This window comes from Pseudorca crassidens, chromosome 5, assembly GCF_039906515.1.
Source record: "Pseudorca crassidens isolate mPseCra1 chromosome 5, mPseCra1.hap1, whole genome shotgun sequence".
Classification (NCBI taxonomy): domain Eukaryota; kingdom Metazoa; phylum Chordata; class Mammalia; order Artiodactyla; family Delphinidae; genus Pseudorca; species Pseudorca crassidens.
Window position 1 is genome coordinate 83,364,465 of NC_090300.1, and position 61,429 is coordinate 83,425,893.

Sequence of the window (61,429 nt, forward strand, 5' to 3'; positions counted from 1 at the left end):
TCCATGTTTCACATAGTCTTATTGTTACTTTTGTGTTTGACTCATTGTCAGATCTAATTAAGTCGTTTGTTTTTATCTTGTTAATGTGTCAGTCAGCGAGCTCTTTTCAGAAGTAGGAAACATGTCAGCTCTGACCTTTTCTTATTAATAGGAAGAAGGTTTATCCTCAATTCATGGTTCTGTTCCTAAAATGTTTTTTTGTTTTGCGGTACGCGGGCCTCTCACTGTTGTGGCCTCTCCCGTATGCACAGGCACAGTGGCCTTGGCTCACCGGCCCAGCCGCTCTGCGGCATGTGGGATCTTCCCGGACCGGGGCACGAACCCGTGTTCCCTGCATCGGCAGGCAGACTCTCAACCACTGTGCCACCAGGGAAGACCCCTAAAATGTTTTTAATCTAGTTTAGTTAAAACTAGATCATATAATATGTAAATCCATTTAAGTGGGCACACTGCAGTATAACACAATATGTTAAAGGAAACGATGCCATCATCCCTTTGTGGGGAGAAGGCCCACTCTTTCCTCATGGTGTTTGGCAACAGGACATAACTCGTGACTGTCTGACATAGGGACTAAATATGGGCAACAGAGTCTATCTACATATTTACAAAGTTAATTTCTATTTTTAGATTGGAAATAAGTAAAAATAGACATTCCAATATTTTTTCCCATGCCCTCGGGGGACCCTGCACCCCAACTTTGGAGAGTACTGGTTTCACAGTGTAGGTTGGTGATTCGTTGCTGCAGCGGACATTCTTGGCTTGGTCCCAGCATTCATTCCTGCTTTTCCTGTCAACATTACCCTTATTTTCTTTTGGGTGTGTCTTCATTGGCTCAAATTAGCCCAGCCCAGCCTCCAATCAAAGTGACTGGTATGGAGATGTCAAGAAATTCAATTTATGCTTTCCTTTTTAAAAAGTGAACCCTAAGATTTTGTAGCAGCTCCCAAAAGAGGCTCTCTCCCTCACCCAGATGGGGTAGTCCAAGGGCGTGATGAGGCTGGCACTGAAACCAGTTTACCACCCTGAGAGCATAAACTGGAACTCTCAGAAGCCACCATATGGAACCCAGGGATGAAATAAGATTGCTGAAGGTAAAGAGGAGAGACGGCAAGAAACAGGATCCTTGCTGACCTTATTTGCGGTCGGATGAAGGCTTTCCTGAAGCCAGACTTACCCCTGGATCTCTCAGCTACTAGGTGAATAAATTCTGTTTAATTGCATAAGCAATTTAAGTTGGCCTCTTTGTCATCTGCAGCCAAAAAATTCATCACTGATACAGCTGTCAACTCCTTTGTTTTGTTGTTATTGTTGTTGGTTCGTTTTGTTTTGTGTTTATTATAGAGAGTCAAGTTAACCATACTCTGGAGCACAGAATTATCATCAGTATCTGCAAGGTCCTTCCATTGAATTATTCCCCTAGCAGCACACATTAATTATAAGCTTATGTACCAGGCACTGTTCTAAGTAATTTACATATATTAACACATATAATCTGCAGAACAATCCTATGGAGTTACTATTATTATTATCCCCATTTTACAAATGAGGAAACTGAGACCAGAGGTAAGTAACTTGCCCAAGGTTACTCAGTAAGTAATAAAGCCAAGATTTACTACCAAGGCAAATTTGAACCAAGGTAACCTGGCTCCTAAACCCATGCTCTTAATCACTACAGTATACCAGAAAGACTACACTATGCACATACTAACATTTGGCATTGTCCAACTCTCTAATTTTTGCCACTGTAATAAGTGTAAAGTAATATTTACCATTTCTTATGTAACTTTGGACAAGTTACTTAAACTCTCTGTGTCTAAGTTTCCTTACCTGTAAAATGGAGGTAATAAAATAATACTGATTTTATAGGGTTGTTGTGTAGTTTAAATAATGCCAGTGACTGTGAACATCTTTTCTCTACTTGTTGGCCATTCAGGATTCCTTTTTTTGAGAAACTGCCTGTTCATACCCTTTGACCATTTTTCTACTGAGTTTCCTGTCTTTTTCTTATTGATTTGCAGGGGTCACATATATATTGCAGTTATGTCCATTTTAGATATTACACATCTCCTTCTAATCTATCATTTTTCTGTGGTGCCCTTGTTTAACAGGAATCTTTAATTTTGATATAATCAAATTGATCAATTGTGCTCGAGATGTGGAGAGAATGAAGACATGAAAAACAATGTTTATGCCCTCAGCAACTTAAAATCTGGCTGAAGAATCAAGACTAACAACTATTATGAACAAGTGTCAGACACCATATAACAATATGCAATAAGATGCCAAGTTGTAAGTCTATGTAATCAACTATTAACCTCGGAAAAGTACCCCAATTTTTCTGAGCTTCAGTTTCCTTACTTGGAAAGTGGACACAATAAAAAAATACTTTTCAGTTTGTTGTGATAATTAAATAAAAAAGACCTGGCTCTTGTGGTTAGTACCTGGCATATAATACCGACTGCAATTCAGATGCAAAGCAGATTAATGAAATAATAATGGCTACCATTTATGAAGGGCTGCTACCTGCCTGGCACTTTCTATAAGATACCATATTTAAATTTCACAACCCCCTGCAAGGCATTATTGTCAGATGCAGAAACCTAGGTTCAGAGAGCTTCAGTAATCTGACAAAGTCACACAGCCAGTAAAAGGTGGCAACAAGATTGAAAGCCAGGTTCATTTGACCTCAAACCTCATGTGCTTTCCACTATGCCAAGTTATTGCCAGAAAAGGTACCAGAAAAGCAATGAAACTTTGCTTGGATCCTGAAAATTTTTTTAAAAAGACAGAATTTGAATAGACAAAAGGAAGAAGGAAGAGAGGAGACCATGCCAGATTCTGAGAGGGTGCAGTGCATGGGCCAGGGATGAAAAGTATTGTGAGTTCTTACAGGGCAGAAGCAAAACTTGTACAACATAGTGCCCTTCAGTCCCAGCACAGAGATTGGGACAGGTAGCTGGTGGGGGAATGCCTATTCCCTACTTCTCTTACTTCCGTAACGAGGAAGCAGGAGTGCATTTTCTGACTGGGAAGCTTGAAGGAGGAACTAGGGATGTGTCCCTCTGACCCCTCAATTTTGGGAAGCAGGCCTGCCCCAGGAAGCATGCTTTTCTTTTCTGCTTTTCCAGAAACTGTAAAACTGCAGTCAGTTTTATACAAGCAGACTTTCCAACTCTGTTTGTGGCTGGTGGGGTATGTTCAATTCTGTGGTGAAGTACAAGCAGGTCCTTGTCCCTGCAGATCTAAAGCCACTGCCACCATTCCAGTTTTTACCAGGGACAGGCTGACATTTTGCTTTCCACCAGTCTGACTCCTGCAGCTATCTCAATGGATTCTGAACTTGTATGGGCGATATGGGTGTTATTTGAAGCCCCCTAAGACCACAACCGTCGGCACTCAATAAACCATGGTAAAAGAGTGAATGTGACAAATTCAGAGGACAATGAGAAGATGGCCTGATGTGAGCAGAGGACATATAAGTAGCTTAAGTAAGGTTAGATGGATGACTTACAAGAAAGGCTTTTGGATTTGACGTGGGAAGAGTGCTTAAGTTTCTGAGCAGGGGAAGAGCACGAGGAAGACCGTGTTTATGTAGAGATAATATGGCAGTGCGCTGCAGTGGAGACTGGCGGGGGCGAACTTGGAGCTGGAGGGAACCAGAGGTGATTTCTATAATTCCTAAGTGAAAGAGGATGAAGGTCTGGCCTAGGGAAGTGGAAATGTGATGGGGGTGAAAGGATGAACAGAAGATCTCGAAGGAAAAACTGTCAGGATACGGTCACAACTGGGGTCTGAGAAGTAGAGATAACGTTTTTGAGGGAGGTAGATGAGCAGGCCCGGAACTGGTGGGAAGTGGGTCTCAGCCTTGGGCACATTAAATCTGAGGTGTCAAGTTGGTTTGCTCTCCGCACCAGGGACACCGGGCGCACAGTAGGAAAAAAGCTACAGTGGGAGCAGTTTGCGGAGTCAACGCTGTCAAAGACGCATCACGCATTTGAGGACCTCTGGGAAGAAGTTGGTGGAGATGTGAAGTATGAACATAGAGGGTGCCCGGGATGACCGAGGTGGGAGTAGGGACACAGGTGAAGCTGGGAAGAGGAGAGCAGGGGACCCCGGTCGCTCCTGGGCTTGAGGGAAGGACGGGATGAGGCTGCAGGCAAACGCTGGAATCAGGATCTTCTCAGCAGAGGAGGATGGCCTCCGCCTCCCACCCCCCTCCCCAGGAAATCCACAGTTGAACCCAAAGCAGCTTTCCTCAGGCTGGCTGGTCTTCTGGGCCCCGCGCCCCCTTCCTCGCGCTCTGGCGACAGTGATGCCCTGGACCCGGAGCTGCGGGGGTCCCTCTGCACCTCTGGCCCTCTATCAGCCGTAGGGGGCGACTTCAGCTCCCCACGCCGCAGGGCCTTTCCCCCCAGGTTCCCGCCCCAGGGCGAGCCAGGGCCCCCAGCATTACCGCCCCACCTGGCCACTGCCGCAGCCCGCACTCGCAGCCTGCCCGAGCTGCAGCAAGCCAGCGGCCCCTCCCGGGGGTGGGGTTTCGGCTCGCACACCCACACCCCCTCCGCCTTTGTTGCAGTGTCCCCCAGGACCACCCCCTCTGTGCCTCGGCTTCCACGTCCTGGGGGCTAAACTAGGGGCCTGGGTTTCGGGAAAGGGGTTCGGCGGCGCCAGGACGCTCGCGGGCTCCAGGACGTAGCGAGGGGCTGGGAGGAGGGAGCGGAACCCTGAGCCGCGGGGGCCGCTGCTGCAGAAGGGGGAGGAGAATGGGGAGGAGCTGGGGGGCAGGCTGTCGGGGAAGGAGGGGTCTTAAGGGGCGGCGAGGCCAGGTCGGATTTCCTCTGAGGCTGGCGATCGGCGAAGCTCCCACCTTCCCTTAGAGCTCGCTGCAGCCGCCTGCCCCCGCGCCCTCCGGAGACCGGAACGGGACCATGGTGAGAGCGGGGTTCGCTGCGCGGAGCCGAGCGCACTGGCCCGACCCCTCTGGGCGGCCGAGGGTGGCCGGGCGGAGGGAGCGAGCCTCCGAGGCACGAGGAAGTTTCCGGGGTCGACACGGGGCCCGGTGCCTTCACTCTCGCTCTTGTCTTTTCCGCAGATGTGGACACGCTGGCTCGCGCTCGCGCTGGTGGCGGTCGCCTGGGTCCACGCCGAGGTAGGTGAGCCTCTGAGGAGGTCCGAACTCAGGCGCCGGGGCCACTGGGGTCTGCGCGTCGCGCGGGCGGTGCGTGCGTCCAGGGGATGCTCTCCCCGGGTAGGACTGGGAGTTTCCATCTGCCGGGTGAGGGGGGCGCTCGGAGCAGAAATGCTGCTTACGAAACTTAAACCTAAAAATCAGGAAAAGTAGTTTGGGCCGTCAGCGGGAACCCCCCCGCGGCTAATATGGAGGGAGAGTGGGGAGGGGGAGAGAGGACGAGCAGGGCCGATTGGGATGCAGGCGGCCACAAGAGCAGGAGCCGAGTTCAAAAAGGCGCCTGAGTTCTTTCCTTCACTTAAGAGGAAATTGAGAATAGTTGGAGACTTTTCCCTTCCGAGTCTGTCTCCTGGGGGAGGGGGGTCGGGGGATCTCAAGAGACTCTTCCTTTAGGGCGGGATATTTTTTTTTCTTTTATAAAGTAAAATGATGATTCTCTGGGGTTTTTTCCTTCTTTTTTTGTAAAGTGCCCTCGGATTTTGCGTTATTATCAGAGCCAAATAACGGCCTTTTAAAATCTCAATTTTTTTCTTAAACTGGCGTTGCGCAAGTATGAGTGATCCATTGCTCTGCTCTTTGAGGGCTCTGCGTTTCCAGTCAAAGTATTTCAGCGCCTTTTGGGTAATGTTTTCTTTTCAACTCCAGTGACCTTCCTGAGACACTACAAACAAACCAACAAACCCTTCGCTCACAAGCCCCTCCATTAACTCAAAGGTTTATGGACAGAAAATAAACAATTCTAAATTCCCTGGGCTCTAGTCTCCAGAAAAGTGAGGTCAGAAACCAAACATTTGATAATTATGGCAGGAAATGTGGAAGGAATTAAAAAGCATGAGGGAGAAGAAATGGAATGTACATTACAAAAGAAATAGCTCCCTGGTGGGTGGTTATTCTCCCTCTTTGAATTTTTTTTCTTCATATTACAGTTTAGCCCCACCCTTAGCATCACAGCTTGACTGCCCAGAAAAGTCATAAAAGCCTGCAAGGTCTTCACGATTAAAAAAAAAAATACACATTATACTGACCTCTCATTTAATTCACTACCACACTTTTGGTTGATCTGGAAACACGTGCTGTTTTTACTCACAATGAAATAAAAATAGCTAATGTTTTTGGATATCTACTTTGTGTTGTAATAAAACTCCATTTGAGTGATGGGGACACTAAGTCAGAAAGGTCATGTAATTTACCTAGTGTCCTAAGTTGTTAAATGGTAGGAGTGGGATTTGAACACAGTCAGGCATCGCACCCCAGGCCCTTAACCACTGTCTCACACAAGGACTTCATATTTGCTATGTACTTCTCATATAGCAGACATTGGTTGGGCTGCATGCCTCATTTCTTTTAAAGCTTCCCAGAACCTTGTAGGGTCAGTTTTGTTATCCACAATTTACAGAGGAAGAAACAGGTTCCGGAGACTAGGTAACCTGCCCAAGGTCTCACAGCTAGTTCTTAGGAAGGATCTGAACCCAGCTCCTTCCACTGGTGGAGCTCATCTTGAACTCCAGATCTGCTTCTAATGCATTTTGTTCTCCAGGGTTTGAGTTTGAGGGAGGATCCTTCACTGGCTGATTTAGTCCTGGCTGAGAAACAGCCTTCCATCCCTGCTGTTGCCCTCAAAAGGCTGCTGTAGTCCATTGATGGACGAGGTGAATCCCTGGTTTGTTTTACTGCAGGTTTAGGAATTGCCAGCTAGTGTGTGAAATCGCTCTGTGAACTGGAATGCACATTTGAGGAGTGAGGATGCCATAGGTTCACTCACCACAAGGCTCTGTAGCCCAAGGTCTGGGATCTATTCTCCCAAGCTGTTTGTACTATACACCCCCCACCCCCCACCCCCAGTGCATTGCAGGGAAAAGCTTAGCCCTCATAGGAAGTTCCCCCAGCAGCAATTTCCTGCTTGAGGTGGAAGAGCAGAAAGTACTCTCACAGAATTCCCAAGGCAAAATCGTGGGGAAAGAGGCAAAATCAAGAAGTGCTGAGGCATGAAAACGGAGGAAGTGGTGCAGAAAGAAGGTTGTGAACTCAGGGTATGTGAGGAGTAGGTATGATGTAGCTTTCATTTCATGACTCCAGATTATTAAGGATTATTTTTTTTATCAATACAATCTCTTGGTATCTGACCCTGGTAACATTTGGCAAGTTTTTAATCAGTGTTTTAATAATAATAAATGAAAAGGTAGATTAGCCCTAGCAATTTGGATATTACTTTCAGCATTTTATCGTGTAGTTAATGGTGCTTTTGCAGTGGAATTTTTTTCCTTGTTAGCTGCAACAACATATAGCAAACAAAGCCAAGTAATGGTATTGACTGTTTTTATTGACATGAATCCACTTTAGTAGACTTTAGGGCTGAAATCGTACAAATATTGTTGAACTTTTAAAATGAAATTTAAAAAACAAACTTAGTTTTCTTGGTGCTTTTTGATTTAATACAAGCACAAGGATTCAATTCAGCATATTTTTAAAGTATGTGATTGCACAACAAATTATGCTGATAGTTGAAGAAGCCAAGTCTTTGGAATAGTAGTAGACCTCTAGAATCAGGTGTCCCTAGCTTGAGAAAAGGTGGTTGTCGTCATTATTAGTGCCAGTCTATAAATCCTGTTTGGTTAGATTCAAGAAACTATTAACAAATCTCATTAAGGAAAGTGTTATATTTTTAATGTTTTTCATGGTCTCTTGGCACCTCAGGGTTGATTTTTTGACTGCTTCCTCTTTTTCTTTCTTTTTGTCTTAATACTTCAGGCAGCCTCCATCAAAATTCCATCCCATCCACTTGAGCTCACAGCCATGTACTCTTTAGAGTCTGCTTGAAACGGGGTGTTGGCACATATCTCTTGATGAGCATATATTAGTATCTGCAATGGACAAGGAATGGGGGGTTGCAGCAGCAGAGCAAGCTACCTTGTTTCAGAATCTTTTGGGAGGGGGCTAGGTGGGCCTGCTCACTCTTCCTTCACCCATCCCCCTCCCATTGAGAATTACTGCAGTTCACTGCGAGGTGTGGATAGTGGAGGCTGGGAAAGGTTGACATGTGCCCTTGAGTCTCGGGAGGTGGTGGGTATGAGTCTATTTTAACACCAAAAGGCAGCCTTGGCAAGTGCCCAAGCACACTCCACTCTCCGTTGGTGGTTATCTCTGCTGGCACTCTGATTTCCAACATTCCAGGTCTATAAATTCATCACGATAAGTCACAAGTACAGGAGACTGATTCACAAATCAGAACACTCATTCCAGTAAGGGAATACTTAACCTATGAACTGTGAGCGCATCATTTAAGATAATAGCAGCAAGAACAATAACAATTATACAGATAGGCAAGAAGATTCTTAGGGCATTGTCCCTCTGAAGCCAGGTTTCATAACCTCATTTATACCCTATTATCAACATACAGTTAAGCAACCACCAGGGGTATTATTGGCAGATGTGGGGTCTCCTCTTTATTCTTTAGAATTATTCTAATAGTGGATTCAGGAAGGCCTAGAGTGTGATTTTCCCATTTTGCCTTGATTTTCCCCACATCCTCTGACTGCTTCTTGAAGCTACAGAAAAAACTAGGATTTTAATATCCATCTTGTACATTAACCACTATCTCTTGTTTGTTTATCCTTTGGCAAATAAACTCCTGGCTGTGATTCTGGAGACCATTGTTAGAAATTGGGATGTTAAAACATGGCAGTGACTCTGCTGAATAGCCAGAACAGATGGACAAGCACCCTGCAAATTGAGGCCCTGGATGTTGAAAATGTCTTTAGAAAGGACATGTCACAATTCCCATAGACATCTCTGGATTGGGTAATGGAAAGCAGGAGTCCATTCTCAGGCTCAGAAGAATGAGTTTGGGAAGAGCTGTGAGGTGGGGGCATGGGCTGCTATGAATGTAATGTCGCAAAGAAGAAAATAAAGTCTTCAAAGTCAGTGAGGCAGGAAGACACATGTTTCCAGGGGAACAGGGAAAGGATGAGCTGTAAATGCCAGTGGTCACACATGGAGGATTGAAAACATCATGGTGTCTTTTTCCTGCTCCTTTTCAAATAAATGGACATCCAGACAGAAATTTCTAGTAGCCACAAATAGTATTAGCTTAAGGACACCAGATATTATAGGACTGAAAAACAACTTACACTTAGATGGGTTCATTTTGTAAGCTATGTGACTGATGTCCTGTAGGTCAAATGCATACTTTTCTCTAAGGTTCCATCTTCTGTCACTTGTGACTTTGGCATGGGGTGCTTTCTCCAGGAGTGAGTCATTAACAGCACAGGCCTTCACTTCATGGTGCCCATCAGTCAGTATTCCCTGATGTAGGCTGAGCATGCCCTACACAGGGCAGAGTCATGGATGTCATAGCAAGCATAGCTATGTCAGAGTCATAGCAAGACATGGTCTCTGCCCTCAGGTTGCTTACAATCTAATGGTGAGCCGTTAGATTTAAACTGGCAGCTATACTGTATAATATTATAACTGCATGATGAACAACTATCTTCATTATTATTATTGCTTTTTTTTACATTAACAAGGACTTCCCCTGATTTTTAAAGTTATTTTACATTAGTACAATGCACAAATCTTTAATGTATAGTTTGATGAACTTTCACATGTGAATATACCCATGTAGCCACCACCCAATCAAGACTGAGGGAGTTGGTACAGTAAGGAGGCTATGAACTCAGGGTGTGTGGAAACAGTTAACATGAAAAAAAGTGAGGTATAGATATGATCGAGGTTACGTTTCATCACCTGATGATCATTAATTATCATTTAATTAGTCCAGTCTCTTGATGTCTGTCCCTACTAACATTTGGCGAGCTTTTAATTCATGATTTAACAATAATGAACCTTTAATAATTCATGAAAAGGTAAATGAACCCTCTCCATATGAGACTTGCACTTTGGATATTATTTTAAGCATTTTTAACTTGTAGTTAACAGTGCTTGCAGTAGACAATTGTTTTCCTTGTTAGCTACAAAAACATAGCAAACACAGTTAAATACAGTCTTTATTGACATGAATTCATTTTAGCAGACTTTGTGTAGCTGACTTGACTGTTTTGCTGATGGATATTTCAGGGCTCCATATAATCTACGCTGAGAAACCAAATCAAGGAAAGAAACTCAGTTAATTCTGTTTGACCGCTTTGCCCTGGTCATTCATTATTACTTTTAAAGGGACTCTACATAAGACGCCTATCACATTAGGAAAGCTAAAAACTTAAAGCCTACTACCTACCTAACAAGAGGAAAAGAGTTAAGAGTTAACAGCAATATATGCCACTAAAAGTTATGTTTACAAAAAATTTAAGGCTCCGGCAAATGATGATCATTTAAATAAAAAAGCAGAACACCCCCCCACTCCAATGCCTATCCTCACAACTATGTAACAATTTATAGAGAAGTATGACAAAATGTCTTAAAATCCATCATGAGGATTCTTGTGACATCTCACCTTTTTCAAGAGGAATTTATCCTTCTAATATATGCTATTTTATTTAAATAAGAAAGTGTTATTTTCTGATAAAATATGGAAATTAAATATGTTGATAAAAAGCTCAGAGAATATAGAAAAAACTAGAGCAACGAATAAAGTTGCCCATAATTCTACCACCTAAAGATAAGCTAGCCCTTCATCCCTCCTTTCAGAGAAATTATCAAAGTCAATTAACAGATGTATGTGATATGCCTACTAGACACTGTAAGCAATGAAAATTAGTGCCTCCCAACACTATGATAAATCGCCTGCAGAGATGGAACAAACATGGTGTGCATGTCACCACTACCCTCTCCCTTACCCATGGCAGACCTTACTAATCAATCAGAATTCTTCCTTCTGAGCCTGGAGGAGGTTAGAAAATCCTTCTCAGCAATGCTGTAGACAGCCACTAGCAGTTACTCTGTGTGTGAGATAAAAGACATTTGCCTTTTCTGCTGGAAAAGTCAATCCAATTTGACAGACATTGGTATATCTTTAGCCAGAATTAAGATGATTAGAAGGCAGAGTTAGGGACTATGTGAAACAACAACAACATGGGGTAATAGGTGATGGAACTAGGGTAGCAAATGGATGAAAATGTCGAGAAAACAGCAGTTTGTTCCTGGCTCAAGCTTCTAAGTTCTCTAGATGAGTTCGAACACCTTAAACCTGTAAGCCAAACTCTCTAATACTGGCCATCAACAAAAATATGAGAATTTTCTTGGCTCTTCTGCTGGAGTGAATAGTTGTTCTTGCTAAGGCTCTAAGAGCTGCTGCTGTCATAGATAACAGCTTCTGCATTAGCAGCCGCCTGGCAAGAAACTGCTAAATGGAAAGCTCTCTGGGTAGTTGGAGTACAAAATATATCCTGTAAATCTGCATTTTCTGCTGTGGTTGGAGGATTTCCATGTAATCTCTTTGCAGACTTTTTATATGCTCATTTGGAAGCCATCACTAGTAAGCTATTCCCAGGATTGTCTGAATTTATGACCTTTAAAATGTTTCCTGTATAATCCCAGACACTATTTGTGACCAACTAAGCTGTTTCCAAAATAAGTCATGTGACACATGGCAAAAGCATGATATGTTGCAGGCCCGGTTTATACATATGTGTGGCATGGGATATTGGCTTGAGGTAGGGAAAATGTCTTTTACTACTTTTTATCGTATTCAAGATTTAAAATCCTGTGTCTGAGGCAAAATTTGTCTTATTCCACAGTCTGTCATTCTGTCCCTCAGTGATAGTAAATGAATGTAATTTATTGATCTACAGCAGTGCCAGTTATACCAATCACTCTGCACATATACTGCTATTAAGAATAGTGTGGAACTAAAAGCAGTACCATATTGGTCCCTATTCTGAAGTAGCTGCTACCACCATAGCTACTGTACAGCTCAAATGGACCTGGCCGTTAGGGGGCCAAATCTTTGGCATTCACAGAAATTACCACCCCCTTCCTCACCTCTTGCTGCTGGTGCAGAAATCCCTGAAATGCAGCTGTGGGATGGATGCCTTCTCAGAATTTGAGAGGCTCCAAGGGAGCTGCTGGGGCCATTTTCAGGCTGTTCACCTCGACCACTTGACCAGTCTGTCCAGTAGGTGGCAGCTTTTTGTGTGGAACTTCATCTGAAATTGTGTCTGTTCCTGGAGTGCTAGCGCTTTTCTCTTATTTCTTGTTTTCATGTCACTCAAGCCTTCTACTGAGTTCCTTTCTTCATTCTCTTCTCTTGTTCTCATATCTGGGTGTTTCCAAGTCTTACCTTTTACATGGACCCTGTTACAGAACTTTCTTATTATTAAGAAGAACATAGTGAAAGAGTCCTTGATTTAGAAGTTCTGCTCTTTCCCTTTCTTGCTAATGTTACCTTTTTAAAGCCACCTAATTAATATCTCTGACTTGCAGCCTCAGTTAAGAGCAAGGGCTTTGGGGTAATGAATAGGTTTGAATTCTGGCCTTGTCGAGCTGTGAAACCATGAGCAAATTACTTTACCTCCCTGAGCTTACTTTCTTCATTTGTAAAATGAATAATGGCTAGACGTCTCTCTTGCCTGTCAATTCAATTAGATAATAAAAAAGCCTCTTCTCCTCATAGCACACAGTCAACACCAAACACTTGCAAAAAAAAAGTGCATCTTAAGAGTCCCTACTGGGCACTGATAAAGACTGTTTTTAACTCTAATGATTTCAACAAGAGAATTCTCAGTTTACACATTAACATTCACTAGGCATTGTCTGTATTTGTACAACCTGTGCACTGGCTCAGATTGTTCTGTTCACTGATTTATCGTTGAGAGGAAGTATAGCGTAATGGTTTAGCACTCAGGCCTTGAAGCTACATTACCTGAGTTTAAATTCTAGCGTAGCCCTTATTAGCCCTGTGAACTTGGGGAAGCTACTTAACCTCTCTGGGTCTGTTTCCTCATCTATAAAATGGGCTTAATATGGAGTATTTACCCCATAAGTTAGTTGTGAGAATCAAGTAAGCTATTCCATGTAAAGCAATTAGAAGAGTGGTTTGGCACACAGAGTACAGTAAATGTTAGCTATTATTATCAAGCTTGTGGCATCTCTACTTATTGGAAGAGCTCCAAAAGCTATGGTGTGTGTGTATGTGTGTGTGTGTTTGCACACTCGCATGTGCTCATGGCTGGCAGAACTCCCCTTGCTTCCTTTATTCTCTCCAGCGATTAAGGATCACCTTTTAAAAGACAACTAGAATATTTATTTCAGTGGATGCTTTGACGCCTAGAATTCATATCAGAACCCTTGCCTCTACTTAGCCAATCTTGCCTTCAAACTTCCAGCATTTCCTCTGTGAAGCCACAGCTCTGTCATTCCTCGGGGAAAAGAGTTAAGGACTCATTGAGCACCTTCCTTGCACAGGCAGTGCATGTTGTAAGCCAGCATAGGTTTTCCCTGAAGACTGAGTGAACAAGGCAGAGAACTGGAAAGGGAAGAAGAGTGAGAAAAGGCAGAAAAGAGAGGTGATAAAACTCCTCTGGAATTTTTCCAGATTCAGCTTTTCTCCTGTGTCCACCCTTCTTACACATGGAGGTGGCCACCAGATATCTTGGATTTTTTGTGGGATTTGTCATTTGCATATTCTTGCTGTAGTCCCCGTAGCACAGCCTGTCCCCGTGCCACAAATACTCAATTTGGGGTTTAGAAAATAATGATCAGGCAAAGGAATAGAACCCTTTGCTTTCACTGTTTGAAAAATAAATACCGGGCTTCCCTGGTGGCGCAGTGGTTGAGAGTCCGCCTGCCAATGCAGGGGATGCGGGTTTGTGCCCCGGTCCAGGAGGATCCCACGTGCCGCGGATGGCCGCTGAGCCTGCGCGTCCGGAGCCTGTGCTCCGCAATGGGAGAGGCCACAACAGTGAGAGGCCCGCGTACCGCAAAAAAAAATAATAATAAAAAGAAAAAGAAATACCTTCTCTCAAAGACAGGGTAGGAAGTATCCCTGGAGCAGGCTGATTTGTCCGTTTGGGAACCAAGGCAGTGCTTCGGGTGTTTTGCACACAAACTTGAGTCCTCTGCTGCTGTGTCTGGCAGCCAGCCCTGACTGCAGCCTCACGTGGCCACCAATTCCCAGGCCCCGGAGCCTGGTCTCTTTATTGCTCCCTGCGTTGCTCTCTTCATCTTTTCCCTCTGCCTTCTTGTCTTTCCTTTTCTTTCTCATCTCCTTCCTCCACCATAACAAAGAGGTCATCGTGGAGTGTTTGGGCTGCATTTTCGGAGCTGCCAAAACATACACAGAGCACCAGGTTCACATTTCATGCAGAGAGAAAGCTGCACAAAATCTTGATGCATTATTTTGCTTCACCATCTGGGCCAAAGTAACAGTTCTCCAAGTAAACTCAAGGAAGGAAAGGTTTCCTGTTCTCTGTCAGGCACTGAGTTAATGCTGGTGACTAAGACACAGACCTGTCCCCAAGGAGCTTGCAGTCCACTGGGGGAGGCACACAGGGCGGAGTGACCCAGCATGGTAAGTGCTAGGACAGGGCTGACAACGTAACCCAGCACTGGGGGTTGCGGGAAGGCCTCACAGAGGGTGTGCCCCCAAGCTGAGCCCCAAATATGAGTGGTGTTAGCCAGACAACAGCAGGGAGAGGGAAAGAGCCTTATCTAACTCTCACAACATGATGATGCTGTTACTATAATCTTCATTTATCAGTGAAGAAACCATGGCTCAGAAGATTGTTAGTTACCCTAAATCAGTCACCTAGTAAATCGTAAAGCCAGGATACAAACCCAGGACTTCCAACTCTCAAGGAAGGCAAATACTCTGTGTTCAAGTGTGCTTAAGGTCCACTGAGTCTTATTTCTGAAAGTGACTTTGAAAACAAAGCAAAGACCTTTTCTCTCTAGGTTATGTGGACTCAAAAACAACTGCACAGGCTCTGTCATTTAACTCTTCATGCTCTATCAGCTGCAAGTGCCTGGATCAATACTTGAGGCCTGGTAATGGTCATTCTGGCCACATCGACATGGGCATGGCCTCAACTTGGTTCGGGTCCAAGTGCTTCTTTGACGCACATTGAAGTACAGTATAGTTGTTCCACCAGAGCACTTGCCTCATAATGGTCAGTGACTCAGGAGCTGCTTTAAAACAATTTCTTTGTCCTTCAGATGTATTCACAGCGATTCCACATTGAATAAGACCAAACTTCAAGACAGCTCTAAGACTCCAGCTAAGTGTCTGGGTATGGTTGTTCAGACTGTCGACTGCACAAAAGTGGCTGGCGAAGGGAGCCAACTGGGCTGACTCCATCCTGCACTCTGCTTACCAGTCTCTGTGCCCTATCCTGGGCCTTGTCTGCCCACCCAGGGGGAGAACCACCTTTTTTCTAACTGATGTGCAGAGCTTCCCAGACCCAACATTTTCTCTCAGATATAAGATGCTTATTTGACTATGGTGGCCATTTCTCCTCTGTACATTTTGTAAATTGATATCATTCAGAGTCTTAGAAAGCTTTCACAACAGGCTTCCACCAAAAGCCAGTTCTGTATGTTTGTGGATTTTCCTCATGGATTACCTAAGATGATACAAATGGAAATTTTAAAAAATCTGTCCTTTTACAACCAAAAATGTGCTACTTTTGGCTCTTGCCCAACTCAATTTAGTTTGGGAACTATGATTCCCCAGGAATTGAGAAAAGCATTCCTAGCTTCCCCCGGATTGGTGGATTAGCACAACTTCCCTCAGCCCACAGCTGAATTCCAGCGCCGAGGAAGAAACGTCTTAGACAGAGTGAACTCCCAGCCTGGAGCCTGTCAGAGGTTGTGTCATGTGTTTGCATTAGCTGAATAAAAAGCAAGCAAGCTTTCTGGCCTTACTCCCCCTCCTCCCCACACCCCGCTCTGGAGAGGCCGGTTAAAGTCTAGACAGTGTCTGCTTGGCAGTGAGCCTTTTCAGCACAGTCTGCACAGTTCTGCAGCTCTGACTTGGGTTGCCTCTCTTCACTCATTCCCTGCTCCCTCGCCCCCGTTTTCTTAGTTAGCCTTAAACTGTCTCAGGGGACTGGCATGAGCCTCACATGTAAGAAGCAGGTGACTGAATTTATGAGACCGTCAGGATTCAGCTGTCTTGAGAGGTTCAGAGTTGAGAAAATATCAGCAGTGCTGGCTGCAGCTGTGGCTGAGTTTACAGAGATTCCGTGATGTGAGCCAGCTTCCAACAAGCCTCCATTTATTGGCCAGAGATGGGCTGGAGGGAACCCAGGACAGACAGTGGCACCCAGGTAATGAGCCTTGGTGGAGTGAACTTGGGCAAGTCACTGGGCCCCTCATCTGCAAAATATGGGGGTTAGAGTAGGGGAGCTCTCAAACCCAGCTCTGAAATCCTATCCATATAAAAGGAGGCAGACATTTTAGGTTGGATTGTCAAAGTATTCTACTTAATGGAGTTAAGATATTTGATTAGCTCTTGTCTTAATTGACGGCCCAAGGAGGAGCAGTTTGAAAGAGAAGCTGGCCCAGGAATGGGAACAGAGAACGAGTAAAAGCAGGAGGCATTTTGTGTCCCTTGCTTTCTCCTGTGTGCGTTGAATGAAATATAAACGGTACATCACGTGGCACCCGAACAGTCTTCATGCCCAGAAATCCCAGTTGCTGTCTATTCTACAGAAAGGAATCACTTGATTTTTCCACTTTAGAAAGCAGCTAATCCACAACCCTGGGCAAGAAATGAAGGATGCTGGGTCTTCTTGGGATTGAGCAAGGAATCTTTTTTTAAAAAAGAAGACAACCCAAGATTCCAAAACGTGCAACTTGAGCTTTTACTGAACTTACAAAAAAACAAAAACAAAACTTTCTTCTGACCTTTGTAAATGTTCACGTTTTCTTTTCAAAATAATGATGCAGTATTGAAACAGCTTACAAAGATCATTGTCTGAAAGCGTTGCATGGACCCTATTTTGTTTTCCAGAACTCTTCTTGCCTTCTCACCATGTTGCCTGGCCCATGACCAGGATCCTGGGTTTCCTCAACAGGAATTGATGAAGTTCCTGCCCTGGTCCCCATGCCTTCTCTCTAAATCAGTTCAGGGCTCTTGTTACAGCTGAAGGCACTACTCTTTGGCCTTGACCTCAGTGGTTAAATCAAGTGACTTGAGAGGGTGAATGCAGTAAGGAAGCAGAGGCCAGTGCAGATGTTTTAGTCCTGTTTAATGCTTGGTACCTCAACTGCACTCTAGTTCCTGAATCCCACTAGACAATCCCAGTATGCTAAACTCTGCTGACCTTTGGTTCTGAATTGGGGGGCCAGCCCAGTGCTGTCTGTGGCTTTCCTAATAAGGCCACTTATACAGTGTCAGAATTGAATTCAAATTGGCTGTGCCCCAGGGTAGACTATATACACAGAGACACCCATAAATTTTACTACTTAACTGACTTAAGTTTCACTACTTGGAGAATGTGACCATCTACTTATAGACTACAATACACTCCCCTCACAAATACACTCCCCTCACAAAAACAAATTCCTGTGGAAACTAAAGAAGAGAAGCATATATGTTATTAGATTTCCCTTAATTTGATTGTTGTGTTTAATCTAGTTTGGTACTTAACTTCTGTTATAATGTCCTGATTTCTTTCTGAGCCTAGTGATATAGATCAGTGCTTATTTTTGTGGTTGTGAAGTTTGCTTGTTAACTTAATGTGTCATTCATTCATTCATTCATTCCCTACCTCATTCCAAAAATAAGAAGTATGTTTTTCTTCTCAAATTCTGTGGCTAGCATGTCCTACTAGTTTTTGTTAGGGTCATGCTAAATAGACATATTTTCCATTTTGGTAAAGGACTCAAGTTTATGGCATAACAGTTGCAACAGAGAAAAATAAAATGGATGGAGAACTTAAAATTCCTGATGACTCACCACGATACCTGGCTCATCTAGATTTTAATGTGAAATTGACACACTAGTGTGGAATTACTATTAGAGCAGCTACAACCTTTGAAGCAGAATTCCAGATGCCTGCACTGAGCCCAGACTCAGACATACCAGAGTTCCCGTCATTGTCAGGGTCCCTATCAGGAGGACCCAGGTGTGGCTTCTGGGGGGCCCAACCCAGCTCACAAAACCTTCTTGGGAATGGTGGCAGAATTCACAAATGCTCAGAACGGTCAGCTTCACTTTTCCAAGGGCGTTCCCATCCTTGGGTCTTCACCCTATGCTGTGATTACAATGCTACAATTAATTGGAGCAGACGGAGGTCTACATCAGAAGCTGGAAATTCACCTGGCTTCTCCTCAGAGTCCTTAGGATCTTTCAGGAATCTGTTCATTTGTGCTTTGTCCCCCCTACCCCTCCTCTAGTCTTCTGTCCTTGGCATTTTCTTTCATTTCTTAGCCTGTGTGGCCTTGGCCTTGCCAGCAGCCACATGCAGAGGAGCAGACTTCCTAGTTTAGCTCTTTATTTTAAGGGTAAAGCCTTTCACTTTATGCATTAATTGGTGTCTGTATCATGTTGAACAAAAGAGTAATTTTCTGCGTGGCATCAAGGGCTGGCTAATGATCAAAGAAAACCCCAGCACAAGGATATCCACTTCAGGTATGAGTTTGTTTGGGATTTCTCAATTTCCTTTCCTGGGGGATGGGACTAGAAGGGAGAATGGGATTGGGAAGTGTTTTGAGCAGAGGCCAGACATTCAAGTCTTTGCTAAATGTTGGGTAAAATAAATTCAGTACTCACTGCAGACTTATTTCTTAATAAAATTTTCTAAGCTGTCTGTGGGCCGTATCGTTTAAAGGGCAGTTAAAAAGTTAACGGTTTTCTCTCTGAGAAATACAACTGGAAAAGAGTCTTTGTTTTTCTTTGTTTTCTGTAAAAGGACAGGTATAATATAACCTGGATGATAATAAGAAACTGTATTTTTTTGTTTGTTATATGCCCTATCTAGGCTTTCTCTTTTTTTACATAAAAATAAAGAAACCATGAAGGTGATATGAAATCCTGTAAGAACAACCAACGCTTGAGGATTATTAACCCTGCTATGTTGGTCATTTGACAGCTTAGGTAATTGCATTTTCCCTCTAGATTCCCTTTACACATCTGATCAAACAGAAGGCTCTTCATTTCTTGCCTAAGTTGTTTCATTGAATTGCTGTGTGAATTAGAGAGCAAGCTGGGTTCCTCCCCGGGGGCTATATTTGAGTTGGTGATTGGGTTATTTTTCTAAGTAATGCTATCATTATTTGGCCTAGGGTAAATAGCATTGTCATTTAGTGACCATAATTACTCACATTACAGTGGCCTGGAGTGCAAAGACCTCCTCATTCCCCAATGATCTGTTTAACTCCAGGAAAGTCTTCTCTCTAACCAGGTTGGTGGAGCGAGCGAGCGAGCGTGCGTGCGTGCGTGTGTGTGTGTGTGTGTGTGTCTACATTACCAGTCTGTGGATTTACATGTGACAACAGCCATATTCAGAAAGTCATGACATTCTCTTTGGGGGAGAGACAAAGGATTCTAAGGCCAAGGGTGTTCAAGGCATGGAACTGTCCTAAAACAGTTTCTTGTTTAGAAATGCATGGAGTAAATAGGAAGAAGGAAAGTAGTGTTGGGGAAGACTGCAGGGAGAGGAGGGAGGCGGGGGTGGGGGTGGGAGACGCTCACCGTTAGCTATAGTTGGGTACGTAAAGGAAGAAGGGGTGATAAAGTGAAGAATATCTGGCTTTTATCTTAAATGCTTTGTGAGGAAATACTGTGAGTGAACTCTGCTGATACATACGATCAGAAAAGAAAGGTGACTTTTTACTAAATGAATGTGTGGACCATAAGCAAAACTCACAACAGCAAATGATAACGCACAAGGTGTAAATTAAAACAGCACCTGTATATAGTGTGTATAGCAAGGGAGATAATGGTACAAAGTACCTTACGTAAGGTAAGTGCTCAATAAATAGTAGCTGCTATTCTCTTGTTGTTGCTTGAATTCCAGGGGAGAGTAGAACTACAGGGAGAGACATACAGAGCCTAAACCCATGTTTCTCAAACTGAGTACTGAGTGATGTTAATATATATGCTTGGTTAAATGGTCTTTTAGTTGCAAGACTTCAGACCCTTATAATGTTCATGTGCATTATTTATCTTCCTCTCTAAAAGAAAGTACTATAAGCAATGTTTTCCAGACATTTCACCACAGAAAACCATTTCGAAAAATACCATAAATATTTAAAGGCTAGTGGAACAGTTTGGAAGTATGGGTCAATTCTAGACAGATTTCCATAAGCAGAGTCTGTTTACCCCAGGTCTTCGTGAGCTTGGTGAACTCACTTCCTAAACTATAATTCAATTTCATGAAGAAGGCATGGGACTCATCGGGATCCCAGGGCCAGTCTGACAGAAGATTCTTCTGAGCCTGACTCTAGACTGGACCACTGGCGTGTCCATGTCTATATCTACCTAGAACTGGCTGGGGTCTTTTATTATCAGCTTGAAGTATCCAGGAATCTTCTTTTTGATTTTTCACTTGCCCCATCCGTACCCAGTCAGTCCATCAGCAAATTCTGTCGGCTCTGCTGTCAGAGTATATCACCTCTCTATTGACTGTTCTGTCTCCATCACTACCACCTTAGTCCATGCTGCCATCATTTTGTACTTGGGCTATTGCAGTAGCATCCTAGCTGCTCTACCCCTTTGCCCTCTAGCTTTCTCCATCTACTTCTCTGCACAGCAACCTGAGTGATCTTCATAAAGCACTTATATAATCACGTCACTCTTCTATGTAAAACCCTCCACTAGCCCTCATCTCATTAAGAATAAAATATAAACTTCTTACCCGTGCCTACAGGGCCCTACATGCTCAAGCCCTTGCTTGCTTTTTCTAGCTCACCTCTCACTGCTCTCCCTGTTGGGCCCTGTGTCACAGCCACAGTGACCTTTCTTCTGGTCCAGGAACATGACAAATTCCACCCTGCTTCAGAACCTTCACACTTTCCTTCTGTCTGAATTGCTCCATTCATCCCTCAGGTCTCAGCTCGAAAGAGTGTTTCCTAACCACTCGATCTAAGTGGTGACCTCTCTCCCAGATTTCTCTGTCAAACATACTCTATATTCTTCTAAACATTCATCACAATCTGAAATGATCTTGTTATTTGGGTTTACTCACTGTCCTCGCTCTAGAATATGTACTCCTTCAGGACAGAGCCCTTCTTTCTCCTTTACCAATGAATCCCCAGCACCTAGAACTGAGCTTAGCATATAGTAGGTGCTCAGTAAGTAATCTGTGGAATTAATCCACTGGCCAAATGTATTGATCAATGCACTCAAATATCTCATCTGCAGTATGAGAAGATGCATAGTATCCTGCCCACCTCAATCATTTCTGTGCCAGATTCTGCAAGTATATTGTGCACCTGGGAAGGTGGTTGATAGCACGTGTCCATCAACACTTTGCTTAACCTTGGACGTGGTAGTAATGCTGGGCTTGCTTAGTCTGAAACCTGGATTCTGATTCTCTCAGGTCCAGGTAAAGTTGGAATTTACGCAGACACTAGCTGAATAGTAAATATTTTTATTCTTTCTTTCCATGATCAGCAATTCTGATTTAACTGGGCCTCATTCCCAGAGTAAGCAAATGTCCCAAGGAATGTAAAATAAAGCATTAAATTCTGTTATCAGTGATTCTTTGCCCCAAGGCCTCTGGTCGGTTTGTCTTCTGACCTCACCATTTGCTGAGACCTTTACTTTTCGGGAGGCTTCCTGCTTTTGTTCTTTCTTCTGTTTCATTTGAATGGCACCTGTGATGTCCCCAGTATGGGTAAAACAATGTCTCTGGATTTCCACATTAGATCTCAGAGAAGTCTTCTCTCCTGAGGCACAGTGACCAGTAGTGAGTGGAGTCCCAGGGAACAGACCAGCCCCTTATCTGCAGTTTTACTCTCTAAACTCTCCTGCCATTGAGCCACAGACCACGTTCCCGACTTCCGCTGCATCTTGCTCCACTTTTCAGTGAAGTCAGTTCAGTGTGTGGCATTTCTCTCGTGTTCAGTCAGTTAAAAATGAAGGAGAACAGAGCTTTAAGAACTATACCGCCACATAATACTTGGGAATGTTTTTACCACAAATGATAATCTGTGTGTAGTTACTGAGCTAGTGGGTTTGGGGTAGGGTTTCTAATGCAGCCCTTAGGGAAAACAAAATGAACAGAAAAGGAGGTCTTTGTGCATTGTTGGTATAGCTTAAGGGTCTCACAGGATTTTAATCTCTGCAAAAATAGGGAGTTTGCTACAATGGAGCAGGATACCTGGCACATTCCCACTAGTGGGCCTCCTGTCAGCTAAGGCCTGATTGGCCAGCACAAGTAGGTTTTGCAGCTCCTTCCCCCCCAAGCTGTGGCTTCCCAACTGCTCCAAGGAAAGAATGCAAGGCAGGAGTATCTCAAGAAGAATAGAATGCGCATGTTTTCATTGACTTTAATCTCAAGGCACTAAAAGTGTGTGTGTGTGTGATATTATTGAAAGCTGACGGCAACAGAGTAAATATATCAGTAGAGCAGAAAAATGAAAAAAAGAGTTTTGAGAAATATCCACCTCATTGTGAAAGTTGTCCATGGACTTCTATGCAAAAAAAAAAAGCGTATTTAAGTAGTTAAGAGAAGGCTCAAAATATGTAGTTTAATTAGCCCTTTAACACTGTTTCATGAGATAAGCCATACAGTCCTAAAATAGGAGGTAGCAAACATTTTATCTTCCTTATAGAGGAGACCAGAAGGGTGAAGTGCCTTGTCCACAGGCATTGAAAGCTGAGTCAGGATTAGGCTTAAGCGCCCAGGATGCCTGTCCATTTTCAAAGGACTAGGTACTCTTTCAGTTTCCTGGTCTCAGACGCAGCCCAGCATGCTGCCTTCCCTGCGGGATCAGATAATATCTGTTGACTTCTGTAATACACACCACTTCTAAAACATTCCCAGTTAAAGTCTTAATCTCTCTATCTAAACTCTCCTCCTTGGTTCAGCTCTCAGTAATGTCAGAACTCAGAACTTACTGTTTAGAACTGTGCTGTTCAGTAGGAAAAGCACTAGCCACAGGTTGGCTCTTGAGCACTTGAAATGTGGCCAGTCCCATTAAGATGTGCTGTTAAGTATAAAATACATGCCGGATTTCAAAGATTTAGTATGAAAAAAAGGAGTGTAAAATGTCTCATTAATAATTATTACATGCTGAAATGGTAAACTTTTGGCTATATTGGCTTAATAAAACAAATTATTAAAATAATTTTATCTGTTTCATTTGGCTTTTTAAAATATGGCTACTAGAAAATTTTAACTCATTTATGAGCCTGGTGTTATATTTCTGTTGGACAGCACTGCTCTAGACAGTTGTCACCTGACCATATGTTGCATTTAGCCACACATTGTCTTGACTTAGCTCTTATTAGATTGTGTTGTTCTGTTATTTAAAATTCCATCTTCTCATCTGAACTGTCACCAGCTTAGGGACGTGGACTATGCTTTATTGTTCCTTGAGTCCCTAGCATCTAGCATGATGTTTGGTATTTTGTTGCTTGATTATTCCATATTTTGCTGACTTTCTCCAAAATAGGTTTTGTCCAGTTCCACTCTGGACAATGATAAGGAAGTGCAGATTAAATTGTGTTTGGAGTGTAGCTTTTTTCAAAAGGATTGATTTTATGTAATTCTTAATTCATTCCAGAAAGATTTAACATTCCTCTAAACTGGACTATTAAAACCCAGGAAACATGCAGTGGGTGCTGGAATTTCCTGACACTCCTGCCCAGCAGAGAGCAGCAGTGTTAATTGATGATTAAGGGTCATAATTGCCACCCAAAAATCTTGGGGAAGCTCTACATTAAGCTCAGAGATTTTGAGCCCCATTTTCCAGAACCTGTCGGGGTATAGGTCCAGGTAAATAAGGCACATTGGCCCCAGTGGCTGCCAACCTTGAACCAGGGTTGAGAGGAGAGGGCTGTGACCAGCCATGATTGCTAAGTAACTGCCAGGAACTCTGACCAGATGGCTGTGATTTCCAGAGTCCCTGAGAAAATACTAGGGGATGCACCCTGGGTGGCCTTACCGTTTAAACATCCTACAATTTTGTAACTGAGGTTGTGGCTGGACCACATGCTCATAATTTCTAGGCTGGCTGTATTATACCTAAAATACAGTCATTTCTGCTGGTTGCCTGGGAGAGTCTGACCTTTTGCTGGGTTTTGTGACCAGAGGATCCCTGAGCCACTGCTTTTGGTTCTGTTGTTAAGGAATATTTAAGAATGCACCTTTGGAAACCTCCCCTCTTCAGGGGGAGATTTATTAGGTCTCACTGCTGTGGAATGATCCCACTCCATTGACCACATTATTGCCGTAAATTCATTAGGACTGTCTCCCTTTGGCAACGATGCGTGAAATTAATGATTGTCTCTTTAGAGAAGTAGTTAGAAGGATTTGTAATGACAAAGATTTTGAAGTAAGAATGGTCTCATCTGCCCAGGTTCCCCAGCTTTGCAGCAGCAGAACCCCATGAATATCCTCATGTGGCAGTTGAATCAAGGGAGATTAAAGCTACAAGAGGCAGCTCAGGCCCAAAAGAGTACTTTCTTTGGGTTTTTCATCTTTCCTAGGTTATGCCCTAGGAAAACCGAATACCAAAATCTATAGCTGGGTTTCTAGGGTCTCATAGACACCAGGTAAGAATTCCCACATTATAAAATGAAAATAAGCATTTTCCACTTGGGCAGCCTAATAATTAAGGTGACCATGTGTCACAGTTTATGCCTGTTGTCCAAGTAATCTATTTGAAAGTTCCCCCTTTTACTCTCAAAAATGTCCCAGTTTGGCTGATAAAATGTATCATAGTCCTACTATGAGCACGTGTTCCCCCACTCAAGCTCACATACCCCTACTTGCCCTCAGCACTCATCCAGCATCCCCCTCATAGAGGAGCTAGGCTCCATAGTTATATATAAATTAAGCCTGCAGCTTCCTTCACTGGTCCTCAGACTCAGATCCAGAAAGCTCCTGGGGCCAGAGACCACCCAGAGAACAATATCACCTGCACAAACTCTTCCCCAAGAATCAACTTCCTTTGGATGCCATCTGAATGTAGCCCTTCATTTGCATGTGGAATTGCTCTGGGTATGTACCCGGCCGGTGGGAAGTGAGGAGGAACTGGGTAGGGAGAGTCCTCAAGAGTCTGGGAGTGGGTAGGCTAGAGAAATAGACCCTGCTTGTGGAGCCTGAGGGTGATGACCGCCACCTGCCTCTGGCATTTCGTTGGAAGATTGTATTCCTCAGACTCCAGGTTTTCCCCCTACTTCCCCCCCAGTGCCCCCCTCCCCCTGCCCCTGTCTGGCAGTTGCCATGACAACACAATGTCTGAGCACTTCTAATTACATCTGTCTATTTCTCCTAGAACCATACCGAGCCACACATATGGAGACTTCATTTAGTCCAGAGTTTCTTGCTGGGTTTTAACCCCTTCTGCATTCCCTGGGCTGGAGAATAATTGCCAGGATGCTGCAAACTTGACAGATGCTTTTCAGCTACACTACCCCAAAAGATTCCCAGGGCTTTGTCTATGTCTTTAAAGAGGAGACTTAGGCTGCTCTGCTATGCTGGGTCTCTGGGTCTCTCTGTTCTATTTTGTTCCAGTCAACCCTGCCTTCTTGGCTTTCCCCCCACCCTCTTGCCCGCTCCATTCTGTCAAATGGTCTCAGCTCTTGGTTGGACATCACAATTCCTTTTCCCCAAGCACCAGGGGAAATAAATCACTCGGTCACAGCTAGGTCTTTGCCCTGCCCTGGCAACTCATTTCAGTGTATTCCAGCCCACTGCAAGGTCAGCCTAGTGGATGAGCCAGAGGGGAGTGGCTAGAGAGATTCTCAGACTGGAGGAGGGGTAGAACAAGGCAAGAAGCCTCTTTTTCTCATGTAGGAGGACTGACCATCTTGCCTTCCTTCTACCTCATAGGGCAGTGTCGGGTGGGGTTCCTGAGAAGAGGTAACACAAAACAGCTGCCTTGATAATAAGCCCATTAGCACAATTTCTCTTGGCCTCTTCTCACGTGCTTCTCTTCATGTCCACTTCTCCCTTTTATAGGCCACCTTGTTGGGCTGCTCTTGGGTGGCCTGTACGCTACACTCTGAAGTCCCACCCAATTTTGCCCTCCCTGAGGGACCTCATATTCCCGCATCACCTCATCTTCCACCCTCCCTCCCTCCACCAAATTCTCATTCCCTCAGCTTATCAGCTAGGTTATACATTAATTGTGAACAAGGACATGTCTGAAAGTCATTTCAGTCCTCCATTGTTCTCCTGTCCACTTTATCAAAACACACATACACACGCACCCCAATGTCTTTCTGTGGGTCTAAGGCAATCTCTAATTAGTGAAATTCCAAGCTAAATATTTATGGCCTGGTGGAAGAGTTGGGTCTTGATCCTATTTCCCCAAAAAGACTGGTCCTGGAAGGGGGCAGCCCCAGGAGGGAAGCTGGCACAGGGGCTGGCTTTCTGCCCCTGCTCCAAGTCCTTAGGGCAGTGGGATTCAGTCCCCCTTTCATACTTTCAACGAAGGTTGACTGAGTGTCACAGGGTGCTATGCCAGGACCTGTGACAGAACTCTAAAACATAATCCTTGTCCTTTAGGAACTTAGAGTTCAGCTGGGAAGACAAAATCTGCACAATTAAAAGTTTTTAAAAGTGATCAAAAGGAGTTCATACAGAGAGGAATGAACGTTCAGAGAAGGAAGGAGGAATTCATACCAATCAAAAGGAAAAAGCCACTGAGGATGGAGTGGTGTAACTTGAGCTAAGCTTTGAAGGACAGGAAGAATTGGGGCAATCCAGACGATAAATCAGACTTCCCCTCTCACTGTTGTGGCCTCTCCCGTTGCGGAGCACAGGCTCTGGACGCACAGGCTCAGCGGCCATGGCTCACGGGCCCAGCCGCTCCGCGGCATGTGGGATCCTCCCGGACCGGGGCACGAACCCGTGTCCCCTACATCGGCAGGCGGACTCTCAACCACTGCGCCACCAGGGAAGCCCGGTGACATTATTTTTTTAGCTGGTCCTGTGGGACATTCTTTGCCCATCTGAAGGTTAAAGAAGCCGATAACAATACCTCATGGTGCTGACATTTTCAAAGGGTAATGAGTTTTCTTTTCAAACGTAGTACCTCAGTTGCGTCATACCCTTTATTTTAGTCTGCTTTGGCCACCTGCTCTACTCACAGACACCTCCTGAAGTGCCTATAGCCAGAGGACCTGAGAAATGAGGATTCCTGGAGGTGAGAAGGCCAAGTAAACAATGAAGTCACCCAGAAGAGAGGAAGAAGACTGAGCCACATGCCAAAGACCTGGTTAAATGTGGCCAAGTAGGTGACAGTGTTGGCATTGGTGCCAGATCATGTGAACCACCTTGGAGAGTAGTGGATTGCCTTTCAGTTTTAGGGAGAGCCATGTGCAAACTGGGATGATGGAAAGGAGCCACAAATGGTTATCCCCCAGTTCAGGGAAGGTACCCAAGTTCTCTGCCACAGTGGATTCCTTCCTTAGGAGTTATGTGATATCAGGAGCTACCTAAATTGAGAAGAGCCCAGGCCAAAAGGGCTGGTGAGGAGAACTTGTAGCTCTTAGCCTGTATTCATGTCTCTTCTGCCTTCCACCATAGCAGGGGAATAAATCCTATATTCCACTCAGAAGTCCAAAGAATGTGAATTCTCTTTTGTTCAGGGCTTGGGAAGCCTGGGGAGGTGGAGGGTTGGCTTGCTCGGGAAGGAGTGCCGGGAATGTGTGGGGATGTTGGTCCAGATGTGGCCAGCACTGCAGGGGACACTTCTAAAACTGGCTCTCAGAACTCTTCCACAGCTGCCCTAGAGCTGTCTCCCTTCTTTAGTTGAGGGAATTGGGACTTAGGTGTGTGGGTTTTTTTTTTTTTTTTAACCTTTAATCAACCATTTTCCTTGAACTACATGTGGAAATAATTAGAGCATGAATGCTGAGTAAATGTAAGTCCTGGCAGTCCCAGACATACTTCAGTGACAGGTTCTTGGCAGGAATGAAGAATTGTGAATCTCATGTGAATTTCCTTTAGCCATTCTCTCCCTTCTTTTCTTCCTTTTTTTTTCTTGCAAGGCAAACACAAATAGAATAAAAATGTTATTAATGGCATTCTAGGGGAGTAGAGGGTTCCAACCAGTTAAGAGTGAAATCAGGCCACTCAGTTGGGGTCCCATTACTGCTCCCCTGATTTCCTCTGCCATGATCCAGGAGGGAATGAAAAAGCATTGCTTACGAAAATCCTTTGACTATGAAATCCAACTTTAATTCCCCCACCAAAGCCCAGCAAAAACCGTGAAACACCCTCAAGAGGGTCTATACATAACCAACATCTTTAGTTTAGTTTAGGTTAGTTTCCTTGGGAGATTAAAGTTTGATATTCAGGAACATCTGAAACGGTAAATTCCTGTGCTTCCTAGGTAAGAGAATTCTAACAGTTTAAGGGACTTTGGCATCATCAACAACACTTACATTTTATAGATGGGGAATCTGAGGCCCAGAGAGGTCAAGCACCTTGCCCTAAGTCACACAGTGTGTTAGAAGCAGAGACATGTCCAAGGCCTCTCTCCAGGCTCTTGCACCAATTCTCTTTACATAGGACCTCACTGCCTCTGCCTGGTCTGACACCTGGGTTACTGATTCAGGTTTTAGCAGAGGTTTAAAAGTTCTTTGTGGGTTTTTTTTTTTTTGCCTACTTCCCAATGTTTGCCAAAGCATTTCGCATGCAGTGCCATTCATCTTCCATTTCTAGGAGCTCTCTAGACTTCCTGGTTTTGCTCCCGGTTTTCTGAATGTGCCTACTCTGCTTTCTTGGCTTGTCTGCCTTCACAGCCCTCATACAGTTGTGCAGGCTTTTCACTGCACAAGGAGGTGAGGGGGGCTGAAATCCAACCTGCACTCTGCTTGCCAAGCCCTGTAACCTGGCCCGGTGTTGCATCTGCCCAAAGGGGAAGACACTTTTTCTGATTTGCACAAGGACCCCATGGGCAACCTGCCTTCCTTTCTGCTGCTGTCTGTGCTCATCTTGTCCCTTTGTCTCAGTTGCCCTCAGCCCTCCATTCCCACCCTTTCCTCCTGAGCTCATTTGTTCTCATCATCTACACAGATGATGTCCAGATGTGCACCTCCAATCCTTTATTTTCAACTTAGTGGGATGTTTTACTGTCCCTTTAGACTAATGTCCATAACTGACTCATCATTGCCTGCCCCTCTTTCATTCAGCCCCTTCCCAGGGCTCCACTCTGACAGACACACCAGAAGCCTTCCAGGCCTTCAAAGCCAAAGATCTTGGCAGCTCCCTGGATTTTCTCCTTCCTCTCTTCTGTCTGGTATGTTGCCAGATCCCCTTGTTCTTTAGAGATTGCTCTTTGATTTCTTCCTTTCTCTGAATCCATGTCACTACCTTCCATGAGACTTATCACCCCAGACTCTTTCTAGCTGGTTTCCTTGTGCCCCCAATTCCTCCTGACCTATTTCTTCCCACATACCACCACCCAACTGTTCTTAAAACCCTCCTGCTAGGGCTTCCCTGGTGGCGCAGTGGTTGAGAGTCCGCCTGCCGATGTAGGGGACACGGGTTCGAGCCCTGGTCCGGGAGGATCCACATGCCGTGGAGTGGCTGGGCCCGTGAGCCATGGCCGCTGAGCCTGCGCATCCGGAGCCTGTGCTCCGCAATGGGAGAGGCCACAACAGTGAGAGGCCCGTGTACCGCCAAAAAAAAAAAAAAAAAAAAACCCTCCTGCTCAGAAACTTACAGATTTTCTGTCCAGATCCTACCATTCTTCGGGACGAGTCCCACCTCGTCCGTGAAACCCATCTCCTAAGGTCAGCCCCATTGACTTCAGGACTGCATTGGTCTGTGTGTGTTAGTTTCATCTCCTGGACTATGTTAGAAACTTCTGTGAAGGCAGAGGCCACATCCTGTACTCTTTTAGAGTATATGCCACAGGACTTGTACCATGCTGGTCACAGGCTGTTATCCTTTTTTCTTTTTTTAAAAAATAAATTTATTTATTTTATTTATTTATTTTTGGCTGTGTTGGGTCTTCGTTGCTGTGCGCAGGCTTTCTCTAGGTGCGGCGAGCAGGGGCTACTCTTCGTTGCAGTGCATGGGCTTCTTATTGCGGTGGCTTCTCTTATTGCACAGCACAGGCTCTAGGCACGCAGGCTTCAGTAGTTGTAGCACGCGGGCTCATTAGTCGTGGCTCACGGGCTCTAGAGTGCAGGCTCAGTAGTTATGGTGCACGGGCTTAGTTGCTCCACGGCATGTGGGATCTTCCCAGACCAGGGCTCGAACCCGTGTCCCCTGCATTGGCAGGCAGAATCTTAACCACTGCACCACCAGGGAAGCCCCTGTTATCCTTCTTGTTTGTTTGTTGTTATAGGCATTATCAAATACGCTTTCTGAGAGGTTTAAACTCCTTGCTTTGGCTTTCACTGAAGAAGACTAGAGGACTATCCATACCCTCTACTTTGTCCTTTAAAATGGACAAGTCTCAGGCAGATGGTTGGAAAACAGAAAATGAATGCCATGCTCACACCCAACAGACTAATTCAGGGTGGAGAGTGGTCTGGCTTAAAAGTTTCCATTGAGGGTTCTGATGAAACTGAAGGGTGAAATTGTGAAACCAGGGAACTTACAAAAAGCACCCTTTAGGAAGACTGCCACTCTATCTTGGGAATTCCCAGGGGTCACTCTGAAGACTATTGACAGATAGTGGGGAGCCCAATAGCCCCTGTCAGAGTGGCGTCACTGCATGTGCCTGAGTTGGGGAGATAGCATGGCACTCCACAGGAAGACACCCAGCTTATTGCTGTGGACCATGACCTGAAGGCATGGGAGCAGAAATGCCTACCTACCTCACACACAGCTCAGAGTTACAGCCTCCTCACTGCCAACAGGGATGAATACTCCACCCTCATAGACCCTTGTGAGATTATTTTCAGTCCATGTGAAAGGGCCTAACATATTGCTAACTCTGTGCTTACTAAATGCCACTATTTGTTTATGCTATGACTGGACAAGACCATTGCAGAAAACTGAACTTACCATTATATAGAAACCAAGCATCCAGTCTGCCATGCTGTATCTGGGCCACCTCAAAAAAGTCCTAACATACGGAGGGGGAGGCATTCCAGAGACGGCAGATGAGCAGCTGGGAAGGTGAAAGGGCTTCCATATGAAGATGGCAGTGTAGTTCCTTGTGTGACAGGGCCAGCACTTAGGAGAATGTGACAGGATCTGTAAAATAACAAAGACAGTGGTTAAGGTAAACAGCTTTGTCCCATTTGAAATTTGAAAGTAGGCATTTCCAGGCACACATTACCACATAATGAGTAGAAAATGTGCTATCCTGTAAGCTATGATAGAGGCTGAACATAGAAATTAATACAATGAAAAAATAGATAATTCTTGAATGACAGATCCATAATAGAGGTGTTTTATTTTTTTATCTTAAGGCTAATCCTCTTGGGGGTGTTGCAGCCCTTATTTTGATATCATGAAGCTTAGCCATGCCTTACCCCAAACATCCTGAGTGCATTGTCGCTGGCCACTGACACTGACACCAACCTGAAGAACCCCAAATGACATTTAATGTAAAAAACGTTTACTGAGCATTTTTCTCTGGCAAGACAATGTGGTGAGTCTGTGGGAAGCCAAAATGTGCAGGCGTTTAGTCTACTTGAGATACACTTCGTGTGCATAAAATATTAAATAGGGCTCTGACTGACAGACTAAAGGCCTCAAAGCCTTCTTGTTTATGGTGAGTCAGATTGACTGAGAAGCTAATTAAGCTTCATTTTCGGTCCTTTTACTTGTAAGGCCCACTTCCAAAGCCCTGTGCCCAATTTTGCAGTCATAGTGGTGTATGCTTTTTCTTAAGGGGGGGCCCCTCAACTTGTTTAAGCTTCAGGCCCCACAAAACCTGGGTCTGGCCCTGGTGCCTAAACCTTAAGATGAGGGATTGGCTGTGAGCACCCACGAGGGAGGGACAAACACAGTGCCTGTTGCCAAGTGCATCAGAGCAACTGCTAGAAGTCACTCCTTCCTCCTCTTTCCTGGAATATGTAGGACGCAGCAACACACTCTTCAGAGAAAAAGAATCAGAGAATTGAGCAAGGTCACATGATGCTCCAGCCATATTTCAGGATCCTGAAGTGGCCTTGCTTTCTTCCTGGCTTTCTCAAGCCTGTGCTGCTGGGTTCCGTTCCAGAACGGCCGTCCCAGCCTGTGCCCCACCCAGGTCTCCTGCTCTCCCCAGTTCTGTGAATTCCTTTGTCCCCAGCTCTGGTGCTCAGCATATCTGAGGGGCCCTGGTGTTCCTGTGAAGTTTCCATGACTAATTCTGGCAAAGCAAGGAGCGCCTTTCTCATGTCAGCAAAGCCGCTCTGTCACAGAATAGTGGCAAGGGGAGCCAAAATTCCACCTTGGCATATGTAGGGCTGTTTTTTTCAAAAAGAAAGTTGGGAAGGAGAAAAGGGATGGAGGGGACAGAGCCAACCCAGTTCACATTAGTGAAATGATGATGGTATATTAAGCTGACAGTTTTATGGCTTTGCTTATAAGCTTCCTCCCCTGCCAAAGCACACTGTTCTTCCAGAAATTGTTTTACTTCAGAAGACTTCTTTTAAACATTCAAAGCATATTTTATGTTCAGGCTTAGTGCTGGTCAGCCCAGAGACTCAGACACCCTGTCACCTCTACTGGTGGTTTTGCAAATAACTGGTTTTCCCATGGCTTGCAAAGGATCTTTTTCAAGTGCAAAGATAATTTCTGTTTTGTTTTTTTTTTTTAGACCTTGGATCCAAGACAATACCTTTTCTAGCTCTGATTTGTAGAGAGGCAAAGTGGTTTAGTGGAAAGAGGACTGGAAATAAAGTCTGGAGACCTTGGGCCAGGACCCAGGTCTGTACCCATGAAGTCTTGGACCAGTCAATACAGCTGTGAGCCTCCATTTCTTCTTTATCACAGGATGTTACATCTGGAGGGGGCTTAGAAGTAACCCCTGCCTGCCTATCCTAAAAGGTTTTGAAAATAAAAGTAACAGTAAAAATTACAGACTCGTCAAAATTGCTGTTCAAACAGAAAGTATCATTATCACCATGCAGTGGCTCAGAGAGGACGTTTTTCCCTGGTAAAAGTCAGCAATGTTCCCGGTCATCTTTTACCAAGGAGAATTTGAAGTGTGCAGATGAACATGAGACCAAACCCCCAGAGCATGGCTTGCGACACATAATGAAAGCAACATAAAAGCAAGTCAAGGAGAGGATGTAGAAGGATAAAGCTAGAAACTTGATGTTTCTCCATAGGGAGCAAGTATTTTGTTGATTTTTCTCAATATATCATGGTGGCCTCACTTCCAGAACACATTCCCTCTCTCCACTCAGTCACACAGGTATATTCAGACAACCGGTTCATATACCTGCGACCTCATGCTCCCAGAGAATATTCAGATGCCAACGTTGTTATCTCTACGTAGATGAAATTCTCATACAGCTTTGGGACCTAATTCCTAAAATTGTTATGGTAGTAAAGCAGACAATTTTCTTTCCATTGTGAGAACTGCACTGCGCCTGTGACTCCTCCCTGTACCAGCCCTTGTAGCTGTACCCTCTCCCTGCAGCTCATTTGACTGTTCCCCATAAGGGATTATCAAGACTCTGGGGTCAGGCTGATGTGTTCCAGTTCTGACGCAGCTCTCGCGAGTTATGTGGACTCTGCACATCACAGAGCTTTTCTGAATCTTATAATTCCTCCCTATCTGTTACATGGAACTAAAAATATGGAAACCTACACAGACGTTGTGAGGACAAAGAGATCTGTGAAGAGCCTCACTCAGTTGTAGGTGCCCTGATTAATACTAGCCCTAGGCCCTGGTCACCCCCCACAAGATTGCGGCCTTACACCTGGCAGGTTTTTGTCTCCAGCCTCTCTCCAGGCTGCCCTGCACTTTGGGTCGGTATTTCCAAGCTGGAAGGGACCAGACACAATATTCGAAAGCACCACCTTCATCATGTCACCTGCCCCGTCCCAAACTTCCCAGGGTCTTCACTGTGCATCAGATCCATGGAGAGCCCCTTGGATCACCTGGCCTGACCCGCCCCCTGCCACCTGCGAGCCCCACCTCATCTCTCTCTTCCTGCATTCACACACCAGGCAGCCATTGTCCTGTACCTTGAGCATGTTCCTGCCATGTTTATCCCCTCTCAAGATGTTCTCCCTCACTCAGAATCAGTCACTCAGCAGACGGGTAAGAGCACCTACCCCTCTGAGGAACTTCTCAGGAGCCTCACGGATGCTCCTGACATCCCTGCTCCCAGAAAACATAGGGCTTGGAGAAGGGCTTTCAATGACACAAAGAAAATTTTCTGCCTTATTGATTTCTACTTGACAGCATGCCTGTGAATGAGCAGAATAGGGGGCTGGTGTGCTGTGAGGGCTTCAGGTTAGATGTTTTTTCCCAAGTCAGCAAATCCCTGGTTCTTGGTGTCCTGATGCCCTCAGGGCACCCGCCCATTCTCCCACCCCGCTTTGTCACATCTCGATTGGGAGGACGGAGCTGGGAGGAGCTGCTGAAGCCAAAGCTGCGCTTCTGCATTGCAGCTCCAAGCTCCGTAAGACAAAGAGAGAGATTGCCCCCTATTGACAGATGTGCCACCTGCAAAGAGGAATGCTGTTTAGCTAGCATTTCTCTGTGGTCTTCAGACACAATAACAGGGTTGTTAGGCTCTTGGTTTTTTCCATTCGGTCAGTGCTGCTCTCAGTATTATCATTCAGTGTAAGGAAGGATGGTTGGGGACTTGACAGCCCAAGGTGATGACAGCATCACGGTGGGAAAATTGTATGAAAATCAGTTGCCCTCTGTAATAACGGCCGCTTCCTGTTGTGTGGCAGGCACTGTGCTGCATGCAGTACATCTCATATAACCCTCCCACAGTCCTCATAGGGATTAGTGTTCCCATTTTACACACTAGAAACTGAGGTTTAAAGAGAGTACCTTGCCCACAACCATGGCAAGTAAGGAGCAGAGGTGGGAGGTGGACATCAAATCTAACTCTGTCATAGCCTTAAGCACTTTCTCCTGACATTTGCTAATTATGCAAATCAAATCCCCATCATAATTTTTTTAATTTTCAATCTTATAGATATGAAAATAAATCAAATATAAAAGAATAGTTTTCCCTTTGGTTGGGTAGAACCCTAGCTCTGCCACTTTCTACTTATTTCAGCTCTTAAGGCTTAGTTCCCTCATCTATAAAATGGGGATAGTTATGATGTCTGATTTACGGTGTTGTCGTAGAGCTTAAATAAGATCCTGTAAAATGAAATGCACTTAGCAGGGCGCCAGGCATTTAGAAATAGGAGCTTAGTCACCTATTGTCTGAAGATCTGGGTTGGAATCCTAGCTCCTCATTTTTAGCTGTGGGACCTTGGGCAAGTCACTCGACTTCCCATTTTGTTTCCTCATCTATAAAATGTGGTTAATAATACGCATGTTTTTGCAGGGCTGTCCACAGTAAGATGAAATTGTATGTATGAAAACGCTTTGTAAATTTTAGTAGTACTATTCAATTATTAGTCATTATATTTTATGTAAAGGGTATCTGTTTCTTTAAATGGATTTTTGAGAATTATTTCTGAAAAATGACTTGGGTTGAGTTCGACCTATCAGTAAAAGCTTTTATTTTTAATACTCACTAAAAACAAACATAAGATGAAAATAGGCTCTGTAAATGCCACAGGTTATTCTTCAGGAAACTCTATAATCATTAAAATGAATAATACTTAGCAAGCAGCTTGCTTTACAGTTTATGATGCAGTTCCAAATATATTATCTCATTTCATCTTCACAAGGTAGGGCAGGTATTTACCCCTATTTTACAGATGAAGAAAGCAAGGCTCAGAGAATTGAAGTGACTAATTATGGACATACAGCTAGTAAGTGGTAAAGGCTTGTGGGACTGTCTGCTGGTGTGTCTTTGAGTGTAGGCATATGTCTGAGCATGCTTTTTTATGCAGTAGTGTGTCTTTAACTCACGTGACACACTCACTGGGGGTATATATTTGTCTGTAGCCCTCAGCATGTTGTTTCATGAAGGGGGAGAGGAGAAGGTAGTCTTATGTGAGATTTTTTTTTACACTGGTCAGCAATAGCCTTTTCCTCTTCATTTTTAGAGCTGCTTGCCATTCCCAGGGAGTTTCCAAGAGGGCCCTGCCTGGAGAATATACTAGATTTTATCTCCACTCCTGGTTTAGGAAACAACAGCTCTCCAGTACCCCCAGCCTGCTGGGAATTACTTCCTCTTTCTTTGCTCCCTGCCAGCTTTATTGAATTCGCCTTAGCAACATCCAAAAGAGAATGGGTTTAGCAACAGCTTGTGAACCAATGAAATGCGAGCATGGCAAGGGTTTCTAGACCAATGGGAGCCCTGCATGACGGGCAAGCTGGCTCAGAGAGAAAATAACCTAGAGTTTGCAAAGCAGCCTCCGGGTGGCAGCAGACCAACTTGTATTGGACATACCCTCTCAGCCCTCAACATCCACTTTGTTTATTGCTTTCTTTGACCTTTTCTTGGATGTAAAACATTTACCGACTATAAGAATTTTACAGTTACAAGCTTTGCGGGTGTGAGTTTTCTGCATGACACGGCAGACACGGCCTGAAGGATGGAATCTTAGGTTCCATCCCCCAGCTTTACTATAGCCAGTCCCACGACCCCATCCCAGCCTCTGCCATCTTTGTTGGTTCTTCCACGGCCAATGCTACCCCAGTGAGCAGAAGCCTGGAGGCACTGGTGACTGCCTACCCATGCAGTCAAGAAAAGGGCTCAAGAAATCACATTCTCCTTCGTTCAGCCTCCACTACTGCTGACCTGAGTGGCAGATGAGGTGGGACTAGCTTTCTGCCACCAATTAATAGGAGGGAAGGACTGTGTCACTGACAGATTAGTGCCTGTGAACACCCACATTGTCAGTGGCACAGACTGGGACCATTCCCTGCCTTGTCAGTTTTGCTGCACATGTCTGAACACGAATGTCTGACCACAAGTGGTTTGAGAACAGGTCTGTCTGTCACGTGATTCTTTGGCCCTCTTGGTCTTGAAGCCAGAGGCAGATATGGGCAGGGGCTGCATAAGACCATGTCGAATAATAGCAGATCCATGTTTCCAATGGTTTAACCATCCTTCTTTTGCCTTTTGAGATGGCAGTGCCTTGAACACTGCTCAGTGAGATTTTGGTCCTTCAGATATCTGTATTTCTCTCAAGCATTTCCACTTCTGCCTAGCTTGCTCTTCTCATCCTGTAGGAGTCAGTTAAGGCACCTTACCTTCAGAAAGTCTTGTTTGAGTCTCACCTTCCTGTTGTTAACACTTGCTCATTGCTTTCTAGAGGTCTCTTTAGTCTGTTTCCTTGGATAGCCATGGAGCTTCTTGAGGACAGGGACTATGCCTTTTTATCTCCAGTCCTTAGCCTAGTATTGGCATTTAATGGGTGCTCAATAAACGTTTTAGAAGAAAGGAAGCCTGCAAGAAAGAAGCTCTTGCTCTTTGAGAAACAATCTTAGAGATTCATAGGGAGCTGGGCCTGAGAGGGAGCAGTGCCAGCAAGACTGATGCTGGTTGTTGGGGAGAACTTCTGGCTGTTTAGGACCCTTCAGCACCATGAGCCTCGACTCTAGGCCACGGCCCGAGGCTGAGACATAATCACCACCATTGGCTCATCCGGAGATGGGCTCATCTCACTGACACAAGGGTTTCCTTGATGATTTTGTGTTTTAGGAGGAACCAAGGAGCAAATCCAAGATCTGTGCCAATGTGTTTTGTGGAGCCGGCCGGGAATGTGCAGTCACAGAGAAGGGAGAGCCCACCTGCCTCTGCATCGAGGTAAGTCCCGAGGGTGGGAGCCAGAGTGTGGTTATCTCGCTGGAGCTACCAGTCTGCAGAGCAGTGCCAACGATTTCATCATCTTTATAAAAGCACACCTTGTCTATCTGAGAGAAGTGAAATTTTTATCTCAGAAGTTAAAAATCAGATGTGAATGTAGGGATATTTTTCCTTTTAAAAAATGTTTAGCTTTAGAAGAGTTTTAAATTACAAAATTAACAATTGCTTTTTATAAGTCAAGTAGTACAGACATTTATGCAAACATAAATATAATAATCTTCCCCATAACCCTCAAATCCCATTAGTCTGAAATAACCAGTATAAACAGTTAGGTGTTCCACACGGGTTTTTTTTCTATGCAGCTATAAACATATAGGGTTTCCCCCTATTTTATACAAAAATGGGATCGTAATATAGACAGATCTAGATATATGCAACTTGTATCTTATACTCATTAATATATAACAACAACCCTCTAGGTCAGCATATATAGTTCTAACTCATTTTTTAATAGCTCAATATTTAGTGATGTACAGGAACCAGATTTATGTAATCATTTTCCTATAGAAGATGGACATTGAGGTTGTTTCATGGATTGTTTGCCACTACAAACAATGACATCTTTCTACAAATGTTCTTACATGCTGCTGGCTTTATCTCTGTAGGATAAAGAGTCCCACTGGGGCATGCTAGGTCAAAGGATATGCATATTTTAAAATACTAGATGGAATGCAGATTTCTCAGGTTTGGTTTTGTTTTTAATGAAGTTTAAAAAACGAAGTGACCTTTTAAGAAATACTTCTTTTGTAGGCAGGATTCTTGCTCTTGGCAAACATAAATAACCTGGATGTGTGCCCTTTTTTCCCCTTTCTGTCAAATGAACCCAAGACTGGAAATTCATCTGTAATTCTACACGTAAATACACCCACCTTAGTGCCCTGTTGAAAGATCCTGACCCATTGTCCTAGAAAGGAAGTCCCCAACTCAGAAACCTGCAAACCAAATCTGCTGGGGACTCTGGGATGTCCTCACTAGTGGTGTTCCTGGCCACTACGTGGCCATTTAGGGTCCAGAAACCTGGTGTCTAGCCTCAGCTCGGCCATATATCATTGTGTGATTTTAAACAAATTAGTTGCCACTGGATGCCATAAAGACAGACCATGTTTCGCTTTGCTCAGGGCCAGCACATGGTAAGAACCCAGTGGTAAGTATTGGTTAAAAGAAGTTTGTCTTTCTGGGCTTTGGTTTTCTGGTCTATAAGTTGGAAAGGTTGGGCTACTTTCCAGTTCCAGGGTTCTGTGTTCTTTTACCACAGCTGCTCATTTTTACTTTAGTGCTTTTGTTAGGTCTGAGCAGAACTTGCTCCCTGCTTACCCCTTTCAAAAACCATGGAAGTCTCAGGCTTCCCTCCTGCCAATGCAGGGGACACGGGTTTGAGCCCTGGTCCGGGAAGCTCCCACATGCCGCGGAGCAACTAAGCTCGTGTACGACAGCTACTGAGCCTGCACTCTAGAGCCCACGAATCACAACTACTGGGCTCACGTGCCACAACTACTGGAGCCCGCCCGCCTAGAGCCCGTGCTCCGCAACAGGAGAAGCCACCGCCCACGCACCGCAACAAAGAGTAGCCCCCGCTTGCTGCAACTAGAGAAAGCCCGTGCACAGCCAAAAATAATAAATAAATAAATTAAATTAAATAAATTTAAAAGAAACTAAAAAAAAATCATGAAGTCTAAAGAAACTGAGCTTGCCTGTCACAATGGCACTTTATATAGTATAGCCAAAGTAGAATCAGGTTGCCAAGTGAACCTTAGTTCATTTACTGTGTAGTACTTCACAAAGACCCAGGCACCCCCTGCCCCTGCCTCACAGCAACTGTTGTGAGATTAGGAGAAAAACAAAATACTAAATAAAGCCAGAGAGCAAAGATTCTTGTAGCTAGACCCTGGAATAAGTGAAGAATTGGGGTGATGGGGGGTAGGGAGCTGTATGTGCCTGTCTTTCAGTCTCTCCACATTCCCAGCTCTGGCTGTTTTGTGTCGTAGAATGTTGGAATTTAGGGCTTCCCTGGTGGCGCAGTGGTTGAGAGTCCGCCTGCCGATGCAGGAGACACGGGTTCGTGCTCCGGTCCGGGAAGATCCCACATGCCGCGGAGCGGCTGGGCCCGTGAGCCATGGTCACTGAGCCTGCGCGTCCGGAGCCTGTGCTCCGCAACGGGAGAGACCACAACAGTGAGAGAGGCCCGCGTGCCGCAAAAAAAAAAAAAGAATGTTGGAATTTTAAGGGATCTTAGATCATCCAGAGACATTGATTGACTTTCTACAAAGTGATAAAGTGATAGATAATCCAGATTCCTGACTTCGAATAAAATGCCCTTCCTGCTAATTTGATAGGGTTGGAGTAGGGGGGATTTATTTCTTTTCATTGAGTAGAAGAGATGACCCTGGGCCAGGATCAGCACAGAGCACCACGAGGGGCTGCAAAGTGATGTGGTCCCTCTAACAATGAGTGGGGTAAGGTCACTGATGCCAGAGCTGAGGCTCCCTGTTGCCCTGGCAGGATAGAAGGCATCTCTGCTGGTGGGGACTCCCCTCACAAGATGGCTCTGTGTGCGTGTGCGTGTGTGTGTGTGTGTGCACGTGCACACACACAAACTCAGCCCTAACTGCACCAACGTCCTCCGCGGTCTGTTTCAGCAATGCAAACCTCACAAGAGGCCTGTGTGTGGCAGCAACAGCAAGACCTACCTCAACCACTGCGAGCTGCATAGAGATGCCTGCCTTACTGGATCCAAAATCCAGGTCGATTACGATGGACACTGCAAAGGTAAAGAGTGCTCTCATCACCACATCACAGCTCCAGCTGGGGAGCCATGGAACGGAGCAGTGTGGCCCCCTGGAGTCCTTTCCACCCTGAGCATAGGGCCCAAAGCTGTGGAGACCACCCAGTTGCTTGGAGAGGCATCCCCTTGGTGCTCATGAGCCTGCTGGGTTTGCCCTGGGTGGGCCAGGCCTCTGCCCTGTGCTTCCTGCATCAGATTCCCAATGTGGCTTTCAGTGCTGTCTGGAGATGGATAGTGGGTGGGGAACCACATCAACAGTCAATAATATGGTAGCATTTAACTGAATTCTGTACCTTTTTAGAAAGCAGATAAATTTCACATATCCTATGCTTTTTAAATTTGGGCACCTCTCAGCCCTGATAATATTATACTTCCTCTAATTCACACTCAAACCATTGCTATTATGGTAAGAGGGAAGGGGTCCCAAGCTTGTTGCTACCTAGACACCAGCCGCCTGGCCAGCCTTGAACTTCCTTGGAGAAATAAGAAGCTGTTTCCCACATGTTGGTCTCCATTTCTTTGTCCATAATGATTCTGTATGAATTCTCAAACTCCCAGCAGCACCGCGCCCCCCGCAAGCTAACAGTAGGAGGTGTGAGATCAGGAGGGTAACTCAGTGGCCTCAAAATGTCAGACAAAGCAGGGAAGCAAAGATCCCCAAACGTGGGACCTGGAAGGAGAGGATATAAGGACTCAAGACGAAGTGATGGAAAGATATAAGTGGCCCCCTTAATGTGGGCAGTTTTAATCCTAGCAATACACAGAAATTTCTTTTTTCTTCACTTTGCATTATGCATTTTCTCCTTTTGTCTTGCAGAGAAGAAATCTGTAAGTCCATCTGCCAGCCCAGGTGAGTGCCTGTTTTTTCTACGGTGTGCATCTTAGGGAGGAAATCCCATGTTCCACAATCCCTGCCAAAGCTCACAAGATCTTCAGTGTGTCAGAACTTGTGACCCAGAACTAGTCACTCCTCAACATAGCTCACAAAAGCTGCACAACTGCATTTTTTTGTGCTTGTCACGGGAAGCAGCTGGTTGGGTCAGAATGTTGGTTGTGTTTTCCATTTTTGCTGAGTAATGATTGAACTGCAAGGATGGGAAAGCCACCAAGTCCCTCCTTCAGTGCTCTGTGAGACCTGCGGGTGTCACAGAACAAGGAGAATCAGATAGGACAACTCGTTTTGAAAGGGGTGATTGGAAACGACAGTGAGACTCTTTCCATGGTTTTCTATGAATACAAATTTAAAATTTCCTCATGATTTATAGTTACCAGACTCCTTTAGCATACACTTTTCCTTAGATCCTCACAATAACCTTGTAAAGTAGCTTTTACTATAATTACCTTATAGATGAGGAAATCTAGGCTCAGAGAAGTTAAGTGAATTTCCCTGAGTCACACAGCTAGGAAGTGGCAGAGTGGGGGAAAGTGCCCATAGTTTCATTTCCCTGGCTCAGTGCCTTTTTCACATCCCAACATGTGTTGCCTCCAGGAATTCCCTTTTGCCAAGGCTTTCCCTTCTCTGCTTCCCCATCCACTGGACTCTCAGCCCCACCTGTTGTTGCCATGTGGCTTACAATGAACAGCTCTCCAGAGCAGGGCTTCAACATGCCCTTCCTTGGCCTCGTTTTCTGTTGTTCATAATAAAGTATAAAATTTTAAGTGGGAGAAGTTTTTAAATGAGAGAGACGAAAAGCTATATAGAAAGAATCAGAAATCCAGTGCATAAAGAATTGTAATGTTTTCACTTATTCGTTTATTATTTCAGCTCATTTTTGAGCCAAGAGAGCTGTTCTATTGATTGATTGATTTTTTTTCCCCTCAGCTTCCTAAAGTTAATGAAAATGTCCTTTATTTTTCTTTCTTTTTTCTCACCTTAGCAACATAATCTCTGTTTCAACATTCTCAAACTTTATATTTTTAGACATGAGCTTGAATCCTGGGTTAGATACTTTCTAGTGTGTACCCTGGGCTGACCCCTCTGTACATGTGTGTGATGATCCTGTTTCCCTGGATTGCTGTGAGAATTCAGTGAGATGACACATGCAGACTCCTGGGCACTGAGTCCCCATGTACGCGGTGCTGGGTGACATTGGGGTCCTCACTGCTCGGCTGACCTCTCTTCCCCTTCCTGCAGTCGTTTGCTATCAGTCCAACCGCGATGAACTCCGGCGTCGCATTATCCAGTGGCTGGAAGCGGAGATCATCCCAGATGGCTGGTTCTCTAAAGGCAGCAACTACAGTGAAATCCTAGACAAGTACTTTAAGGTAAACCAGAGTTGGAGTCAAAGACTGTTCAGCCCGGAGAAAGGGAGTCTTCCTCTTCCATTACCTGATCACATCTTCCCAGACCACAAGGAAACATAAACCTGCCTAGAGTCCCTGAGTTTCTTCACAGATCATTCCATGAAGCTGTGACAGACAGTGGGACTCCAGGAGTCCAGCCTTTGGGATCTAACACACATGGGCTGCTCCCTTTGGGCAATTAAAGCCACAAAGGTCTTGGAGAGCCTGTCCATGAAAAATATGGCCAGGCTGTATCCCCATCCTCCATATGACACCTTGTAGAGCTGCCTGCCAATACCCAGACCCAGGCCACTTCAGCCTCTTTCCCACCCAGTTTGGCTTTTCTCTAAGTCTTTTTTTTTTTTTTTTTTGCGGTACGCGGGCCTCTCACTGCCGTGGCCCCTCCTGTTGCGGAGCACAGGCCCCGGACGCGCAGCCCCAGCGGCCATGGCCCACGGGCCCAGCCGCTCCGAGGCATGTGGCATCTTCCCGGACCGGGGCACAAACCCATGTCCCCTGCATCGGCAGGCGGACTCTCAACCACTGCACCACCAGGGAAGCCCTTTTCTAAGTCTTTAACTTGACCATCCATGGCCTGCAGAGTTTCTCTTCATCTGAGGAGAGTCAATGGACTGGTGTTTCATGGGTCCAGAATTCTTCATGAACCTAGATATTGCTATTCCCATTGTGTTTAGCTGAAGAAACAGATCGTTCCAGTTGGAGGGAGGAAAGATGCTGCTTTCAAAGAGGAAAACGAGGGAGGGGATAGTATTTAGCAATAAGTAAGGCTGCCATGATGTGGAGATCTTTCAGAGAGCTTGAGACAGTTGCTGGAAGAAGCAGTTAATGGCGCTCTTCTTGCTGACTGATAAGGACATAATCGCACACATAGGTACATCACACTCATAAACATAACACACACAGAAACACAGACGTACATACACCACATACAGAGATGTGCATGCCACACAGAGACACATCCTACACACACGTTCAGGTGCCCGCATTCCCACACCTGCACAAAAGACCCCCTCACTTACAGACACACACATCTCTGGGTAGGTGCCCTTGGAGGCTCATCCCCAGACGGACGCCCTCACATGCCCCCAGGGTGTGTTGCAGGCTTAGCCAGCCCGGACTCGGGGGCAACGCACACACACACAAGGGACTTCTTGGCACCTCTGTGGCCACTGAATGTGGTCAACACCTGCCTAGTCTGTGGCTTCCTCTTTCTAACTGGCATCATGGACCCCACAGATGGAAACATACCAGGTTGGGTTGAAGTAGGATATTGGTCATTTAGGACTTCATTTGCGTTACCGTCCTTAGGTAGAAGTTTCTCTCTGTGACAGAAAGTAAATCTCTCTGGATTCCAAGTGTTTGAGAAGAGAAAGCACAGCCTCTCACTCTGTCTTCTCTCTCAACTACTCCCACATTAGAGAGCCCTGGGGGCAGGGGTGTTTCCTTGTCTACAGAAAGGAGCCAGGAGAGTCAGACAGGAGCAGAAGGTTACTTAAAAGAAAATTATTTTTCCAAAGCCAAGTGAACAGCACCTGCTGGGTCGGTCGTGAGCAGTGACTTTGCCGTGGTCATTATAGCCCAGGAGCCGTGGGGCCCAGGATGCTCTTTCCAGGAGACCTCCTGGGACCTTGTAACCGTTCTGGTGGCCCCTTGATGGTACCCTGCCGTGGGCATCACTGGCAGGTGCTGTTAATTTGATTCTCAAGGACCAGGGCCACACACCCCCTCCACACATCTCCACCTCCTCTGGCAGTAACTCTCTCTAATAGGCTCCCATCTAAACACTGCAAGGCCACTTGAGAAAGTAGCTTTTCTGTAGGGCATTCTCATGCTAACCAAGAAAGCTTACTCCTGACTGACAAACAAATGCTCACTCTTCCCAGAGTCTTCCGAGAAAACAGGGTTTTCACTATCTACTTGTTGATGATTATCAAAGAACCATATGGTGCAATCTTCAAAGGGAGGCTTCTTCCCACTAGGCAGACAGCTGCCTGTTGCTGAGAGATCAGTATCTCACAGAGACTGTTTCTGAACCAGTGAATTGCCCTCTAGCCCAGTCGGCATTCCTTACATCAGAATCAGTTGCAAAACAAATCTAATCGGAATTTGGATAAGACCAGAATCAGACTCTCATCTCAACTGGTGTTTCAGTCACAATTTTTAGACAAAAGCGTAACAGAGTGAAGAGGGGAAGACCGGGTAGAAAGAGCCTTTTATGACCGTGTCACACACACACACACCCTGAATTCCTGGTGGCCAGGGCTGAAATTGGAGCCAGGGTATAAGTATAGTGACCAGAGATCTGAGACCTTTTCCTAGGAATTAGGATGAGAATGATAACTAGGGATTAAGCAAAGGCCTACAGGGTTGTTTTATACGTACCCGTCATACATACCACGGAAAGATTTACAACCTTAGTGTAGAATGCACATGACACATGAGTCACGCAAGGAGAGTCAGTCAGTAGCTGTATCTTTCCCTTCCACCTGGTCAGACTTTTCTTCCAGAATCCCTTCCACCGCCTGGGAGCCACTTTGAAAGTAACATGGGGGTGCAGACTATTTCCCAGGGTAGCAATATGAGGCAGCCTAGGGAAAGAATTTTGAAAAAAAATTTTTTTCCACTAGAACTATTTAGGAGAGCAGCAGTTATCCAACTTGGACTTTGATCAGAGCCTTGAAATTGCCACCCTCCTCCTGCGGCTGGGGCCTGGGCATCCTGAATTGTCCCAGATGGCTAAGGTCTCAGTTTAGCATCTTGCCAAAGGGAGGACAGTACTGAGCTCACTACACCCTTGCCTTGTGCTCATGGGGTGTGAGCTGGGTCATGAGGACAGGCTGCACCATCTACAGTGTAGCCTGCAGCATAGGGTGGAGGGGTAGGGGGCTTGCACCACCTCCAAGGGGAGGTTATCAATGCAAATAACATACAGCGGCCTTTGCCTTTGACTTCTCACTGATGAGTTCAGCTAGGTGTACCAGTGTGAGAAGTAAGCACTGAGAGCAGGCCAGGGAGGCTGGAATTCAAGCAGCAAGAAATGGTCCTGTGATTCCCAAAGTGAGCTCTGAGGGTCACCTGCACCATTGTTCCCAAGCAGCTTGTTAGAAATACACATCCTGGGCTCCGACACAGATTCTGATTCACAAGTTTCTTCCATGATCATTAGGGTTTGAGAACATGGAGTGGTGGAGTGAAGTCAAGAATGTCTGGAACAGGGTCAGGGATGCGGCTACAGAGACCTCTTAAGCACCCCCAGGCTCCTTGGACACTGCAGGCCTAGGTTCAGGCTGCCATCCTGAGCAGGGTCTAGGATTGAAAGGCCCTCAGTGACCTCTGCCCAGACACTTTGACTCTCTCATCTTGGGGCACAGGTGCCTTCCTTCTCTGGGTGCCCCAGGGCTTTGAACCTTTTTTGCTCAAAGGGCAGAGCAGGGTTGGACAGTGTCAAGAACAAGATGAACCAGAGATGGGTCAAGCTGAATGGGGGAATGATAGAGCTGGGGTTTTACAAAACATTCCTGAAAGATCACTTTGTCCCCTTTCTAGAACTTTGATAATGGTGACTCTCGCTTGGACTCCAGCGAATTTTTGAAATTTGTGGAGCAAAATGAAACCGCCATCAACATCACTACCTATGCAGACCAGGGGAACAACAAGCTGCTTAGGTGAGCGGAGTGAGCGGGTAAGGGAGAGGTCCACGAGGGAAGGCTGGATAAGAGAAGAGCTTTGAACCCCTTCCTACCTGCAAAGGAGCCACCAGTGTCAAAGTCGATGTGAAGTAAAAAGCAAAATAGGGATTCTGTCCTGGTCTCTTCTGTGAACGTTATGATATCGGATCAAGTAGTTACTGTTTTTGGCCAGAAATTGCAAGGAATGGAAGAATGTAATTTTAAAATAAATGATCACATCAGACCAAAGTTGTTTCTGAGTGTCATGGGTGATGTTTTAATGTTTAATTTTCTTAAGGAATTACTTTAATGTTCTATTTAACCATAGGTCTAAAATAGCTTTAGTTCTGATTTTAAGATAACCAGTGCTATTTCATGTAAAGAACTCTAATTGTTACAAATGTAAGCACGTTCCTCTCCTTTTCTGGTATTATTCCAGAGTAAATATTAATAAAATTTAACCCCTAAGAAACTTCTGGTGTGGTTCCAGTATACTGGTAAGAATTAAAAATAGGAAAAGCACCTATTTGTTCAAAAGATTTCAAAGCATGAAACCCAGATTCTAGGATTCTTTCCTAATAATAGCCCATGACCTTAAAGTATAATATCTGTAAATCCTTCATATTTTGATAACCTGAAATGAGGTAATATTTTACAAGTTCAACATCTGATCCCCATAATATCCCAGTGAAGGAGGGCTCCTCGTTCCCATTTTACAGATGAGAAAACAGGTGCGGGAAGGTTGAATAACTAGCCCAAGGCCATTTGGGTTGTAAGTGGTTGAGCCAGGACTCAAATCCAGGCCAAGGGGAGACGGAGGGAGCTGGAGTTCTAGAAAACTTTTCTGAAAGATCTCTTTGCAGAAGGGTGATAGTGGTGATGCTGGCTTCAACTCATGTTCTTTCAAATCACACATGCATTTCATATCATCTGTTCCTACCACTTCTGTTTGATTTTTCTAGTTGGGTTGACTTGACATGCATAGCATGGGGAAAGGCAACTGCTAGTGGAAGGTATGCAGGTGGTGAAACATTTGCCAATCCAAGTGGACAAAACCATCCAGGAAACTTTAGTCATCTTGGGCATATCTGAACAGCTTGAGTGATCTGACATCCCATATAATAAACTAAAGGTTGGATGCTTACAGGAGTCGGGTCGCATAATGGTTGTAGGAGGTCAGTGTAGAAATGTTCTCTTTAAATAGTCCCCTTGGCCGCCTGCGGAGGCCTAGGTCTGTGTAATCCTGATGCTTAATTCCTTTCTTTGGGACTGAAGCTGAGGTCTTGCTGACACGTTTCTCCTGTGTTTCATTTCAGAGGACTCTGTATCGATGCTCTCATTGAACTGTCTGATGAAAATGCTGACTGGAAACTCAGCTTCCAAGAGTTCCTCAAGTGTCTCAATCCAGCCTTCAACCCTCCAGAGAAGAGTATGCCTAACCTAAGAAATAGGGAGGGGGTTGTAGGGAGTGGGGACATTTAGAGGGGGCCAAGATAGAGGGGATCGTGGAACTCTGCAGAGCTTACTAAGAAAATTCCCTTCCACGATTCTAGACTGGGCGCCAGCCCAGCATCTCCGAGCTGAGATTCAGGTCCAAAAATCTTCAGGTTGTTGGTGGCGTTTGCTCAGATATGGTGCCTCTGAGGGACAAGCAGGTCTTGTCTGGGAAACGGGTAACATGCACAGACTATAGCCAAGATGTCCTGTTCCACCCTCGCCCTAAACTCTTGCCTCTTATTTCTGGTCCCACAGAGTGTGCTCTGGAGGATGAAACATATGCTGATGGAGCTGAGACCGAGGTGGACTGTAACCGCTGTGTGTGTGCCTGTGGAAACTGGGTCTGCACAGCCATGACCTGTGACGGTGAGCTGTGCACCTCACGCAGAAAGAAGGGACGGCACGGAGACAACTTCCGTCGTGAAATCACCATGAGAGAAGTCAGAGTGGGGATGGTGGGGAAGAGTGCAGTGGCTGGGTCCCAGCAAGGAAACTGGGGAGCAAGAGACTGGCTCATACTTGTAATGTCAGAGCTCTCAGGGGGCAGCATTGAGGGCAAAGCACTTATGCCAGATGCATTATGTTGGAAAGTTACTCCAGAGGTTTGGAACAAGAGAGGTTCGAGACCCAGGACAAGATCAAATGTTGATAAGAGATTAGAATGGTAATAATAATAAAGAAAGCAAATGCATAAGAGTGAGAACTACATGCATTTCTTCTAAGCACTTTACATATTAACCCACTTAATCCTTATGACAGCTTAGGAAATCCTATATGTCAAAGACTTAGGTGGTTGGAAGACAAAATGACTCTTGCTTGCCATCCATGCCAAGCAGGAAAAGGAGGCATGTTCATACACATGTTTGAATTAACAGCATTGGGTCCCCCAAAAAAGAGAAAGTTGAGATAGTTGAGATATGAGCAGGGTGGGTTGGGAGATAGAGATGTCAGGGAGAGTTTGGGGAGGAGGGGGCCGTGCACAAGCCAGCATCACCACTATCACCCTTCTACAAAGAGATGTTTCAGAAAAGTTTTCTAGAACCCCAGCTCCATCCGTCTCCCCTTGGCCTGGATTTGGACCCTGGCCCAGTCACTTACTACCCACGCACATTACTTTGGAGGTGTCCATTGCACTGGGACACTTTATAGTTAGAAAAATGTGGGTAATTCACCTCACCTTCCATATGGTAAATGGGAAATGAAATTGAGAGCCTAAAAGGTAGATATTAGTGGCGATCCCTAACTGGCCTCCCTCAGCCACCACTGCTCTGAGCCTTGGTTCTTCTTACAGGAAAGAATCAGAAGGGGGCCCAGACCCATACAGAGGAGGAAATGACCAGATATGTGGAGGAGCTCCAAAAGCACCAGGTGAGTTGCAGCCTCCACGCTGGTTCAGGTATCCCTGTTGCCACCAGGCCCTTCCACCACTCAGACACTGCCTAACTCCCCAGGTGACCAAGGAGATGTGCTCTGTCCCATACATTAGGTCCCGAATGATATACCTGTATACCTGTATTACGCAAACCATGATACATATAGCTCCCTGACGGAGTCCTCGTGGGGCCGGTATGCCCCAACAGATGTAGGTTACAACTTGGTAAATTGCTTTATAAGTTAGAATCAGCTGAGTGGTGGTTTGCAAATGTGTTGGAAGTGGTTTGCAAATGAGCATAGTCTAAAAAACCTCCTATTTCTTTTCACCACCAGTGCCCAGACCCAAAGACTGTGAGCCCCTTGAGGGCAGGCTCTATGACTTGCTCACCATTGTAGCCCTGCATTTAGCACAGGGTCTGGTGTACAGTTGGCTCTCAGTGAGCATGAAATTAGTGGATTTGGGCCACAGCAGAAAGGATTTAAGTTAAATGCCAAGCTAGCTAGAACATAGCCTGGAAACTTAGAGATTCTGCTTCCTAGAGACTTGAGAAAATAATAAATCAGTATTCTATGTCATTAAGTTGAAGGCCTTCTTGGGGAAAAGGTTCTTAGCAGAATAGTGATCCACTGACATATTTTTCTGAGGGCCTAGGGAGAAAACATGGATATGCTGGACTTCTGGGCCTGTCTTTCCACTGGTTTACCTGTAGTTTTAACAGAGGATGTTGCTTCTTGAATCATCTGTCTGTAAACTGGGTCTGGTAATATGACATATATGCCTTCTCTCTGACATATAAGTTTTTAAGGAATATAATGGTCACAAGAACTATTGACATGAAATATTTGAATTGAAAATCAAGAATTATTAGTATTAATAATAAATTCTCATATTTATTGATGCTTTTTCATATGCATTGTCATTATTGTCACTGATAGTGTAGAAACTTCATGTCTTTTTTTTAAACAAATGCAGAACCTCCTAGCCCTTTGTTTTTCCATATTTCAGCAGCCTTGTCACTGCTGAAATATCATTATTGTCATTATTGTCACTGATAGTGTAGAAACCTCATGTCATTTTTTAAAACAAATGCAGAAGCTCCTAGCCCTTTGTTTTTCCATATTTCAGCAGCCTTGAGCCTCCAGATGAGTATAAACCCTTAAAAGCAAAAAGAACTTAATAGGAATTCCTTTCATCTCTAGGGTGGAGAAATGATCAGAGTAGACAGTGGGGAGTGAATGATAATAGCTAACATTTTTTAGCGTCTCTGTTTTATGTGAGTTGCCTCGGAAGCAGACGCCAAGGCAAGGACTCAAGTACAAATAGTTTATTTGGGAGGCAGTCCCAGGAAACACCAGAAGGGGAGTTGGGAAGAGAGCCCATGAAGGGAAGGAAACAATAAAGAGTGCGTATCCAGGCATGTTACCACTGGGAGCAAGTGGAGCTTAGTCCTGTTGCAGAACTCCAGGAATAGTTACTGTGCGCAACGGAGCAGGGAGCTGGGCTATGCCTGTATGAACTCCCATCAGCCAATGGCTGAGAGCAGCCACCGGCAAACATGAATTCCCTGGCATTTCTGCCCTGTCGGCATGTGTGGGCAGAGCAGGCTCCAGCAGCCAGAGAAAACCTCAGGCAAAGAGATGCAGCTGCTGGCAGTAAGAAGCCAGGCCAGTGTACTGAAACGTTAAAGGCACGGGCTATGGATGGGGCACCGACAGTGTGTACTAGATGCCAGACACTTGTTTTTTATTCCCTATTTAATTTTTTTATTGAGATGTAATTCACATACCATAAAACTCACCCTTTTAAAGTATACAATCCAATGGTTTTTAATATATTCACAAGATTGTCAACCATCACCACTGTCTAATTCCAGAGCATTTTCATCTTCCCTAAAAGAAACCCCATACCCATTTGAAGTCACTTACATTCTCCCCTCCCCCAGCCCCTGGCAGCCACTAATCTACTTTCTATTTCTATAGATTTGCCTATTATGGACACATATAAATGGAATCATATGATATATGGCATTTTCTGTCTGACTTTTTTCATTTAGTGTAACGTTTTCAAGGTTTATCCTTGTTGTAGCATGAATCAGGACTTCATTCCTTTTTATGGCGAAATAACATTTTATATATCCATTCATCAGTTGATGTATATTTAGGTTGTTTCTACTTTTTGGCTATGATAAACAATACTGCTATGAACATTCTTCTACCGGTTTCTGTGTGGACTTATGTTTTCAGTTCTATTGGGTATATACCTAGGAGTGAGATTTGCTGGATCATATGGAAACTTTGTGTTTAATCTTTTGAGGAACTTCCAGACCGTTTTCCAAAGTGACTGTACTATTTTATATCCTCACCAGCACTATTCCAATTCCTCCACAAACTCACCAACATTTGTCATGGTCGTTATTTTTTATTAGCCATCCTAGTGGGTGTGAAGTGGCATCTCATTGTAGTTTTGATTTTCATCTCCCTAATGACTAAAGATGTTGAGCATCTTCTCATGTGCTTTTTGGCTATAAGTAAGAATGTCTTCTTTGGAGAAATGGGCTACTGGTATAAGAGGTAGTACTCATTTTGTAGTTGAAGACATTGAGACAGAAGATTTCATAATATGCCCAAAGTCCCCCAGAAAGTCACACAGCCATGATTCAAGCTCAGGCAATTTGCCTCCAGAGCCTGTTGCTCTTTTGTGTGTGTGTGTGTGTGTGTGTGTGTGTGTGTGTGTGTTTGTTTTTTGGGCTGCATTAGGTCTTCGTCGCTGCCTGCGGGCTTTCTCTAGTTGCAGTGAGCGAGGGCTACTCTTCGTTGCGGTGCGCAGGCTTCTCAGGGCTTCTCATCGCAGTGGATTCTCTTGTTGCAGAGCATGGGCTTCAGTAGTTGTGGCACGTGGGCTTAGTAGTGGCTCATGGGCTTAGTTGCTCCGCAGCATGTGGGATCTTGCTGGACCAGGGCTCAAACCCATGTCCCCTGAGTTGGCAGATGGATTCTTAACCACTGCGCCACCAGGGAAGTCCCGAGCCTGTTGCTCTTAATGCTTCTCCCAACTTGGATTCAGAACATTTTGTAGCACCTCCATTTAGCGTCCTTTTCTTCATTTTCTTCATTTCTTCGTGAATATAATAATGTCTGACGTTATTGTTTCATAGGAGTTTAAATGGGGTCAGCTCTTAATTTAGCAACAGTCCCTATACAGCCGTGTCACGAGTAAGACATGATCCTTGTCCTCAAGTTGTTCATCATCCACAGAGGAGATAGACAAGCAAACAGAACTCGGCATAAGCATGTATCTGTCATGCTATGTAAAGTCTTGAAGACTAGATAAATGCCAATATTTTTTTTTATTCCATAACGCTTATTTTCTCTTGCTTCTCAAAGGAAACAGCTGAAAAGACCAAGAGAGTGAGCACCAAAGAGATCTAATGAGGAGGCATCTGGGAAAGGTGTCCAGAGCCTGGCACCTTCTCTTCCACTTCAGCGCTGGGTCCAGTATACGCAAGTGTCTGCTACAATCGCCAAATCACCAGTATTTGCTTGTATAGCAATGAGTTTTATTTTGTCTATTTGTTTTGCAGTAAAGGAAATGGGGGTGGCTGGCTAGGAGGGGAAGGGCCATAGCCTTCATTTCTAGGAGTACTTTGAGAGAAACTGTAAATGGTGCTCGGGGGCTGGAGGGAAACTGCATCGGTGTTGGGAGAGTGTACCCAGATCTGGAACACTTCTGAGTCTACCACAGCTGTGAACATGCTGCAGGGGGTGCAGGCAGTGAGAAAGAGCTTAGCAGGCTGTCCCCAGAGGAGGGATTTGGGAAGCTCAGTGGAGAAGACTGCATTTGGCTTCCAGCCCTTCCTGCTGCCATCAGCATAACAGACCTCTAGCATCTGTGCTTCTCCTCATGGCCCCAGCCACTGGCTCTAGATACACGGCCATCCTCCTAGTTACCCAGTGTCTGGGAGGGTGCACCCAAATGATGCAGATACTTGTAGACTTTGAGCCCCTTAGAGACCTAACCAAATTTTTAAAATACTTTTTACCAAAGGTGCTATTTTTCTGTAAACTTTTTTGGCAAGTTGATTTCATTCTTCAGTTATTATCATTATATTATTGTTGTTGTTGTTTAATATTTTATTTTCTTCACTAGAAATTAAGCTTTTGTAATTATTTTTCATTAGTCCTGCCATTTCAGAGGTGGGAGAGTTTGGGGTTCTTCCTTGTGCAGGGACTGCTATCACCCGGACTCCCCCCAGCCCTGCCACATACTAGATGCAGCCCAGAGTTTGCCCCCTGACTTCCAGTGGGTCAGCAGTCTGTCAGAGGAGCAGGGAGTACCTCAGACAGCAGCCAGGAGAAGTGTCTCCATACAAAGCTTTTAAGATCCAAAAAGCTAATTTGTTTTCATTCATTCTCATAGATCCATGCAGATCAGTATTCCAAAGGATTGAGACCAGTGCAGCTAAGCAAGGCTTAGATGTCCCAGCCTATCAATATGCTCACTGATCCTCCACTAACTAGGAGAGTGACTCTGTCCCTGTCTCTTCCTATTTCTGGGCCTCAGTTTCCTCAGCAGGTAGGAATGCATTAAACTTTTGACTTGAGAAATTGTAAATTCTGTGGTTCTGATAATTGGTCCAGAAGGAGACAATGTGATTTTCCTCCTTCTGCTTAAGATAAATGAAACCTTGTCGTTATATAAGAGTCAGACAGCCAAAAACAAGCTGACCAAATCTGACCTCGGTCTGAATGGCCCCACGGGTTGTGCTGTGATGTAGAGCCTTCTGGTAAAGCCTGCCCAGGAAGAGAGTGGGAAAGAGAACCACTTCACTTTGTCTTCACTTTTGCATGTCATCTTTAACCTTCGTGGGAACAGAAATGGCTTTCCCTTTAGAGATGAGGATGAAAGAAGGTTTCACATTTTGAGAGGGAAAAAAATGGACATTGAATCTTAAAACTGTGACTGGGGAGAAGTCAGTCATTCCTGTGTCTTTCGGCCTCTGTGATAATTAACTCCACTCAATACAATGTTTAGGATGCATTTGGAATAACAAAATTAAAAACTTGACATAAGATCTCATTTTCAGAAAGCAGATTACAGACCACCAAAGGGAAATGATGTAGACTGTACTGCACAGGCAACTCTGAGACAGTTGTGCTGAAAATGGAATTCCTTCTAAACAGGTTTCCTTTTTCTCCTTTGAAAACATTCCACTTTGTTTAGAATTCTGAGCTTTTGTAAATCATCCCACTTAAAAGCTGTCTTCCAACCCAACTTGTGTGGTCTGAAATGTACCTCCCTGTCAAAGTGCCTTGGAGAACTCCCAACAGCACGCCTTGATCAAGATTTGCCAGCCCTTGGACACTATGGAAGAGAGGGCAGGAGTACCAGTCTGTTTAAAGCAAGAAGGCAGAGTGTCTCCTCACCAGTTACATTTAGGTCAGTGGTTGCTATCCAAGACGACCCTCCCCTGCAACATTGAATTCCCAAGAGCAAAATCTGCATTCCTCCTGTAAATAGGGAAGCTACTGTCTGCACCACAGGATCATGTGATCTGACAATCATTCACGGAAAGCTGCTAAATAGCCTAGTCTGGGGAGTCTTGCGTGAAGCTTTGCATGGAGCAAATAAACAGGATTCAATTGGGTTCTGTTCCTCCAGCTTTCTAAAAGCACAGGGCTTAGACTGCAAGCTTCCTTGGGCTTTCTCTGTGTGTGTATGGTTTTTATAAACATATTACAGCATCTGTTAAGATTCAGTGTCCATGGAAACCTTCTCACATGCCATGACTCTGGACTCCATCACTGCTTTTGGAAAGCAGGGCTCCTCCACCTGCTAATAAGCCCATGTGGACCAGTCTGAATGTCTTCCCTTTATACTTGTGTTTTTAAACAGTCAAATTCCAAGAAGCAATTTGGACAGGTTTCTGTTGCCTGTGTATTTGTGAAATGTATTTGTATTTAGTAGGCTTCCTTATTGCATTTAACTTGTTTTTTGTTAACTCTTGATTTTTTTTTTTTGGATACTATTGATAAATAAAGAAATTAAAATAATAGTTGTATTGTTTTCTTTCCCCCAAATTAAGGCCAAATAAAGTTGCAAGAACATTAACCATTTACCTCATAAAAGTAGATTTGAGTTTCAGGAGGCTTAAAAGAGGCCTGAAAAGTTTCTCCTGATCTTGGGACTGCAGCTGCAGGGGGAAAGGTTTACTCAAGGACTGATAGAACAAGTTTATTTAAAAGAATCACCAATGGTGGGTCTGGGTAGGAAGTAATGAGAAGTCAGGGAACAGTATTGGGTAGAGGTTAAACTAAATGACTCCAAAAACTGCCATGGACCTTATGAGACTGAATGGCATCGGGTGAGGCTGGCTGCAGGTAAACCTGTATGAGAAGCCAAACAAACCTGGGAAGGTGGCACAGGGAGCATGTGAAGATCTGGTAGGATAATCTTAGTGGCTGTTTACCAGGTACACGTGTATACCATAGGGATAAGCATTTCCAAGTGGACTGAATGTTGGCTAGTTAAGACCCTCTGCTTTGCTCTATCTTGGAGATACATGACCAATACTAGTTCTCCATCTCCCTGTCCAAGTGATTCTTACAGATATCATGTACTCCCCACCAGCAATAATTAATTCTGTCTTCCAAGAGAACTCATTACAGTTGGTTTAAGCTTTCTTAATTTTAGTCATAATGTATAGAAGTCTTGCTTCTCTCAAATTATAGCCAGGTCACCTTGATTGGATTTGGAGTATTATTCAAATGCTAATCAGATATTAAAATGTCATCTCTGGTTGTGTTATTGCTACAAATTACTGATCTCATTAATCACCGTTTGATTCTTTAAACTTTCATTCTCAGAATTCTTAAACCCAATTTGAAGGGTACCTTGTCCACAACCACTTTTAAATGCTGGCTGGCCTCTCCCAACCTTCTACCATGCTCTGGGAGCACTTCTCCTGCTATTACAGTATGCATGTGTTCAGGAAATGAAAATGAATTAAAAGAGCCTGAAAGAAACATAATTTAGAAGGTAAGTTTCCTATAATCAAAATGTAACATTATGAGCTCTGTAAATTAGAACAAGTTACTGTGATTAACTTTAGTTTTGGAGTGCCTGTGTCAAGTCCCCAACAGTCCTCTTAAATTACTTCTGAAATAAGGGGGAGGAGGGAGTAAAAAAAGTCTATTGAATGAGTAGATCTAAGCAGATGTCCTCAGAGCCCTGGAGTAAATGTAGCATAGGTGGAAGACATGAAGAACGTAAACCCTGGGCTACTGCTGCTGAAGGCTGATTCATGAAGTAACTAGGAAGTATCATGTTGCTGTCTGAATGAGAGGTCTTCCTGTCAATAGGAGTTCACTTTTAAAAATTATTTAACACATTTCTTATTGATAAACTAATACATGCACATGGTAAAAGAAAAACTTCAAATTGTATCAAAGAAAATACAGTGAAAAAATTCATCCTCTTAGAGGGTGTGTACACTTATAAATTTGCTTATAGGGCTTCCCTGGTGGCGCAGTGGTTGAGAGTCCGCCTGCCGATGCAGGGGACACGGGTTCGTGCCCCGGTCCGGGAAGATCCCACATGCCGCGGAGCGGCTGGGCCCGTGAGCCATGGCCGCTGAGCCTGCGCGTCCGGAGCCTGTGCTCCGCAACGGGAGAGGCCATAGCAGTGAGAGGCCCGCGTGCCGCAAAAAAAAAAAAAAAAAAAAAAAAAAATTTGCTTATAATTGCCATTTGTCCTTCAAAGAGGTTGCATGCCTTTACCTACAATTGCACCAAAAATACATACACTGAGCATATCTATTTTCCCAAACTTTGCAAGCACTGTGTCTTCAAACTTTGGGGTGTCTAACAGAGGAAAAATGGTAACTCATTGACTTATTTTTAATTATTTTATTATTCCTTATGTGAGATTGAGCATCTTTTCGTGAATTATTGGTCCTTGTTCTTTTCTTCCATTACCTTTGTTCATTTTCTGTTGGTTGCTGGCCTTTGCTTACTGGTTTATAATAGTCCTTCATGTATTATTATTAGCCCTTTGTCATGAGGGTGGCAAGATCTGGCGGTAGTGGACCAGATAGAAGGCTACTTCAGGAATGAGGTGAGAAATAATGGTGACTTGAATTTTAAGATAATGGCAGTGGGGATTAATAGAAGGTTAATGAGGTAACATTGACAAGAGCTGGCTAATGACTAGCTATGGGAGTTAAGGAGGAGGTAATGGTCATGAATGACCCTAAGCTTCCAGCTTGGATGACTTGGTAGATAATGGTGCCATCTTCTAGCATTGGTAAGAGAGCAGGAGAAACCAGTTGGCTGGGGAAAGGAGGAAGGAATGGGAGGTGATGAATTCAGTTTTTCACAGGTTGAATCTGAGTTTGGAGGTATGAGTAGTTGGATAGGAAGGTTTTGGAAGAGATCTGGGCTGGAGATAAAGATCTTGGAATAGACAGTATGGAGATAGTGTTCCTTTGTGTAGACAAGATGGCCTATGGAGAATATATCAAGTGAGAAAAAAAAGAAAATGTTGAGTTGGGAAGGTCCATAATAAAGACAGAGAACCCTTTTGAGAAACTCTGGGTACGTGTATTTCTCCTGCTTCCTTGTGGCATCGTTAACAAACAGTGTACACAGAAAAATGGTACAATGGGTTGGATTCATAGATGAAAACATAGCATGTAGAGAGTTCAGATGGGAAATGGTACCATGGATTCTATAGAGAGGTCAAAACTGAGAAGGAAACACCATGAATGTATGGAATGGAGTAACACAACTTGCTGGAAAACGGGTGAAATGAATTTAGGAGAAAGGAACAGGAAATGCACCCTGATCATGATCACTGTAATGCACAGGTCTTAACTGACCTGATGTGGTCAGATAAGAAACTTAGGAAACTTGACAGTGTTAGGGTCTGTAAAAATAATATATTGCCAGGAAAATAAGAGGCAAGATGGTTAATGGATAAGAATAAAATATTTAACCAGGAAACCTGTATAAAATTGTCAAGAGGATGATGAAAGGAAATTTCTGCCGCCAAAAGAGAAGGGACTTTATCCTTCTAGTGCCTTGCCTCATTTTAAATTATATAAGTTAGCAGAATTTGTCATTTTCCAAGGAGCAGTGACAACTCAAAACAAAATGCTTGCTCCAAAATCCTTCCACTAGACTCCATAGTTAAAGCTGGCAGCCAGTAATATTTATAACTTTATATATTCTTTGTCTTTCATAAATACCATTCTTAGTTTCATGTTTCAACTTCTTTCTAATTTATCTGTATCATAACATTGTTCTTATTGTGACTGATAACTTACTGAGAGACGATATCATGTAATGTTTAACAACCAGGCTTCCTGAGTTTATATCCTCGTTCTGCCTCTGCCCTTTATATTCCAGGAGTTATTTAATCTCTCTCTGTCTCAGTTTCCTTTTTTTTTTTTTTAAATTTTTTTGGCTTCATCGGGTCTTAGTTGCGGCACGTGGGATATTCGTTGAGGCATGTGGGATCTTTTGTTGCGGCACACAGGTTCTTCACTGCGGCACACACTCTTCTCTCGAGTTGTGGCGTGCGGCTTTTCTCTCTGTAGTTGTGGCGTGCGGCTTTTCTCTTTCGAGTTGTGGCGTGAGGCTCTTCTCTCTGTAGTTGTGGCGTGCGGGTTTTCTCTCTGTAGTTGTGGCGTGCAGGTTTTCTCTCTCTAGTTGTGGTGTGCGGGCTCTGTAGTTTGTGGCACACGGGCTCTCTAGTTGAGGAGCGTGGGCTCAGTAGTTGTGGCGCATGGGCTTAGTTGCCCCGTGGCATGTGGGATCTTAGTTCCCTGACCAGGGATCAAACCCACCTCCCCTGCATTAGAAGGCAGATTCTTTACCACTGGACCACCAGGGAAGTCCCTCAGTTTCCTCTTTAAAGTGGCATAACAAGAGTACCTACCTCATTTTGTTCTTTTTTCGAGGATTCAATGAGCTAATGTATATAATTTTTTCAAATAGTCTCTGGCACGTAGAAAGTGCTGTGTAAATGTCAAATTATCACCAATTATTTTCTATTATACATTCTTATAATTCTCACAATGACTTGGTGAAAAAGATATTTTACAGATAAGGAACAGACAGTTTGTAAAGTTTAAGGAATTTATGTAATACCACACAATTTGCAAAGAACAGAGTGAGGATTCAAACCTGGGTCCCTCTCATACTCATTCTACTTTGCCACCGTCTTTCCCTTTATTTTAAAAATTATTACATCCACATGAGCCATTAATTCCTCATTCGTGTTCTCTAATTATGTAACTGCTGAGCACGTATAAGCAATTAATAAGTTTTTTCATTTAGTTCTAATAACTGTCTGCACGTCTTCTCACTCTTAAGTGAGTGCGGATCAGGCCGGGCCTCTGAAGTTCCCCGAGGCGTGATCCACAATCCAACTTGGTTTCCCCAGAAACGATGCATCCAGGAGTCATGCCAGCCAGTGTGGGACCCCAGCAACCTCCAGCATACACCTCAGAGGTTTGGCCCAGTAAACCTCTCTGAGATGCCTTCTTTTTGTGACATTCTATGTGGACGTTTTAGAAGCAGATATATGTCTTATCTCCATCAAAATTATTTTATCACCTGAGTCCAGTAATTCAAAAAATTGGGGTTTTAACCCAATTAAAATCTCTGGTTCCTGGATGATTTTCTGAATTCCCTTTTCTCTTACATGCCTTTTTCTCCTCTCTCCCATAACCTAAGCTTGATTCCTACAAGGCCCGGGACAGATATCACCCCCACCCCCTTCCAAAAGGAACAAAGGAGGAGATTCTGTACAGAAAGTATAGAGATAGGAGAGATTTGGAAGGTGAGTTTTAGGAATAACAAAGACTCTGAAATCAGTTGGGCAAATCAGAAACGTTCAAGAGTGAGTCTCACCTTCTTTGACTTTCCAAGCTTTCCATAGCCTTTGCTCAGTTATGCTACGTAAAAGAAGGCTTTTACAGATATAGTGATTCCCATTCATAATCAGTTTCAGGAAGATGTCTCTCTCAACTTCGTATCAGCAAAGTGCCCATGTAATAATATTGATACCAAAACCCAAAAAATCTGGCTTAGAGAAATCCTGCTCTGCCCTGAAGTCTCCAACAAATCGTCTGTCACTGCAGCACCACATCAATGAAACATACACAGAGTAGAAAGTTCATCAGGTTTTTGGTCATCTTTCATCTCACAGTAAAGATTTTAAAATTTTATTCAGAGAACTTAACATATGAGAGGCATGAGGTCAAATAAAAGTAAATCTTATAAATAAGAGAATTAGAGATAAAGAAACAAGACTTTATAAATATACAGACCTAAGAGAGACAAAATAGGGGCGCTCCTATAGTTTTAGTCAACATCCAGTACACTGGACCTGTTACCTCCTTATCTTTTAGGTTTATGACAGGTAGGTGCCTAGGACAAAGAGAATAGAGTCCACAAGAGAAAACCAGGAGCTCCAGTGGCTAAAGGCAAGACAGTTTGGTCCTCGGGCAGATGTTATTCAAATCTCTTAATAGTAGTCATATGTACGGGGATACTTTCTCCCTGTAAAAAAGAAAGCAAGCATGGAAGCCTGGAGTTTTATATCAGAGGCAAACCCTGCATTCAGCTACAATGCATTCCTGAAAGTCACACAGGAAGGAGCAGTCGTGAAAAAT

At 44.4% G+C, this 61,429-nt stretch overlaps 1 protein-coding gene and 1 long non-coding RNA gene across 3 annotated transcripts; both read left to right on the plus strand.

Moving 5' to 3' along the window:
• The first annotated feature begins 4,775 nt into the window (after positions 1-4,775).
• FSTL1 (follistatin like 1) lies at positions 4,776-55,804 on the plus strand. 2 transcript variants are annotated; one of them, XM_067738766.1, is made up of 11 exons: positions 4,776-4,931; positions 5,093-5,149; positions 37,962-38,066; positions 40,763-40,892; positions 41,726-41,758; positions 43,043-43,173; positions 46,759-46,877; positions 48,197-48,309; positions 48,633-48,823; positions 49,669-49,745; positions 53,136-55,804. In XM_067738766.1, the coding sequence occupies exons 1-10, from the start codon at positions 4,929-4,931 to the stop codon at positions 49,711-49,713; spliced, it is 927 nt and encodes a 308-aa protein (XP_067594867.1). In that variant the 5' UTR covers positions 4,776-4,928; the 3' UTR covers positions 49,714-49,745; positions 53,136-55,804. The 2 variants fall into 2 exon arrangements, with proteins under 2 accessions (XP_067594867.1, XP_067594868.1); XM_067738767.1 differs by having other exon boundaries at positions 4,778-4,931; positions 48,633-48,743.
• On the plus strand, positions 5,164-35,903 carry LOC137225167 (uncharacterized). Its single transcript, XR_010943714.1, has 2 exons — positions 5,164-25,257; positions 26,770-35,903. It is a non-coding gene; the product is annotated as an uncharacterized lncRNA (long non-coding RNA).
• Positions 55,805-61,429: the final 5,625 nt, after the last annotated feature.

What these genes read in the sequence shown, in the direction of transcription:
- FSTL1 (XM_067738766.1), top strand. An exon ending in TCCTAGACAAGTACTTTAAG is followed by an intron (nt 43,174 to 46,758) that starts GTAAACCAGAGT and finishes TCCCCTTTCTAG; the next exon opens with AACTTTGATAATGGTGACTC. An exon ending in TCACCATGAGAGAAGTCAGA is followed by an intron (nt 48,824 to 49,668) that starts GTGGGGATGGTG and finishes TTCTTCTTACAG; the next exon opens with GAAAGAATCAGAAGGGGGCC.